The sequence below is a fragment of the Pinus tabuliformis genome, chromosome J (genome assembly GCF_031772625.1).
Source record: "Pinus tabuliformis cultivar Carrire ecotype Pingquan chromosome J, CPIR1, whole genome shotgun sequence".
Classification (NCBI taxonomy): domain Eukaryota; kingdom Viridiplantae; phylum Streptophyta; class Pinopsida; order Pinales; family Pinaceae; genus Pinus; species Pinus tabuliformis.
The window spans coordinates 120,448,555-120,520,643 of record NC_142295.1 but is presented as its reverse complement, the minus strand read 5'-3'; the positions used below and the strand labels follow the sequence as shown (position 1 = coordinate 120,520,643).

The window sequence follows — 72,089 nt, the reverse complement described above, 5'->3', positions numbered from 1 at the left end:
CATAAATAATAGTGGAATTGACTTCTTTTTTGGATGAATTAATAGTGGACAAAACAATTGCTTGCTTAGGTACAAGGACTTGCATAAATCTTGATGGGTTGCAACTAAATCTTGATGGGTTGCAACCACTAGTAAATCTACACATTTACAATTTTACTCTAACATAAGTGTTGAGGAAAACATAAATAATAGTGGAATTGACTTTGGATGAATTAATAGTGGACAAAACAATTGCTTGCTTAGGTACAAGGACTTGCATAAATCTTGATGGGTTGCAACCACTAGTAAATCTACACATTTACAATTTTACTCTAACATAAGTGTTGAGGAAAACATAAATAATAGTGGAATTGACTTCCAATAATTATATTTATTTACATCTTATTCCTATCCATTTTTCTATGCAAAGACTTGCTTGAATTATAGTGGGAACTACTGGTAAATATGTTATTTTCAAGGATTTATTGGTTGAAGTATAGTGGGAATTAACTAATGGTAAATATGTTATTTACCTGAGTACAAGTTATTTTTATGGATTTATTGCAACCATATCTATAAATTATGACATAAGTACATGATATTGTATTATGCAAAAGTTACAATAAGACCTTTAAGTTATGTTCCAATCAAATGTTTGAAAAATAATTTTATAATAATATTGAACATCCATCCCTAAATTAATAATAAAGTCATTCTATCATAGAAATATCCCATCTTTCAAATGATAATATTTTTATTTTTTTTCCAAAAAAGTATTATGGAAGTATCATGAGAACCAGTTTTTTTTTTTTTTTTTTTAAATTAAAATATATTTTAAATCATTATTTAACTGTAATAAAAATAAATAAAATAAAAATAATAATTTTTTAATAAGAATTGAAAAAAGAATTTTAAAAAATATTAATTTTGTCTCTTTGATTGGTGCTCTCCTTGATGTTAAGTCATTGATTCAACTCCTCGTCCTTATTTGGGTGATATATTGGACATGATGAAGATGTAGTCCTGCCAAGCTTAAAAATAAAAACATTAATTTTTAATGACCCCATGTGAACTATTGTTTTTTTTAAAGTTGATTTATTACAATAACTTATAATAAAATATATAAATATTAAATTTTAATTCAATAATTACTAAATGAATAGTAAATGTTTAACTTCTATAAAATATACTAATAGTTACAAGAAAATATTAAGATTTATTTTAAAAATAATTATACATTTTCATATTTCAATTTAATTAAAAAATGTTTAAACTAAAATTTATATAAAATATTTTGAGTGTGAATTAAGTTATGGTTTTTTGAGCATGTGGTATTGATAATATGGTTTAGGCATATTGTATTGTAAAAAAGCCTATTTACAAATTAAAAGTCTTTATGATAAAGTGGAAATGAATTTTTATGGAGTTAATTTTCATAATTAAAAATCTTGTTACATATTTGATATATAACTTGAGTGGGCCTAATGGTTAAGAGCATGTGTCTCCTCCTAAGAGGTCATAAGTTCAAAACCAGAAAGGGGTAGAGTATGTATGCCTCTACTTAGAAGTAGTCAACAGGTACATTCTAAAGTTCACACACAATTTCTCTAAGATTCAACATATACTGGATAGTTCACATATTGAAATCAAGATAGGGAACACTTACATGGAAATCGAGATGCAACCACTGCCGAGATAAAACAACTCTCCCTAATTTATTTTCATTTGATTATATGATAGACTTACACTGTCTATTTTGTGTTCCTGTCTTTCACATATATTTTACCTATTCCAAACTATGCATTAAGTTCTGGGATTATTAGACTTTTCTGATATTTTGTATATTGTATATACAATAGACTGTGTAATGGACAGGCACTAAAAAGATAACTATTTGTATGACTGTGGATCTGCATCAGTTTATATATTCTGATATGTAACTATATTGGGTGTCATGAAGTATATGTAACTTTTTTGAGAATGAATATATCGCTTTTTTCATATTGAACAAAAAGATTTATGCAGGGGACTGTAATTCTATATATAATAGAAATATATCAATATAGAAAAACATAAAATCAATTTAATAATAAATATATAAATATATAAAAACATTTAATCAATTTAATAATAGAATAGATAATAAAATATAAAGATGTTGTTAGGTGTAAACGTTAAAGTCAACTTTTCATATTTGTGTCACTGTCTTGCAGTATAACGAGGCCACTTTTGGGCCCTTTTAGAAGGAATTAGGTGATATGGTTCGTTATTTTGGTGACACTACCTTGTTTAGTTGATTTAATTATATTTTTAAATGTAAAATTAAAATCAGTGTTTCAAAGAAATTGACTTTACGTTGTTTAGTTGATTTAATTATATTTTTAAATGTAAAACGAGAAGAAATTGACTTTATGTTGTTTAGTTGATTTAATTATATTTTTAAATGTAAAACGAGAATTAGCGCTTTAAAGAAATTGGCAACATTTAAATTTCATACCTTTAATAAAATTAATTTATTTATTTAATAGGTTTAAAAAAATGATAAAAAAAACAAATAAATAAAGATATTTTGTTTTGCTAAAGCAAGAGTCGTGCCTTCTATATTACTAAATCAAACAAAATTTACAATATATACACCAATCCACCAAACTGTGTGGGCTAACACCAATAAGGAGATTGCCTGACAGAATCTAAGCTTACAAACTGCAACAAAAAAACTCTTCCCACCCTTATGAGTACAAACAAAAATTTGCAACGGGAAATCCAGGGCACGTGAACTCTCCCCAAACAAAACCGCGCCAGCAAAAACCAAACCTGCCTCTTAATCGCTGCCGTTCATTCCTCTTATCTAATCTGACGTCGGAGATACATATCGCATCATGAAGAAGCAAGATAGTTAACCTCCGGACCCCACCAAACCGCTCGCTCAATCTAGAACGTCGATCTGCCTTGCAAAATTGGACGACAGAACTGAATATCGCATGATTGAAGTGATCGACCTTTAGTGTGCGATGAGGGTGGTTTTCGGACCCGACCCTCATCCACGTGTCCAGAGTTGTATGGTATCGCTGCCAAATTTTCGAAACCGCCTTCGGCTTGGAAGCGGTGCGATTGCTCCGAAACCACTCTAGAAGCGGTTTTGAATCTCGCCACTGAAAAATTGGGAAATGATGCCTCCCCATCGGATGCCGTCGATTCTTGCTTTCAACCTCTCTTCTGCCCGGGAAAACCTTGCGCCCGACTCTGGGGAATTTCAGGGAGGTGCTCGCCATGGCTACTGAGGCCGCCCCTGACCAGTCTTCCACCGAAGGCCTGACTGTCCAAAAAAGTGGTACTTGCAGAAATCTGCTCATTGAGAATTGGCTTCCTCAGTCTTGTTCTTATACACTTCTTTGTCCTCTTCCGCCTGATGATGGCAAAGTTCTCTTAGTTTGCTATGCGGCATAGCTAGCCAATCCATTGAGATTCTACTATCCTTACAGCTGACACCTTGGTTGGCAAGAATATCTGCCAACTTGTTGGCCTTTCTACGCACATGGATAAATCTGAGAGTACGTAGTCCTTGAATTTTATGGAGAACCCAAATTAACCTCCAATGTTTTGTGACTTTTTCCGGCCCTGTTCCATTACTAATTCTCTTGGCCGCATTGATGACTAACTCTGAATCAGCTTCTATTATCACATTTTGGCAATTGTTCTGTTTCAGAAATTCAAGGCTTTGCTCCAATGCCATTAATTCCGCCATGTTGTTGGTGGCTTTTCCTAGATGACCATGGAAGAGGGAGATAATGTTTCCTGTATCATCCCTAAGAACTCCTCCATAGCCTGCCATTCCCAGGTTACCTTTTGAAGCTCCATCGATGTTATACTTCAAAAAACCTTCCTGGGGAGGATTCCAGAAATCTTTAACCTTTTCCCTCATAATTGTTTTCCTATCTAGTCCTTGTGGAATTAGCCCCTGCATGCCTAACTGCCTGATCATTGTTAACTCTGCTTCTGAGGGATGATTTTTGGGGAGATCCCTTACTGTAGTACTAACTGTTTCCTTAAGCTATTTTAAGATCTGCTCCAACAGGCTTCGATAGGAATTCTTCTCTTTTTTGAAGATTCTTTTATTTCTTTCTTTCCACACATTCCAAATAATGAAGCTTGGAAAAAGAGCCCAGGCAGAGTTAAGAACTTCATAATCCGAAAAATTATTCCTCCAATTGTTGAGGGTATTCGTGATACTTTCTTTGTCTCTGTCAGACTGTTTAAAGATGGTGGCAAAAAAATCCCATAACTTGGAGGTGAAAATGCAGCTATTGAGAAGATGTTCAATGGTCTCCTCTTGGGCTTCACAAAGCTGGCATCTGGAGGGTCCCAGCATACCCCTTTTTCTAATATTATCCCAGGTTAAGATTTTTCTTTGAAGAACCAGCCACATAAAGAGTTTGATCTTCATCCAGCCCTTATGCCTCCATAGCTTCTGCCAAGTACTATCCGGAGCTTGGGAATCCAGCCCAAGGAGAATACCTTTTGCTTCCTTAATATTAAAGTTGCCCTCTTTGTTGTTACCCCATCTTAGTTGATCCTGCCCTTCAGTAACTAAAATCATCCTCTGATCCAACATCTTCTTAAGGGTCTCTGCTCTGCTATTGAGGGTTCTGTCCTCTCTGCCATCTAGTTTCCTCCAGGTTCTCCATTTTCCTGTATTGTGAGAATGCTCCCAAAAGTCTTTTACCTTTACTAATCCTTGGTTGTCTGTCTCATGTTTGAGGCCCAAAAATTCCTCTCTCAATAGTGTTGGTTCTTGTTGCCATTTGTCCTCCCAGAATAGTGCCAGATCTCCCTCTCTAATTTCCCAGAAACTATTTTTTTGAACAACCCCTCTGTTCTCCCAGGCCTTGTTCCATATGGGAGAGCCCTTCATGTTTCCAGACATTCTTATGATATCAGAAGAAGGCCAAGAGCTGGCATATTTTTCCTTCCATATGCTAGCCCATTGAGCCTTAGGGTCCTTAACCCACCGCCACCAAAGTTTGGCCCCCAGAACCTTATCTAGGATCTCTGGATCATCCAATCCTAGGCCTCCTTGGTTCTTGGGTTTACAGATCTTTTCCCATGAGACTAAAGCCCATTTTTTCCTTGTTTCCTCTTTGCCCCAAAGAAAATCTCTTTGGATATTTCTAAACTGTTGTAAGACTCCTTTTGGAGCTGGGAGAGCTGAAAGCATGAAGACTGGGATAGCTTGGAGCACTGCCTTTGCAAGAACCAGTCTGCCAGCTAGATTTAAAGACCTGATTGCCCATTTCCTGACCTTATCTTGCATCTTAATGATTAACGGTTCCCAAATGTTCTTGAGTAAAGGTTTAGCCGTTAGAGGGACTCCCAAATACTTAGAGGGGAGGGAGTCTCTTTGAAAGCCCAGAATTCTGGAGACATTTCTCTGAATGGCTATATGGGTGTTAAAGAAAAATATTTTTGATTTGGAAAGATTAACTTCCATACCTGATGCCAAAGCAAAGTCCTTCAAAATTTGTTTGTAGGCTAGTGCTTCCTTGACTGTGGGAATTCCCTATAACATGGTATCATCCACAAATTGTTGATGAGTCAGAACTTGTCCATTCTCTGAAAGTTGGAGTCCTTGAATTTTGCCCGCTACTCTAGCATGCTTAATGGACCGTCCCAGCCCTTCCATCATGAGGATGAAGAGAAAAGGAGAGAGTGGATCTCCTTGTCTAAGTCCTCTAGAAGGAAGAAAAATTTCTGAGGGAGAGCCATTAACTAAAATAGAAAAGCTGGAGGAAGTCACCAGGGCCATGACCCATCTGACCCAATTATAATCAAAACCAAACGCTGTAAGCACTTTCTTGATGTATGTCCAATTCACTTTATCATAGGCTTTGGCTATGTCCAGTTGCATGATCATACCCGCTTTCCTTTTACTGGTTAATGAGTGGACCACCTCATGAGCTTGAATGATGTTATCTAGAATTTGTCTACCTTCCACATAACCTGATTGTTCCCCGAAACAAGTGTAGGCAGCAAAGGTTTGAGTCTATTGGCTACAACCTTGGAAATTATCTTGTAAACTACATTGCATAAAGCGATGGGCCTATACCTCTCTGGCGTTTGAGCATTATCCTGTTTTGGAATTAGGGAGATGAAGGAGGTATTGAGAGCTTTCAAAACAGTTCTGTTCAGCCTGGAATCTTCCACTACCCTAACAATATCCTCTTTGACAATATTCCAACAAGCTTTGAAGAAATCCACATTGAATCCATCCGGACCCGGAGCCTTGCCATTTTGCATTTCCTTGAGGACCTCACTGACTTCCTTTTCAGTTACAAGTTTGTTGAGATTACAGTTATCCTCTCTGGATACCAACCTAGGGATATGATTAATGAGGTCCTTGATGAAGGGTTCCCTTGCTGAAGTGTTTTCTTGAGCAATACCTCGAAAGTGCTTAACTAACACTGCTTCTATCTTTTCATGGGATTGATGTATCAACCCATTCTCATCCTTGATCGAAGAGATCCTGTTGTGAGTCATATTTGCTATGGTTGATCTATGAAAAAATTTAGTGTTACGCTCTCCTTCTTTTAGCCATTGAACTCTTGATTTTTGTTTCCAAAAAATTTCATATTAATTGCATAGCTTTTCCCATTCTTGTTGGTGTTTTTCTACTTGATCATTTCTGTTCTTATCAAAGCCTTCCTTGATCAAGGCTTGGTTAAGCTCTAGAATTTTATTTTCCATCGCTTTCTTTCCTGCAAAAATGTTACCAAATTCATTCTTGTTCCAGGCTTTCAACTTCAGCTTGATGTACTTTAATCTCTTGTGTAGCAGGAACATTGTTGATCCCTGAGTCTGCAAATCCTCCGCCCACCATTTTTCAATGTTGCTAGTGAATTCTGGGTGAGAAAGCCAAATATTTTCAAATCTGAATGGTCTATTCCTTGGGGTACCGATGCCCTTTATCTCCATTTGAACTGGCCAGTGATCTGAGCCCCCAAAGGGAAGAATTTCTGCTATTAAATCCTTGTCAAGAAGCATGAGATCCTCAGAGATCATAAATCTATCTAACTTGGAGGCTACCTATGAATCCCCTCATCTTTTATTGTTCCATGTGCAGAGGCCATTGGTTGTCTCAACATCAACAAGCTTCATGTCTTCTAAAAAGATTTGAAAGGCTAAGGAATCTTTATTTAAAGCTCTTGTACCCCCCTTTTTCTCCGAGAGAGATCTTATCATATTGAAATCCCCTCCTAAGATCCAAGGTATTCCTGCATGTCTGACTCGGAGATCCACCAAGGATTCTATGAACTTGATTTTGTCATCTAACCTTTGAGGGCCATAAACATTCGTAATTAGATAAGTGTCCCTATCTCCTACTAGCTGTATAACCACTGATAAATAATTTCTTGATGCCTCCGCATCAATTATCCCAATTTTTTGGGGATTCAAGAGAGTTAGGATACCCCCTGCTATATTTTCTGCTTTAACTTCTAGAAACTCAAATCTACTGAGCCATTTACTATGTATTTGCCTTACTGAGGGGGCAGTCTCTAAGAAGATGTCCATGTTCATGGCATTTACGACATCTAAATGGAATATGTTCATAGTCGACAGTCTGCACCCATTCCTCATCCAAAACCTCCAAGATGACTTCATCCGGAAGGGCTCCGGATAGATCCATCTCCACACAGATCCTAGCAAAGGAGGTATATTTTCCCCTCCTTGTGGCTTCAGAAGCTTTGACAAACCGTCCTAGTTTATTGCCTATGGCAGCTAGTGATTCTGTTTGCCAATAGTCCAGAGGTAGAGAATAGAGTCTAACCCAGACCGGGACTGAAGTGAAAGTTTCCCGCTCTGGTACGAAGTTCATCATCCATGGCCGCATATATAGCCCTGCTGCTGCATAGAAGTAGGGCCCGCCTTCAAATACTCTATCTTTATCTTCAATATTCGCGAACACCACAGTAAAGAATCCCTTTGACCCCAGATGAAGATCAATGCTACCTTTAGGTTTCCAGTGGTATCTGATCCAAGTTTGTAAAGCTTTTTCAGTGGGCCATAGCCCCATGAATTTGCATATGATTGCATAAGTCCGCATGTGATCCCTGTGCGCCTGCAATGCTGGATCATTTAAAACTACTCTAGGAGTGATTTCAGCTTTGGGTTTGCACAGACCCTTCTGATTTTTGTCTTTTATTCCCTGTTTTTTGTCATTTTCCTCCTTGTCTTTTGCGCCCTCATTCTCCTTCGATTTGGTGCTTTCTGTTTCCTCCTCCCTGTTTTTTCTTCCTTCCTCCGCATTACCTCTGCCTTTTTCTAGAGGTTTCTTGCCCTTGTTGGCCACCGCCTCTTTGTAGGAGGGAGTGGAGCTCCCTCCTCTGCGCCCATCCATCGAGAAAAAACTCTTCAGAAACCTGAAACCCTAGTCGCCTTCGTTACTCTCCTGCCTTCTAGAGAGTAATCACGTCAATAATCAAGAAATCACTCTATTGAAAGTATCATCAAATAAATAAAGATACTCATATTAAATATATAGAAAACAAAAATATACATTATTGTAACATTATTATTAACTATCTAAATTACTATTCAAGATTTATTTTTAATTATTTAAATTATTATTCGAGATTTATCTTTAATTATTAGATAAAATTTTCATTATTACAGTGACTAATTTTAGTAAGGAAATAGTAAGTTACATAACTATTAACAATCACTGTTGTAGCATATTAGCATAAATTTTCTAATGTAACCTTGCATATTTTTCATGATTCCTTTAACTAGATTAGTTAATCACATATTTGATATTATAAACATCAACTCATGCAAGAAATCCACATCATAAAAGTAGCACAATAGGCAACCACATCATTAGACACCGATATACCTTGGAAATTCCATAGGGTGAAAACTAGAAAATGTTTAATTTTATTATTAAATGCTTGTGAGGGTATTCACCTTTCACTCAATAGCTTATAAGAGGCCCCATCCTTTAACCATTGTCATAAAATCTGGCAAGGAAATATCATTTAAATACAACATGTCTAGCTAAAAGCTATTACAATCACCATGATATCATTTACCTACAAATATTCAATCTATATATCTTTGTGGTCTGATTGTTCCATTAGTGGACCATCCTGCAATTCACTCTCATTTGCATAGACTATTAGTTATTTACCTACCATGATGTTAAACATATTCTATCCTTTGCATAAGTCACCATCATTTCCTGACATTGTTGTCATCAATAAACTTTGATATCATGATTACATAAAGTATTTATCAATCAATAATCAATCTTTAATAGTGATTCTTTAACCTCTATTCATGTGCATACATGAAATGTAAATAATGTATCCATCATGCTTCTTTTAACAACACTGCACATGCATTAATTATAAGCAAAAGCATGCCAAAATAAATATGACATTACTATGATCCTTTTTGCCCAAGCACACATTATTTTCTAAAGGAAAACTACTGTAACCATTCATTTTCATTTAAATGATACTCGCAACTTAGATTTGATTTTCATGCATGTAATTAGATAAAACTTATGCAAATAAAGTTAGGTACTCAACTTCTTCTTTGTGCATGTAATTAAGTAATATTTCCAACACAACAGATATTATTACTATTATTATGCATGCAAATGCATGTTCCATTCTAAGAGAAATATAACATAATAGATACTATTTTCGTGCATGCAAATGCAAGTCCGTTTTCCAAAACTTCTTTCACAAGATAGAGTTATTTACAAAGCCTATTGTACACACAAATATAGGCTCTATTCTAAAAGAAAACTAATGTATTAGTTATTATTTCTTGCGTGCATATATATGTATTTTTCCAAAAGAAAGATAACACATTTATTGCATGCAATTACTTGTTTCTCTTCCAAGGTCTAACATAATAATTATTCTTTTTTGTACACAAATTTTTATTTCTCTTAAAAAGGCCTAACACAATAATTATATATTTTCCATACATATTTCTTTTCAAAGAATCCAACATCATATGTGTACTTTTCATGCATGCAAAGATCATATCTCCTTTCAAGAGATCAACTGCAATATTTCTATTTTTCATGCAGGAAAATAACATATTTATTTTCAAGAAATATCAAACATAATATTTCTATTTTGTCCATTCAGATAAACTTATTTTCTCGAAAAAAATATCTAACTTAATAATTTTATTTGTGCATATTTCTCGTCAAGAAAATCTAATAAAATAAGCACATATTCCTCTTTAAGAGTCTAGTGGTTTTCTTTAGGAATCTAATGCATAAGAATCATGTGAATAACTTCAAAGAAATTAATAGTCTAACTTACCACACATAATTCCATGAATTTTTTATTTTATTTTTATTTTTAAATAAAATAACTCAGTTTCTTTATCTTTTCTCAAGCAAAGTTCACATGCATTCTTTATGAAAAATAACATGATTTCTTAAATCTTTTTGTGTGCAGGATTAATGTGTATTCTCTTTTCAAGAGAAACATCCCTAACTTATCTTGTCATGTGCATGAACTTAAGAAAACCTTATCAAGAACAAAAATATATATATATATATTTGGTTGCTTTATCTTTAATGTGTAAATTTCACACGCATTCTTCTCAAGAAATATCACGATTTCTTTCTCTTTTATGTGCATTGTTCATAGTTAATCTTTTCAAGAAATGGCTTTCAATAACTAACATGGTTATTTATATTTCATGCAAATGATTCCTATGTGTTCTTTTCCCAAAAACAAACTAACACAAGATAATTTATCTTTCACCATGTAATCTTCTTCAAGCAAATAATGTGGCTAATCACCCTTTTATAATGCTACATAAAAATAAAGAATGATAAATGTATATACTAAGTCAACCATGCTGAAATTATTCAAGTAAAAATCCTCCTCTTCTCCTACGTTCTACTCATCCATCAAAAGAGCTAACTCATAATTGGAAAGGGTGAAATAATCATAATTTTCGTTGAAATATTTTAAATCATCGCAAGAAAAAAAGAAAAAATACTTACCTTTGCATCATATGTTGTCACACCTATGCATATCCAATTACAACGCACCATTGGATCCAAGGGCTTCAAGGAAAATCACCATTGTGAACTATCGCAACACCAAACACGTTTTAGGAGTTTGATCTTTTCAACATAGTGCAAGCCCATAAGGATGGAATTATTTTGTAAGAGTCGTCTCAGGTTTAACAGCTAAACCCTTTCGATTTTTTCATTATGGTTCCACTGCCACAGATGAGATACATTTCACTTTAATCAAAGGTTGTGCATATGTTCAAATGAATATTTAATTATATGGGGATTTTTTAAGAGCACACACGACTTTTCATTCATACCCTTCAACACATTCCAAAGTGTTAAAACTAAAAATATTACCGTTATTCCTCATGATTCATCCTCATTTTAATTTTTACGAATGTCAAGAAGTAGTTTATAAATAATTCTTGATTCTAACCAATAAAATAACTAGAAGTCCAATTTTTTTTTTTATGTTTGCTTAATTTTATATTGAGTTTTTAGGGATATTACATAATCCCCTCTTAAGGTGAACATCGTCCTTAGTTTTCTTCTCCAGCTAGAACTTAACTTTTACACATGACATAATAATCTAAACAAACCCAAAAGGGTATCCTTCCCGTTCAAAATGAAGGACTTTCATTTCTATGAAATACAATTAAATTAAAAATAATGTTTTTATAATAGTCATAAGCATTTACATCTACAAAATATTCAATTTCTACTTCAACCACTTAATGAATATTCAATTTTGTAAAATAAAAGCATAATCCCTATACCAAATTATTGTTACTTACCAATTGCTTGTGGAAATAATTGTAATTTTATGTAAAAAAATTAACTATAGGTAGTTTCAGAGCCTCCATGGCAAGCACCCTGTAATGTATGATCAACAAATTTAATCACATTAGTCACAATATTTTCAATCAAATGAAACACTTTTAACTGTCAAATAATTAGACAATGTCAAGTGATATTCTAATCACAATACTTCTACAAATACTCAAAGAGCACTAACCCTTTAATCATCAAAATGATAAATCACTACACCACATGCACACTATCTTAGCTCCCGCTAAAAGCATCCATAAAATACTTCTAAAAGTACTCAGAGATCACTTGGCTCTGTAATCATCAAAATGATCAATAACTATACCAAGTGCATACTGTCTTAGCCTCCTGCTAAAGGAAGAAAGGAACTTACACTTCCAGTAATTCGTTTTTGAACACTAGGGTCATTTCCTATCAAGATGTACATAAAATTATTACACAATCATATAGAAAATTTCATTTTGTAATACAACACATAACTGATTAGTTAATTTTTCCTGCTATGAGAACCACAGTGGCAAAAGAATGCTCCTCCTAACCAATGAGAACTGGTTTCCACAACCAGATCGAGCCATTTTCACATCTAGATAGTACTCTAATAGAGACCATACCAGGTCTAGTCTAGAATTCCATTGGCCTACTAGCTCAAGAATTCCAATGACCACGCAGGGTCCAATACAATATTCCTCTTGGAAACATCCTGCCTATTCCTCTGACAATGTCCCGTCTATGAGGAATTTTGGGCCTCCTCCAACAGGCTTCAAAATTAATAGAGTTTCCTTAGGCTTTTCCCCTCTTCATCATTATGGAAAACTCTTTCCCTTACTGATATCATCTATCTCTAGGGAGAGGAAATCTAGGCAAGCAACCACCATCAAACACTCTGGCAAGAAATCACCGTTAGCCCAAGGCCTTATGACCTTTCACAATTGTCCATAATTGTCTGGTAGGTGAAATTATCTTTAGCACCTTTTCTCAATGTAATTACATAACTGACCATTTCCATATTATTATTAAAGGAAAATAACATTTATGTACATCATGCATTTATGCTTGACCCTTAACATGGGTCCAAAATATCTAGATTGTTAAGAAACATAATTAACATACAAGTGGTATAAATTTTGATTTTGCAAATAACACAATCATGTATATGATAACATTATACTTTCTCATTTAAAGTTGTAAATCACATTTCAATATTTTACCTTCACAAGTTCTCATGTTTCCATTAAGCTACCCCTTTTTAAACCCATCAACAATGTTAGCCAAAATTGTTTTTAATAAAACCATACCTTCTACAAAATATTGTTGTACATAAGACATTTTATCAATACATTTAGAATGCATTTCGCATGCATCAATGATCTTAATAATTCAAAATGTAGAAAGGTATTGATCCTATTAATTTTCATAAACCACTTTCATGCATTATAGCAAGCATAACAAGTAAGGATACATCTTCCTGATGTTACATCCAAGAAACTTTAAATCGAAGTTTTCCATAAAGTTAATTTTTTTTTTCAAAATAATAGTTAAGGAGACAATACTTTAATCATTAACATTCCCATAGTTTCTAACTCATGCAACATGTTATTTCATTTATGCACATTAATCTAATCAACAACTATTAATGCATAATAGCTAACATCATCCTCGAATCATTAATTCGTAGAGTTGTGAGGCTTAAACAACAAGGTAATCAACATCCGATCTAATTACTACTATCATTAAGTTTATATAACCATCTAATTAATCACGTTAATGACATTATTGTATCATGATCCAAGCTTTTGTCACCTCCAAGAACTTTTAGTCATAAATATGCATTGTTTAAGCAAATATTGACTTTCACAGTCATTTTAGTTTCATGCATACAATATTGTCATTTATAAAAGTATATGAAAATATTCATTAATGTGTAAATGTCAATAACAATTAGGGTAACAATCCAAACATTTCCAATTTCCCACAGTGTACTGTTACCAATAGACTAGCACATGAAGTAACTACCATAATCACTTGCTTATAACTTGCAATAAGCTTTAATCAAAACCAATTCATGCATATAAGTTTTAATATGTAGTCATGCAACACTAACTAATCAATGTTACAAACCATGTTATTGCAACAATGGCAAAGACTCAATCAACAACTAGCTATTAAAGACAAGTCTCACTACTTGACTCATTGTTTACTTTTTGCCTTTAAAAACATTCTATTTTCCTTCTTCAAGGACATTCCCCATATTTTACATTCATGCATTCACTCATTATAAGTAGTGCATTGTAACTTTATTCATGTTCATTAAATGTATCATTAATATTTTCATATTTGTAAAGGTTGGTAGTTGATTGTCACTTTCCTTAGTGAGTGTTCATGATTGTTCATAGGTGTAACATAGGTTTTATTGTTTTTTATCCTCATCGGGATTTAAATGTCATGAACACAATTTTACAAGACAATTTAGTACTTACTACTCTTCAATGGGGTTATACACATGAATCTTGCATCTCATGTGAAAAGTAATCTACTGCATATATCAATATGTAGATTGTTAGAATCATACCTGAGCTAATGCTTACTAGTATCATACCTCGATTTCTTTTCCACTTACCAATTTCTGAAAGGCACCAATGATGCAATCTTTAGCTCTGAAACCACTTGTAACATCCCTCAGTGACATTGCATGAAAATGCATGGAGTTAGAATTTTTTTAAACAATTTACCTACGGGTAACTATCTAAATTTCTATTATAGAGTCATCATTAACTATTAGATAGAATATTCATCATTACATATAGTAACTTTAGTAAATGAATAATAAGTTACATAATCATTAACAACCACTATTGTAGCATGTTAACATAAACCTTTTTATGTAACCTTGCATCATTTTCATTATTCCTTTAACAAAATTAGTTAATCACATACTTGATATTAAAAATACCATCTTATGCATGGAATACCCATCTTAAAAGTAGTACAATAGGCAACAACATCATTAGACACTAATATACCCTAGAAACCTTGTAGGGTGAAAACCAAGAAATGTTTAGTTTATTATTAAATTCTCATGAGGGCGTTCAACCCTCACTCAATGGTTATAAGGGATTCCATCCCTTAACCATTTTCATAAAATTTTACAAGGAAATATCATTTAAATACAACATATTTAGCTAAAATCTATTACAATCATCATGATATCATTTACCCACAAATATTCAATATTTATATCTTTGTGATCTGGTTGTTTCATCAATGGACCATCTTGCAGCTCGCACTCATTTGCATGGACCATTAGTTATTTACCTGTGATAATGTTAAACATAATCTATCAATTTCACACGTCACCATCATTTCCTACCATTTTTGTCATCAACAAACTTTGATATCATGATTACATAAAGTATTTATCAATCAATAATCAATCTTTAATAATGATTCTTCAACATCTATTCATGTGCATACATGAAATGTAAATAAAATATCACAACATGCTTCTTCTAACAACACTTCTCATGCATTAATTATAAGCAAAACATGTCAAAATAAATATCACATTACTATGATCCTTTTCGCACAAGAACACACTATTTTCCAAAGGAAAACCAGTGTAACCATCCATTTTGATTCAAAGGCTTCTAGCAACTTAGCTTTGATTTTTGTGCATGTAATTAGATCAAACATATTCAAAGAAGTTTAGTCCCTCAACTTCTTCTTTGTCCATGTAACTAAGTAATATTTCCAATACAGTAGATATTATTATTATTATTATTATGATGCATGCAAATTCATACCTCTTCTAAGGGAAAGCTAACATAATAGATACTATTATCATGCATGCAAATGTAAGTCCCTTTTCCAAATAATATTTCTCAAGATATATCTATTTACAAAGTCTATTGTACATGCAAATACATGCTCTGTTATAAAAGAAAACTAATGTGTTAGTTATTATTTCTTGCATACAGATATATGTGTTCTTTCAAAATGAAAGTTAATGCATTTATTACATGCAATTACTTGTTTCTCTTCCAAGGTCTAACATAATAATTATTCTTTTCTGCACGCAAATTTTTGTTTCTCTTCAAAAGGCCTAACACAATAATTATATACTTTCCATTCATATTTATTTTCAAAAAATCCAACATAATAGGTGTACTTTTCAAGGATGTAAAGATCATATCTCCTTTCAAGAGATCAAACACAATATTTCTATTTTTCATGCAAGAAAATAACATATTTATTTTCAAGAAATATCAAACACAATATTTCTATTTTGTGCACACAGACAAACTTAAGTCCTCTCAAAAGAATATCGAACTTAATAGCTCTATTTTTGCATATTTCTCATCAATAAAATCTAATAAAATAGTCACATATTCCTCTTTAAGAGACTAGTGGTTCTCGTTAGCATTTTAATGCATAGGAATTATGTGAATACCTTCAAAGAAATTAATATTCTAACTTCCCATACATCATTCCAAGCATTCATTTTTTAAATAAAATAACTCAATTTTTTTATATTTTCTCAAGCAAAGTTCACATGCATTCTTTATGAAAAGTAAAATGACTTAAATATTTTTGTGTGCAAGATTAATGTGCATACTCTTTTCAAGAAAAACAACATCCCTAACTTATATTGTCATGTGCATGATCTTAATAAAACCTTATCAAGAACACAAAGATCAAGAACACAAAGATCCCTTCAATATATATATATCTATATATATATATATATATATATATATATCTATCTATCTATCTATATATATATATATATATATATATATATATATATATATATATATATATATATATATATATATATATATATATATATATATACATAGATAAACAACATGGTTTTTTTAATCTTTAATGTGTAAAGTCACACACATTCTTCTAAAGAAATATCATGACTTATTTCTCTTTTATGTGCAGGGTTCATAGGTAATATTTCCAATAAATGACTTTCAAGAACTAACACGGTTATTTATATCTTATGAAAAATATTCTTATGTGTTCTTTTCCAAAAAACAAACCAACACAATATAATTTATCTTTCACCATGCAATATTCTTTAAGAAAATAACATGGCTACTCATCCTTTTATAATGCCACATAAAAATAAAAAATGATAAATGTATATACTAATTCAACCATGCTGAAATTATTCAAGTAAAAACCGTCCTATTCTCCTTTGTTCAACTCATCCATAAAAAAAAGAGAACTAATAATTGGAAGGGGTGAAATACTAATTATTTGCTTTGAAATAGTTTAAATCATAAAAAAAAAAGCAAAAATACTTACCTTTGCGTCATACATTGTCATACCTCTACATATCCAATTACAACACACCATTAAATCCAAGGGCTCCAAGGAAAATTTCCATTGTGAACTACCATAACACCAAACATGTTTCAGGAGTTTAATATGTTCAAATGTAACACCCTACTCCCACTGTTAGTGTCAGTCTTTGCAGCCTTCCTCCAATGATCAAACATGCTCTTACAAAGTAATTTTAAGGTGTCAAGGTCAAATTTTGTCATTTCAGTGAGTCTTCAAGTAAAATTTGGTCACTATGTATTAGGTCTAGGGTTTGCTTTTACTCCTGTCAAAGTTGTCCAAATGTTGGTCCATGTCACCATTCAGCGGAGTGTACCATCATTCAGAGGGTTTTCATCATCATGTCAGGTTACAATGGGTCATTTTACACCTTGTTCATGCTTCAGTTGTGCCTAGGTAAGGCTCATTTCCCTCTTCTAGGGTTTTGAAGGCAATTTCTCTTGGATGGTCAAATCATCAGCAAAACTTGTATCCTGATGTTCATACACCTTCCCCTATCCTTAATGTACCTTATTAAACAATTCCCATCATTGATATCCCTCAAATTCCTCATTTTCGCACAAACCCTAGTTTCTTTCTACAACTTGACAATTTTCTAGGCTAGGCCTATGTTTTGCCTTTTTGGACCTCTTTCCCTCACTCAATCTCTGAAATTCCACTTTCCCCTGCTTCCTGACATCCCTCACCACTTCCAAAAATTTTATCAAGAATTTAGAAGCCCCTTATCCCCTTCATTTCACTTCATTTCGATAAATCCCCTGTTCCACACATCGGGATAGGTTTTACTCCAATGATGTTTCTGAGCAAGAAAATATGAATTTGGGAAAACGGAGAGAGGTTTTTTTCCACAATAGGCCAAGGAAGAAAAACCTCCTTCACTTTTACAGAAGTGTCATGGTTTTAGAGAAATGTCAAAAATACAGTTTCCTCAGGAGAATTGATGCACCTTTGAAGTGACCTTGGGAAAATCAAGTTTTCTCCTAGCTTGGTTGGCCAAATGACTTGCTTGATGAGTGAAATGATAACTAGACACAAATATATTTCCAATGAGCTATCATGAGCTCAATTTGGAGTTGAGGCAGACCTTCAAACGTTGACTGCAACAACACTCTGCCTTGAGGCATCATCATTTTGCACATTTTGACCAGTCTTGGGATATTTGACTTTTGACAGGGAAAATGAACTCAAAATTAAAAAATTCAAGTTGGGTTAGAAAGTAGACTCAATAATATTTCCAATGAGCTATCCTGCACCCAATTTGGACACTAGGAAGGCCTCCAAACGTCTCCTTCAAAAAGGCGCTACGCATTGGGCAGTGATTTATAGTGTAATTTTATAACTGGCTCTACACATTGGGGCAGCGCGGCACATTGGGCTAAAAAGCCTGAAATCCATTCAAATCTTCCACCAAAGCTCCCAAAATTGTAAATTCCTCATTGCCCAAGTAAGTTCACACTCCAATATGCTCAATGTATGAGTTTCCATTAGTGTTTATGGTGATTTAATAGGGAAATATTAAAACCCTAGCTCCTTGCACAGTTCCATTGAAAATCTGCCTAGGGTTTGCAAAATTTCCATTTTTTGCTGTCTTATTCCCCTCTACCACTTTCACATCCCCTTCACTACATTTCACTAATTTCATTTCCCATTCCCCCTCTCATTTCCACTCATCCTACTCCCCTATCCCCAAAACCCTAAAACCCTAGCTTCTAGGGTGAAACCCTAGTTTTCTTCATTGCACTAATGGTTGTATACCCTATCCCCTTAATCCCACTCCCCTCATACATTTTCCCCTTAATCCCATTCTCCACATATAATTTCCCAAACGCTACACTCCCCAAACCCTATCCATATCCCTAAACCCTACTCACATCCCTAAAACTCTTACTCCCATCCCTAAACTCTGTTCACACATACATTTTTACACTCTCTTCCATAAAATCTACCCATTTCATCCCTCCACCATATTTTCACACCGTTATCCACAAAACCATCCATATACAACCACATTTTTCAAAACCAAAGGAAAACAATGGAAAGAGACAGTGATCATGGGTATGAGCAAGAGATTGAACATGATCGAGAATCTTGGATTGAGAGAACAAAATTTCACTTGGGAAAGGATGCTAGAGAAGGCCAAAAATGAGAAAAATATGTTGGGGCACATGGCCCATCATTACCTGGCGAGAAACAAGGTGTGCAAAGCAAGAATCAGGATTTTGAAGGCTAAGTTGAAGAAGGCATCGAGGAAGTGAAAAGAGCAAGATAGACTTCAAATCATGGTTGAGGCTTCCTTGGCCCAACACAGCACTTGATGAAAGACACTCAGCCCAAATTTCAAGAAATTTGGGACACTTTTTGAAATTTTGAAAATTTTGGCCTAAAAAACAGGTTTTTCTGCCTCGCGCTTTTGCTAGGGACCTCCTTTTGAGGAAAAATCAACATTTCTAGATTTTTCATGGAAAAATAGGAATGCCTAAAAATGGCCAAGAAATTTTGACAGGTTTTGAGCTTTTAAAAAGGTCAAAAACACCTCAAAAATGACCTTTCTGCCCCTTTTTGGACACACAGGAAGCAATGTTGGGAGAACTCAGTTTTGGAGGGGCAAATGGAGGACAAATTCAAAAATTACACTTGTTCTGGAAAGTAGACAGGAAGAACTTTCCAAAAATCCCACTTGGAGAAAATTTGGACACCGGGAAGGCCTCCAAAATCAGCTGCAAAAAGGTGCTATGCATAGGGAAATCAGCGCAGCACATTGGAGGAATTTTGCTCATTTTTGGCCAAAAACTCTGTTTTTCACCTAGTTTCTTCACAGTTTGACTTTTCTCTTTCTAATTGTCAAAATCATGATGTAATTTAATGTGACATGATGGATTTTGATGTAATTATGCTAAATTTTCACTCATAGAGGTAGATTCATCCATCAAAAGGTAGTTTGTAACTGAATGAATCAGTTTCCTAGGTTTTAGAGGCATGTTGTTCGATTGCCTACTTTTTAGTTCTTAGTTTAGATCTTGTTGAAACAACTCCTAAACTCATGAGCTCGACCACTAAAGCCTAGCATTAGTTGTTTGATGCCAATATCTAGTAGTTGTTTAGTCATTGAGTAAGGTTGGACTCTTGTGAATTCTTTGAGCATTGCTGTACACTCTTTTCAGCAGTTTGGCTAAGGAATAGACCAGGGTTTGCAGCACTTTATGTGATTCTTGTGGCATCTTGATTTGGTATGGTGTTTCCTTCTGTAATTGCAAGTTTATATGTGTTTTATTTATGCCATTATCTCTCTTTGCTTCATCTTAACTAAATCAAACAAGGATAAACGTAGAATACATTGAAAATTGCAGTGCTCTACCTAGGGTTTGTTTAGTTATCTATGTTTTCAGTTGTTTGAAAAGGATCCCTGAGTTTTTCATGCCCTTTTCAACTTGTCACCTGTCAAAAGCTCTCCATCTCACTCAATTTGAAGTACCAAATCACTTGCCTACCTTGCCCCATAGAGATCTTTGCAAAATTAAGCCTCATTCCCCAGACCCAAATCTGCCCTTTACAATTGAGCCAGCAAACCCATCTCAAATTCAATCAAACACCTCTGTACACATACCTAGCCTAAAATCAGTCATTACAATAGTCATCTCAAGCTTCATTGGCCATCTTTTCTGAGATTAACAAGGAGAGAGCCCTCTCCCGACCTGGTAGGGCTAGCTACCAGGTTAAGCGTGGTTTGATGTTACCCTAGATCCTGCCTTTCTCAGCCTGAGGTAGATTTAGGCCCTAACACCCACATCTACCCAAGAAACCAACCAACCAGGGTAAACATGTGACGAGAGGAAACTATGATATGATTCGACCTCCTAAGTCATGATAAGGAAATGGAACCAATGGAAACACACCATATAAACATTAATTATTAGCTACAAGACCCTCAGGAGACATGTTAGCCACTCAGACAACTTGTCCCAAGGTCCAATTGATATTTTGGATCTCTTAGGCTACATTCGCTCTCATGCTATGGGAGAGGGAGTGACCAGAAACCCAAAGTTTCTCTCACAGGCTTGCTTGCCAGCAACTAGAGACCAAAGTTACTAGTGCTATGCCAGTGACTCTGAGATTTGAGCCACTTTTTCAGGCCTAGAGCCCAGGTCACTGCCTAGAATTGAACCATCTCTTCAAATCAATAAAATAACATGGAAATGACAATATTAAAGAATTTTTTACTTGTTTAAGACCTTGACTGGATGCCTACTAGTCATGACAGGCATTTCGTCAAACATATTGCAAATGTGTAATCTAGAGGTGTAATTAACAGTTCTGAGCATGCAGGGGTATCATACTTAGCCGAGAATCACTAAGAACCATTGTTGCCTCAACACATAAACTTAAATTCCATCCATTAGGTCATATATACATTGATCATTCAATTACAAGCAAAAACATGATGAAAGCCACACATGGTTGTTGTCATAAAACACATACATAACTAGCATAATAGAAGCATAAATACTCACGAAAGTATAACCATATAGACAACATACAATCCATCAAAATTCTCATAGAAATATTAGGATAAATAACCTTTCATTAATGATGTAAATTGAAACCTGGGATGGGACTTCCATGTTACACCCAACCGTAGAATGACTGAGCCAAATATCTCTTCAACCATTCACCCCCGTGCCATATTCCAAGATTGAATGTCGGATCTCATAGAATACATCAATCAAAACTTATCCAAGGCTTCCAAAGGCCATCCACCTCAACCCATCAAATATTGATTCCATCTCACGGTCGGACATCACAAAATCATCATCAGATTGGTCTCCATCCAAGCCTTCCAGGGCTTCCAGAGTGTTTGTCCAACCAAGGTTTCCTGGACTAGTAACTCGACCCATAACTTATTGAGGTCTTCTAGAGCATTTGTCCAACCAGGGATTCCAGGACTAGTAACTCAACCCACCAAACGCTTCTAGAGCGTTTGTCCAACCAAGGCTTCTAGGACTAGTACCTCACAGGGCTTCTAGAGCATTTGTCTAACCAGGGATTCCGTAACTAATAACTCAATCCAGGCTAACGAAACATGAGGACAATGGAAACAAAACAATGAAAGTAACCCATAATCACCATGGCTATCTAGGAAATGGAAAGGCTAGGAAATCCACTGTCAATCCCGACCATCCTCCATCATAATGACAAATCAAAACCAAAAATCCACATGCATATGCCATGCATGCCGAAACTAGTGAAGGAAACATACATGCAACTTGGTACCTACAAGAAAATCTAGTGTAGTTGTTGATCCCAATGCCCTCTTTCACTTTCCTTCTCTTCCTTTTCCTTCTTACTCCAAAAATCCAAGTATGCCACACCCTCCAAGAGTGCTCCAAGAAAACTCTAAGTCTCCAAGAGTATTAGAGAGATAATAATGAGAGAGCTCCAAAACTGAACTGACAAAAGGTTACCAACTGATCATCTGGAGCCTTTTTATAAATGAGGCCTCTATTTTCTTCATTTTCCATTATTTTCCTTCAATTTTCTCCTCACATGCACCTGTGACCTTTCACCTTCCTTTTCTCCAAATTTCCATTATTTTCATAAATAAATCTGCCAAAAATTCCATTTTTCCTTTCCAAAGCCTTAACCATTTCCTTTTCCAATTTCCTTAGCCATAAACAATTACAAGTAATCCCCATCACTAAGATTTTACCCAACCTTTAACTTGGAATAAGTGTCCCATCTTTCATGGTTATTATTTTGCCTTTATTTACTTTTATTACATGGAATTTTCATGAGGGTTGTTACAGAACCCTCCCCCTTGGGGGAACACCGTCCTCGGTGTTCAACAACACTTATAACCACAAAAATAATGTAAGAAAAATATAATACCGATGGATCTTTATAACTTAGTTCAATGAGGTATTTACAATGATGAACTTGCTGAGAAGCAACCAACATAACAACATAATAACATGACGTCATAACAACATACAACATAGTGGAGATTTATAACATAGCTCGTGGCGGTATTTACATCCATATACATATGTACTTAAACCAACATCATCAAAACATATACCAAAAAATATACCAAAATCACACCAAAACACCAAGCCAAAACTACTTTGCCTCAACCAGAAAACAAGGAAGGATACATAGCTTGCATCTAATCTACCATCTCCCGTGTAGCTTCATCGAGCCCAAAGTGCTTCCATTGCACCTTAAATTGCTGGATTGCTTGGTTCTGGAGCATGAGAACATTTTTTTGCAATATACACTGAGGCTCCGGCTGGAATTCTGCATCTGGTTCCACCTGCAATACATATCAGTCAATCACATGATCAACATCCTTAACATACTTATTAAGCAAAGATACATGGAAAACATCATGGAATTTCACTATTGGAGGCAGTGCAAGTCGATAGGCTACTGACCCAATCCTCTCAATAATGCTGAAGGGTCCTCAAAACCATGATGCGAGCTTGGCACATGATTCAATCCACAAGGAGTTCTTCTTCGGTTTGATGTGCAAGTACACCCGATCCCCAACCTGGAACTCCTTGAACAACCTGTTCCTATATGCCTAACTATTCTGCCTATCCTGTGCTGCCTTTAGATTCTTCTTGATTGCCTTCATTTCCTGTTCCATGTCTGCCAACATATATGGTCTAATCAACACCATGTTAACCAGATCACTCTAACTGACGGGAGTGATACAACTCCTCCCATACAATGCCTCAAAAGGACTCATCCTCAATGACTCCTGATAACCGTTTTTGTACGCAAACTCAACCAATGGAAGGTACTCTTCCCACTTCCACTACTGATGCATCACATACATTCTCAATATGTCCTCCAATATCCTACTAACTCTCTCTATCTGTCCATCAATCTACGGATGATAAGTTGTGCTGAAGGCCAGCTCTGTGCCCAAACCTGTAAACAATGCCTTCCAAAACTTGGAAGTGAACTTCACTTCCATGTTTGACACAATATTCTTTGGAACGCCATGCAATTTGACCACATCTCTGATGAACACAAGATTTGGGACTAAAGGCATGGGATATTGGTAAGTTTTAAAATTTAAAACAATACTGAATTTTGAAACTTTCATCTATGGACTTAGGGTAGTAGCTAATACCTTTAAGAATGCGTGAAGATAAAGATTTGTGTGGATGGTGATAATGACAATTTTTATGTAGTCAAGCTATTCTAAAAAAATGGCCCAGTCTGCATATCGGTACTTCATGTTCGCGCTGAAGTTCGAGAAAAAATTACACTAATATGGTGCACAGGTGTCATGCCTAGACAAAGATATTAGGTGTAAAAATATGAGGTCAATTGTAAAGTGTGAGGTAATATGGTGCACGTCAGGATTAAAATGTGAGGTCATATGGTGTCATATATCACGCGTAGACTAAAATCTAAGGTGCACTGATTAACAAAAAAGACCTATCAACCTAAATATTTGAATTTTTTTCCTTTTATTTTTTAACATTATAAATTTTATAAAGTATATAAGTCTTAATGTAAATGAGCAAGAAAGTATTTTACATAAGTAAAAAGAGAAGAAAAGTATTTTATAATAACATTCTTATCCAAATTTTAAAGAGCATCTTCCAAAATCTCACTCACAGAGAAGTTAGTGTAATGAACATTTTAATATGATCACTTTTATATGGAAGGACCACAACCTTATGTAAGAAAAATGTTCTTTTAAGAGGGAGGATGATAGGAGAGGTCATTAAGAAGATAATTAGTTATGCTAGTGGCATAAGTATTTTTTAGATGAATCCCGTTGCATTAAGAAAAAGAATCATACAAATAAATTCAGTCTTTCTATATATATATCCCCTCTCCATTACAAGAAACTAAAAATATAGGAAAATGTCCAATTTTTTTTATAATAAAAAATTAAAGAAAGGAAAAGGATGGCTATCAATAAAAGACATGGTCGAAAGAATAGGTCACCATTTGGCTATGTTAAAAATAAGTAAAATGTAAGCCATAAGCCTTTTTCAATAATGAAATTTTTTTAAAACATAATAAAAAATTGTATAATAAAAATAAGAAAATCATCGAACAAGATTATCTAAATAAATTGAGAAGTTATCATCTACAAGTGAGCCTTAGGCCTTATTCTCAACCCAAACCTCCATAATAAAAATAAGAAAATCATCGAACACGATTATTTAAATGAATTGAGAAGTTATCATCTACAAGTGAGGCTTAGGCCTTATTCTCAACCCAAACCTCCATATAAGAGAGTAGGTTAAACTTTGAGTCAGAGATGGGATGAGAAAATGCTAAAAACAAATGGAAGAATGAAAGAACATAAGATAAAGAGATAAAATAAGTACAAAATTTTGTTGGTTTAAAGAGTTATTTATAATGATTCATGATTAAAGTTGATTGAAATTATAATTCGTCAATTGGATCTTAAGAAAAATAAGAGATTACTTTTTTTTCCCCTGGGAAAAAGTCGTAATTTCTATTAATATTAAGAAATTACATTTTGTAGATGCCGAAGCATATTCATATGGAGGCTGCTGAGCCTATTGAGTTCACAGTCTATAGATCTGAAGAAAAAAGTCTAGAAGTCTCCACGCAGGGAGCCTACAAAATCTGTAACTAGCAGTGATCAAAAAGTTAAGTCCCGCTCTACGCAGAGAGCGTCATATAAACTGTATGCTACCATAAAAAGAGTTGATACTCATGTTTAAACAGTAGATATATATACATGCTTAATAACAAAAAACAGTACTGTTGTATGAGGGCCTTATAGCCCATTTCCTATCAGATCATCAAAGGGTCTGTGGTAATGCTGGTAGAAAGTTCCGTCTATCTCCTCCTGTATCAACCATTCATTTCCTTGTCTGTGCGCTGCCTCTTTGGATAGCTGGTCTGCGACTGTGTTAAGTTCCCTGTAGATGTGTCGACAGACAAATGATTCAAAAGAAGTAATCAGTCTTTTAGCTTCATCTAATATATGCCTCAATGAAAATGCATAACAATGAGATGCATCATTCAGCCAGTTGCAAACAATTTTAGAATCTCCAAATAGTTGTAAGTGTCTGCAGTGTTTTTGAATTGCAAAATGAATGATATGTTTTGCCATGCACAGTTCAGCAAAATTGTTGGTGCCTCTGCCTAGGTTGATTTGTATCTTGTAGCAGTGCAATTCGTTGAGATATAGAACGGCCCCACCCCCACAGCCTGCTTCCTGAGCCGAGCCATCAAAATAAGCCCAGGGCTTAGATTTGTCTATGATCTCAGGTCTGATGGAGCGGGGGGGGGGGCAGAGGAAACCACTTTAGGTAGCAAGTCGAAATCAGCAATCGTGTGGTGTAAAATGGTAGGCCAATGGGGGGTCCTTAAGTTGAATATGGCCTGGTTACGCGCAATCCATAAAGCCCAGCAACCCAAAAATGGTATGTTAATGGATTTTCCGGTGTGATTTTGGCACCAATTTTTCCAAGCTTCCATGAGATTATTACCTTGCCAGTTTTTTAAGCTTGGATAGTGAGAGGTGAGGGATTGCCAAAATTCTAAAGCAGTACTGCAATTTAAGAAAAGATGTTCTGTGCTTTCTTCTTCCCCGCGGCATAAGTGGCATCGGAAGGGACCATAAAATGATCTCTTCATAAGATTGGTTCCGGTAGGGATCTTGTCAAAAAGAATGTTCCACATCAATAAGCGCGTGCGTGGTGCTGCCTTAAGCTTCCAGAGCGTTTTCCAGGTGGGGAGGATATCCGGAGGCTTGAATGATTCCATGAGCCTTAAATATCCTTGTCTCGGGGTGTATATTCCATGCTTGGCAAAGGCCCAGATGATCTCGTCCGGTCCTTCTGTGAGCCTGATGTGTGCCTGGGTGAGGGCGTCCGTATACTCCTGCCATTCGTGATGCCACTGTACAGGAATCTCCAACGCTTGTGCTGTTGTCCATGCCTGTTGGAGAAAGGTGGAATCTTCGTTATCGCCAATGTGCTTAATGTGAGTTACCCCTCTGCCATGTAGATACCTTATAAGGTCTGCAGATAATCTATGGGCATTGCCACAGCCAACCCACGGGTCCATTCCAATTCGTACTGCATTACCTTCACTTATACGCCAAGTTATTCCTTCTCGCAGCAGTGGTAATGAGCCTATGACTGATTTCCAGATATTGGATATGTTTTGGCTTGTTCCATGCTGCAGACGGAACCAGTCCATTACATTCAGTGGCTTGATGTATTTTACGTGTGCAACTCGAGTCCAGAGACTATTAGTGGTGAGGAGCTGCCACCCAAGTTTGGCTGCTAATGCTCTGGAGAATAGATCAAGCCTCTTTATGCCCCATCCTCCCCAACGTTTGGGTTTAGCAATGGTGTCCCATTTAACCCATGCAAAAAGCTTCCCCGGTTGGTGACCTTTCCATAGAAATCTACAGCAAATACTTTGAAGGCGTCTCAATATACCTTTTGGTATCCAGGCCAAGGTCATCCAATAGACTGGAGTGGCTTCAATAACTGCTTTAATGAGAACCAATCTGCCTGCTCGAGAGAGATATTTGTGGTACCATACCTGTAGCCTTTTTTCCACTTTCGCTATTAGCCAAGTCCAGTCTGCTATCCTGTATCCGAGAGGTTTTAATTTAAAACCCAGGTACTTAATACCTTCCGTCAAGTTCAGGGAGGTGAAAGGGAAGCGTAGTACTGCAAAAGTGAATTCATGTTGAGTACATCCGACTGTGGTGATCGTGGACTTGCTATCATTGATCCTCATACCTGTAGCATGCTGGAAAAGAAGGATTAAGTTCTGAAGAGTAGTGGTATCCCCAATGCTGCCATTTAAGAATATCAGAATGTCATCAACAAATAATAGATGAGTGAGATAAAAATTATCCGCAATTTTAATGCCGGTCAGTAGATTCCTATCTCGAGCAGATGTAATAATCCTACTTAATCCTTCCATAATAAGCAAGAATAGTAGGGGTGAGAGCGGACATCCCTGTCTGAGTCCCCTCTCTGAAGTGAAGAAAGAAGTAGCTTCACCATTGAGAAGCACACTATAGGACACATCTGTAATGCAGCTCATTGTCCATTTGATGTATTCGAAGGGAAAACCAAGATGAGTTAGCAGCAGTCTTATATAGAGCCAATTTGTTCTGTCAAAAGCCTTGGATAGGTCCACTTTTAATATCATCCCTTTCTGTTTTTTGAGCTGCAAGGAGTGCATGAGCTCTTGTGTTGTGGCAATAGCTTCATGTATCTGTCTGTGATGAAGAAAGGCGAATTGCTCTGGAGATATGTGCCGAGAAAGAATAGGCTTCAGACGGTTGGCTATAATCTTGGCAATGATCTTGTAAAGGCAGTTACAGAGGGAAATGGGGCGGAAATCATCGAAGGAGACAGGATCGTTCGATTTAGGGATAAGAGCAATGAATGTGGATTTGATGGCTGAGGATATTTTGCCCCTCCTTCTGCTGTTCTCTACAATCTTAAGTAGGTCGTTCCCCAAGATTTCAAAGAAAGCAATGAAAAACTCAATGGTCCACCCATCTGGGCCTGGGCTTTTATCCTTTTTAAACCATTTTAAGGTTGCCTCCAATTCCTCCATAGTCACTTCCTTCAGTAGATCTTCCGAGTCTTCTTATATTACATACCTGGGAAAATGCTCAGCCATCCTCATGATCTCCATGATATTTATATCTCCAGTAGCTTTGTAAATACCCCTGAAGTTCTCTGTTGCTAACCTGGCCAGGTTCTTATGAGATGATACAGGATGTCCTCGCTCATCCCGTAGTTCCCAAATAGTATTGATGGATTTGCGCCCATTGGCAAATTTATGATAAAAATTTGTGTTATCATCCCCCTCTGTGAGCCAAATTTCCCTGCTTCTTAGCCTCCAAATTTCTTCTCTTTCCTTCAGGATATGTGAGCGCTTCGCAATAAGAGAGGAGTATTGTTCTTTGCTCTCAGGGGTGGGGAAGGTCCCAATAGATGAGTCCTCGAATGCAGCAATGACTCTTTCAGCCTCCTTCAGAGTATTGTCATCACGGATACGCTTCTGATGTGCCCAGTTTTTAGATATCTGCTTAAGTTCAGATAATTTTCTAACGAAGCCCTCTGTGTGTTCCTCATTTTCCCTGATATGGTTGTTCTGCCAATAGTTAGTTACCAACTGTATGTAAGAAGGGTCCTTTAACCAAGAGGCGTTAAATTTAAAGGGGCCCTTGATCTTATGATTAATGTCCACCGCTTCTAAAAAAATTGGACGATGGTCCGATATGCCTCCAGTTCCAACCCATTGACGAATTCGAGGGAGTCTGTTGTGAAGTGTCTCTTTGATGAGGAATCTGTCAAGTCTTCTGGCCAAGCTTTGTTCTCCACTGCGGTTGTTAGACCAGGTATACTGTATTCTGGCCGATGGAATATCCACCCACTGGTGTTCCTCCAGTAGATTGGATAAAGTCTCTGATAAGGAGTCTACCTGCGCCAAGTGCCCCCATGATTCATAGAATCCCAGAGAGAAGTTTAAATCGCCTCCAAGAATAATGTTATTTGCCTGAAGTAATTCCGATTCCAGTAAGGTTCTCCAATAATTGGCTCTGTCAGCACAAGGGCCATAGACATTGATGATGCAAATATCCATTTCAACGGAATAAGCAAATATGTCTAGACCATTGAATCCTTTGCCTCCCCAAATGTTCCGGATCTCCATTGCTCTGTTACTAATCCCAATGGCCAAACCTCCGGATCTCCCGGACGCATCCAGTGCATGAAAGGTCCAATTGGGAAGCCAGGAGTTAAGAGTATGGATAAGAGGTTCGGCCAAGCAGAGGGATTCTTGAAGAAAAATAATATCCGGCTGTGATGAGGTTAGCAATCTCCTGAGCGCTAGTTTTTTGGCCAAACTAGCAAACCCACGGCAATTATAGGATATAATCTTCATGAAGGGTGAGAGAGGGGGCCGTTCTTCGCTCTAAGGGCCCTGAAAATAGTTTGTTGTCGCCCGAGGGCAACTTCTTCATCAGCAGTATGTCTAGCTTTGGTGATGCGAGAGGGTCGGCCACGAGAGTTCTTGTGAGTTATAGGGGCGACCTCAGAGTCAAGTCCAACGGCATCGAATCCTCTATCCTTCGATCGGGATCGAAGGGAATATCGGGGGATACCGGGGAGGAAGGAATGGAGAGGGATGCGAGGGAAGATGATATCAGAGATGGCCGGCAAGGGGAAGTCACCGGAGAAGGGAGCGGGATGGAGCAAATGAGGGAGGGATGAGGGGGTATGTCCCGGGGATAATGATAAGTCATCGATGTCGAAGGTGCAGAAATAGGAGATGTGTTTATAATGTGATGAGATGTAATGCCAACAGATATGCAAGAAATAGGAGGCAAAGGAGAGGGGGATGAATTTAACATACCCGTCGTCGCTGTGTGTACTGGAGCTGATGATGTTGGTTGAGGAGCAGTGGATGCTATAGCAGCGTCTGCTATACCTGGAGTGCTTCGGGGATCTCCATCTTCATGTGCATGAGCTTGCTCCTTTTGATTCTTCTCCGGAGTCTGCCTGGGGGAGTGGTCCAGGGGATGCTCGGACTCTCCATCCTGTACATTTCCCTTTGCTTTCCGAAGGAGTGGACAATCCCTGTAAAGGTGTCCCACTTTGTGACATCTACGGCAGCGATACGGGATGCCTTCGTAGTCAATAATTTGTTTGCGTGTCGTGTCTCTCCATTGTATGGTAATGAATTCTTGTAGTCCTCCCCTGGTATCCAGATTGATAAGAATCCGGGCATAAGCCATCATGCCTGTATGCTGGTAGGATTTGTCGTAGTCCATATAGGTGCCAATTGCATTGCCAATCCTCCTGAAGATATCTTCTGACCAGTATTGTAGAGGTAGTCCTGGGAGTCGAATCCAAACGGGCCCGATGCCAATCTGCTTTGTCTCGGGGTCGAATAAGGGAGTCCATCGCTTGAGGAGCACCGGGGCATGTTCAAAGTGCCAGTAAGAGGACAAGACCCAATTGGTATGATCAGCACGAGCGAACCTCAAGGCAAACCATCCCCTCACGAAGGTTTGCACGAAGGGGATGTCCACCAAATGATGACCCCAAACTTCAGCTGCCCAGGTCTTCAAGCGTGCAGCCGAGTAGTTCCGACCTCTGATGCGCCCAACCAGTACTCGATCAGCAAATTCCATTGTCTCACCCCACTGAATGTCCTCCTCAAGCCTGAGAAAGATGTCGTCCGCCTTTGATTTGAAACACCTGTACTTCTTTTTAGGGCCCTGTGAGGGAGGTAGGATATGTGGTCGGCCCAGGGGAGGGGCAGTAACAATCGGCGGTGAAGGAATCTGGTACGATGAGGAGGGGTCACCGATGCCAGTTACAGGGGGGGACCAGAGAGCGGGGGCACGGTGGTGAAGCTTCCCGACGAAAGACCGAGTGACCCAGAGAAACCGGCCGAGACAGTGGGCAGTGAAGGGGTTAATAACGGCCGGGAAATGGAACCAGATGCCGATGGATCTAAACCAGGGTTAGGGTTCAAGCAGCCGGAAACGAAACCGAGGGTAGCCGGAGAGTGAGGGGGGGTAGAGAGCGCAGGCCAAGTAGGTGGTACATCCGGGAGGACCACAGGATATGACCTTGACTGTTCCCCAAGCGAAAACGGAGAGTAGTTTTCGGAGAGGCCCGAACTGTACATACCTTCTGATGTGGAGAAGGATGAGCGCCAGATGGATACCCCCTCCAGCGGGTCTTCGGAGTAATCGACAGCTTCTAGGTCCTCCATTTCGCCAGCTGCGTCTCGGAACGGCGGACACCTCAGAAAGTAGTGAAAACCGGGGAAAATGACAGATCTCAGGATAACGGACCGAGCTGGGCAGGTAATAAACCGTCACGGGGTGTCAACCGGAAGGCGCGGCAATGTAACCCTTCCTTCTTAATAGTCAACCAGCTCGAAACGATGAAGGTGCTAACAGCGGCAGAGGTGAACGGCAGCTGTGCAGTGCGGGTAACGGAGGTCCGGCACGGTTCAGTAAACTGCAGAGGGTTTCTGAAACCCTAACCCAAACCCTCGCGCGTCTTCTCCCATCCAGTCTCCATCTTCTCCCAGTTTCTCCAATAAGAGATTACTTATATATATATATATATATATATATATATATATATATATATATATATATATATATATATATATATATACATATATATATATATATATATATTATTTTTTTGGTGCTAAAAAAACATTAAGAGAAGTGTTACAAGATTACTATAGTTTTTATGACTTAGGATGTTAGGAAGGTCAGTGTTGCAACACATATTTTGAAATTTTAAGTTAATTTGAGTATATGTAGGGCACTTTAGGAGAAAAATCTTTTCATAACTTGTGAATTCTACATCGTAAATTTTGCTACATAGCTTGTGAGGTTTGTATTTTAACAATGCTGACACTTCCACTAAACCATGGAAGAGGAATTATCTAACGATCAAAATGAGTAAGTTATTGAAATCTCGCTCAAATCAGGATTAAAAAGTTATCGGAAGCTCGATTAAATCATGAATAAAATGATCTTGGCTTGGGTAGAAAAAAAAGAAGGAAAATCTTTTTAATGTGTTCTGAATGAAGTATAACTATAATAAAAGCATGAAAACAACTTTTTTATACTATGGAGTGAGGGTGGTGGAAATAATAGGGAAAACATAAAAATATTGTTATGTTTTCTCTATTATTTGGCTTCATTCCCACCCCACTCCATCCCAATAGTATTAAGCCCTAATTATGCAAACAAGGCTTCCAAAATTTTAATTTAATTATGAATAATTATTAGGTGGATGGTAGGGATTTAACCTTGGAATATTATAGAATATTTATAGCAGCCTACACAACTTAAAGGTTGAGATTTATCTCCAAAGTAGTGATTCCCTTTTTGTATTTTTAATTAAATTGATTAATTAAAAAAATCTCATGTGAAAAAGTGTCATATGAAGTAAGTTAGGGTTTTTGGACATGTCAAATTGATAAGTCATGATATTGTAACAAATTCTCTTTATAGATTAATAATCTCCATGGCAAAGTGGGGTAAAATCTCTATGGTTGAGAATGTTGTTCCATGTTTTTTTAAATATATATATATGATTAACTTATATATTAATTATTTTTATATCGCTAGTAATAATAATAATTTAAAATAAAGTTATAATTTAGTTTTTTTACGATTTATTTTTTATTTTAGCAATGTGAGATGTATAATTAAGTATTATGATAGTTATTATAGATTGATGCCTATTAGCTTTTATTAGTTATTTAATTTACATGACTATATTAGAAATATATATAAATTAAAATAAAATAATGCCATTTCAAAAAAGGAAAAAAAAAAATAAACAACTACATGCTAATCTAAAAAACATATAGTTAAACAAATATCTCTCAAATAAACTAAATCTATATAACTCATAAGTATAATCTTTTTTTTTTTTTTGGAAAAAAGAACAATCTCTTTTTTGAACATTTTTTAAACCAATTATTATATTAAAACAAATACAAATTATACATTCCAATCATTTTCATTTAAAAATGATATAAATTCAAATAAGGGAGGTTGCATGGCAACTAGTCCCTGCCTGGAGTGGGAAGGGACTCTGTACAATGAGATTTCTTGGTTTTGAGATAAAGAAATAAAGAATTTATAAACTAATCAAAGTGGTAGCCATTGATGCAGATTAGAACTAGCAAGGAAGTCAGAATAAATAATTAAACCCAAAATAACATGGAAACCATCAAATACTACATGCTTTTCAAAAAAACTGCACAGGTTCCTTATCTTCTTTGGAAATCCAATCTTATTCAAAATAAGATTACACAGATGCTATATCAACTAAGTTAATTAGCTCTTATCTGAGGGAGAATGGTTCTTTAGAACCTTTTACTTTCAAGTGGTTCAATAAAAAAAATTACCGTAGTTAAAAAATTTGTTATAGAGGCAAAGTGAAAATGAAATCCGAGACTATTGATATTTTGAATCGTTGATTATTCATTTTATAATCCCTTTATTATGAAAATAACAGAAGATGTAAAATAATACTATTGGTTATAGATGCAGAGTGAAAATATAAATATGAGAATTTTCGCTTCACATGCTCCCAAAAGTTCACTGCCATTTCATTAAGAAGATAGAAATAACGTTGTGGGATACCAAACCTGATAATGATGGTGATATGATAGGAAGTGATCTGTGTTGGGGTACATTTTTTTTAATCCATGGATCTACTATTACGTGTACCATGTAATGGGATGAGTTCAGTAAAACATTAAAAAAAATAAAAGCAGAGAGGATGAGAATTTAGAAAATCATTCAGGAATGGTTAAAGAAATAATAATCTCATGTAGCCAAATCATATTTCATAAAATAATGCTACTAATAGTAATTAGTTAATTATATTTAACATTGTGACTAGTTAATTAGATTTAACCTTCGTGGTGAGAACCCATCAGTGAATAAATTGGTTGGCAGACAAATGACGAATGAGCAATATTCCACACCAACAACTCAAGACTGTAGAAGTGCTATCTTGCACAGAAATTCAGTACCTATAGCATGTTGTTCAAAATGTTACCAGTTGTAGACAGAGTGGCTCCTGGCACTTGGTGCATCCTGTAAATATCCCAACCCAAAAAGACCACATCGACATTTATTATAGTCTGGCGGCCATAATTTTATAATTTTATTTGTTTAAAAAATGAGACAATTAATATATGAAGAAATAAGTGATAATTGGAAAAAAAAGTGAATAAACATTTGAGGATGCATGATGGCCTTGTATGCAAGGCATGTGCCCCTCCAGCTCGAGTCCACCCAATACATTGACTTTCTCATTAACATAAAACACGTCCTTGAAAGTCTTACTTAGCTTAATAAGAAAAAATTATTGGAACCATCCAGAATCCACATGCCAAGTTACATTGTCTGCTCCACCACCTGGCCATCATGCCTTGAGCCATTTTAAGGCGTATAATCTATGGCATCCTCAATTTTTTTCTGTAGCATCTGGAGATTAAAATTTTTGGAACATCTGGTTCGATTGGATCTAGTTGAAGCGCCCCTTATAATTCAAGTTCCTAAGTTCCAGTTCCCATTCCATACACATAACCAATTGCTTTAGTTTCCCAAGGAAAAGTACCAACAACAGAAGCAAGGGTAACAATACCAATTGTCAAGCTTCCACTAAACGAAATCACCCATGATGTTATGCCATTAGAGCTACCGAGTCAGAGATGTGCTTATTTGGGTTCTGCGTGTACTCTGCTTCTTACGTGGGTTGCATTTCATTGAATTTTTTTCTCTGCAAACATAACATAACACAAATATGACATAGTTAGACGGATACAGAAAGAGATGCAAATCTGTGGAATGACAAGAGATAGTGTTGTGGAATGACAAGAGATAGTGTTAATGATGCTCTGAACTTGAAAAAGGCAGATATTGGAAGAATGTGATTGCCCTGCTGATCAAAAGGGAAGATCGCACTGACATACCATAGATTGGATAAGTCCCCTTTTAGGTGACACAAATATTAATTACACTATCATAGAAAAACGATGCAAACATAAAGCTAGTTTTACTATTTATGTGATAGCATATGAGTTAGGCTTCTATCTTCCAGGTTCATTTTCTTTTTCAATATTTAGAACACCTATAAAGGAATTATCTCACATATTCGATTGAAAATATGGGTGTTTCTCATTGACCAAAGTTATTATGTTCGGTTAAGCATTGTTTGTTTATTTTGAAATATCACATGTCAAAATGCTATATCTTTTATGCATAAGCTACTATGAAAAGTTCATACAGTTCATAGACATTTAATGTTGAACATCCACTCTTAGCCAAGAAATTCTTATGTTATATAAAAGAAGGTTAGTCATTAGTGAACTCAATGATATTTTGTTTCTCAAATCCTAAAAGATCAAACCCATCTGAGAGAAATATGTCCTTAAATATCACATCCATCTGAAAGAAATATGATAGATTGAATGTTATATTGCTTGTGTTTGATTGTAATAGGGCAAAGTCTTTGGACTTGCATGGTGGCAACCTGATGATGATCTAAGTATCGAAACCAAAGTTATTAGCACGTTTGGGTAAATTTTCAGTCGCATTTATCAAGCCGCAAACTGGAAGCGCCATATATTTCTTGTCACCGACTAAAGGCAAAGGCCAAGGGACGTATCCATTTAGTTCTAGGAATAATCAATAGTTCTCGTACCTCTTGTGTTGTTAATAGGTTGGTGGTTATCATCCATACCTACAAGTAATTGGTCAGGTTGATGCTGTTACTGATCCAATTGGTCTGGTTAACACTGTTACTTATCTAAGTTCAACTTATCAACGCAAAAATAAAGGAAAAGAAAAAGGTGAAGCTAGAGCTAGTCATTGACACTGTGGAAAGCTGAACATGGTATAACCGAAAGCTGTCCCATCAAATAAAAGTCATATAAACAGAAGTCCTCCTATAAAATAAAAGTGGCTGAACCAAGTTGATCAAGCAAACAACCTCTTTTCCCCTAAATAAGAAGTGCGAAGAAGTGTGATACCTTCGCGAAAAGATGAAGTTACTACAACTCGTCATTATATATGATTCACCTGTTGAAGATAATATGCGAGGCATAACCCATAAGCATCAACCATAATAGCCATTCAGTCAGAGCAACAATAGCCAATCATAGCTAGCTGATCCTAGACGATCATAGCCAGTCATAGTCATAGTCATACCCGAGAGGCAAGGACCCCATACCCCATCTATGTTGTATATCTGATGTAAGTTTGTTGTATATCTGATAGCAATACAATAGCATATTGTATTAAGACTTCCAAAATAAAAATCACTTACCTCTATGTTTGTGTTGATTCAAGTTTGTTGTATATCTAAGAATCGAATATCTCTTTGTTCTAATTCAAATTTTCTGTATATCTAATTGCTATATCGTATTGTGATGCAGGTGTGTTCACGAAGCGAACAAACCAGTCACCAAACAATAAGAAATAGAAACAAGAAATAGCTCTGAAAGAGAGGTTGCTTGTTGATTTTAGAAAATAATCAACCTTATGAAATGTTCACTCACAGTTTTATGTGAGACGCACAGACCGTGGTTGACATGCACATGGCCAACACATGCAAATAGCCATGTGGTTTGGCGTTGTATGGTACATGTGTTGTGGCATGCCCATATTACTTACACATGCCCATATTACTTAACCAAGAGATACATACCGATATTAGCAACTAAAAAAAACAAACATTTAATGTTAGCGAACTAATGCTAGCATTAGTTTCATGTTTCAGAAATATGTGTTGGAAACAATACTGAGAGGGGTGGGGGGGGTGTATCAGTATTAGCAAGTCAATAATATTTCATTTCAGATTTATATACGCTACTTTAGTTAATCAAGCTTGCGTGTATACGCAATTGTATTTAAGGCAACTAGCGTATACCCTTCAAACTTATAACTTAGTTAATTCATCATATGTTGATCTTTAATCTGTGCATCAAAACCATATAAACAGTAACCAAGTGCAGTAAAAACAGAACAGACAATCACACACATGAACACAAGATATAAGGTGGATTCCCAATGTGGGTGAAAAACATCTGCTGCAATAGTCTCTATCTTCTTTTAATAAGAAACTTCTTTTTACAATTTTTGTCTTGGTGCAGTCTTATACCAGTACGTAGGCTTCTACCAGCAGAAGGCTACAACCTTCTCTCATTCTCTAGCTTCTCCTGGAAGGGAGCTACAACCCCCTAGCTCTTGTACTAGCTGATGTGTTTACTAGTACGTAGGTGCTGGCCTACAAAAGGCTACAACCTTCTCTTTTCCAGGGACCACGTTTCATAAATTTTCAAACTGGATCCATCAAATATATCTGCATCAATCAATCTCCTTTGCACCAACCAAAACTAAATCAGTCAATCACTTCTCAGAATGCTGTAACCAGAATACAGTAACAGTAACCAGAACCCAAGCTAGAACTCAGAACACCGCAACAACAAACAGAAGTAGCTAAAACATATTTTATTAGGTATACTCTACTTTAATGTGTCGAACCTGCATACATATGTCGTTTTCTCAAGGCGAACCTGCGTATACGTTGTTTTGATATGCAGAACCAACGTGTATATGCGCATCTGCTAAAGTGAACCTGTGTACAGATCTGTAAATGATGATTTAAACTTTACAACAATTCCAGACATCAGTTATACCCAGATCATCATATTTACAGATTACAATAGATAAAAGATCAAAACCACACAAAGATACTTTTCTTCAAGCCTTAAGATCTTGACCCATCAATAGAACTTATCCTTCATCAAGCGCTCAGGTTCATCCTTGATTCAGATCCAGCTGTGCACCATAACCCAATAACCTGTATTCTAGATCTTACTCTTCATTAGATATTCAATTCATGAGTGACTTTGCCTAATGATCTTCTCCTCCTCTTATAGTCTTAGGCCTTACTTAATACCATGGTCCAAAACCACTTAGAATCAATACCTTGGACCAAATACCTAGGTTCAACACTTCGGACAAGATACCTTGGACCAATACCATGGATCAAAATACCATGGACAAAATACCACGGACCAAAGCTAAGTTTTCCAACATGTACGTGCCTTTCCTTCTGTGAAAGTGTGTGTGTACGCTATACGCGCCTTTTGGTCTGTGAACCCACGTGTACACGCAGCTTGGTCAATAGGGAACCTGCATATACCTTTCTTTCTTCATTCTGTGAGCTTGAACTGTGGTCTGTCATCTGTGTGAGTTGCCATCAAGGACAACACCTGTGTCATAGAGCCAAATCTATATCATAATGCCAAAAATCTCCCCCTTTGGACTTGATGGCAACCCCAAGTCACTATCCCCCTTTGTCATCAAGGGCAGAGGGTTATGCTCCCCCTGAGTAAATGTTGAATTCTCTGATATGTTGAAGTGTGTTTTCCATGCCCCCCCTGAATGTAAGCAAGGTCTGCAAAAAGATGACTCTATTCATACATCATAAAGGACCTTCCTATCACTAATGACTCATACATACATCCATCTCCCAACCAAGTGGTTATATACCAAGTTTTACTCATCCAACCAACCAAGTGGTTATATACCAAATGTTTATACATGTCAGAACAAGAACATTACATCATCCATCCCATGCATAGTGCAGAAACAAAATAGGTCATTTCATGACCTTGACAATAACAGATATACATGACATAAAGACCAAATATCTTAAAACAAGACTATGATAGTTATCAGTAACTATCATTAGCAACATCTGTCAATCACCATCCAGACTAGCAACCATGATCTTCCCTTGAACCTGTTCCACCTGTGCTAGATGATCACTGTCAGACCCATATCAGACTCCTTTCATCCACTGTTTTTCTTCAAACCAACATATACGCGACTATATCCACATCAACCGGCGTATGTACGCAGATACACTTCATGAAACTTGTGTACAACCACTTTTCTCTGAAATAGATAAGTTTTAATAGCAAGATGATGCATCAACTGCTCCCAGCTTCCATCTGAGATATTCAAATGTCTCTCTGGGCAGTGGTTTGGTGAATATATCAACAACCTATTCTTTGGAGGGAACATACTCCAATTTGACCTTTTGTTCAAGCACTTGTTCATGTAGAAAATGATATTTGATGGGTATGTGCTTGGTCTTGGAATGCATGATTGGATTCTTTGAAATATTGATTGCACCTATATTATCACATAGAATGGAGATGGGTGGAGTACATGAGATCTAAATGTATTGCAATGTTTGCATTATCCAAAGGAATTGTGTGCAGCAAGATGCAACAACCACATATTCTACTTCAGTTGTAGATAATGCAATTGAACTTTGTTTCTTGCTGAACCAAGACACTAATCTGGAACCCATGTAGAATGCACCACCACTAGTGCTTTTTCTATCATCCACGCTTCCTACCCAATCTGCATCTATATATGCATGAAGTGTAAGATCTGTATCCCTAGGATACCATAAACCAAAATGTTGAGTTCCTTGAAGATATTTGAAGATCCTTTTGACTGCCTGAAGGTGTGATTCCTTTGGATTTTCTTGGAATCTTCCAACTATTCCCATTGCATGCATGATGTCTGGTCGGGTACCTGTTAGATAAAGAAAACTACTAATCATGGATCTGTAGGTTGGTTGATGTACTGCTGCTGATTCATCATTTGAGCTGAGACTGCATCCTGTTACCATGGGGGTACATACTAGTTTAGAATCTTCCATGTCGTATTTTTTCAAGATCTGCTTGAGATACTTGGTTTGTGATAGAAAAATACCATCTTTATTTTGTTGAATTTGTAGGCAGAGAAAATATGTGAGCTCACTAAGCAGGGACATTTCAAATTCTTGCTGCATTACCAAAGCAAAGTTTTGACTCATGGCTTCTTCATTGCTACCAAAAATGATATCATCAACATATACTACAAGTATTAGTAATTTATCATTATCAATCTTTGTATATAGATTGCTATCAGCTGATCCTTTTGAAAAACCTTATTGATGGAAGTATTTGTCAAGACGGTAATACCAGGCCCTTAGAGCTTGTTTTAGACCATAGAGAGCCTTTTTGAGTCGGCATACAAGTTTTGGATCATTTCCAAGGATGAATCCATTTGGTTGCTCAATATATACTTCTTCTTCTAAGTCTCCATTAAGAAATGCATATTTTACATCCATTTGGTATACTTTGAATTTCTTAAATCTAGAAAGAGCAAGGACCATTCTTATGGCTTCAAGTCTAGCAACTGTTGCAATTCTTCAAAATCTATACCTTCTTGTTGAGCATATCCTTTACAAACAAGTCTGGCCTTGTTTATGATAACTTCACCATTTTCATTTAGCTTATTTTTAAATATCCATTTGGTTCCTATGATATTCTTATCATGAGGTCTAGGAACTAATTCCCAAGTATTATTCTTTTCAATTTGCTCAAGTTCTTCATTCATGGCCTTGACCCAACATTCATCTTTGCATGCTTCATTTACATTTTGAGGTTCGATGGAGGAAAGCAATGCTAGATAGCTTGAAGCTTCTGTAATAGTTCTTCTTGTCTACACACCTGCCTCTTTTTGTCCCAAAATTTGAGTCTCTGGATGATTTTTTTGAACATACCTGGATGGAGTCTTTTCTTCTTCCGTTATCTATTCTTCTAGTGCTTCATTGGTTTCTTCTTCTTCAGAATTAATCTGATTTGATGTGGAAGGATAATCCTCATCTTCTTCACACTCTTCGGTTTTTACCTGCTTTGGATTTTTTCCTGCTTCATCAACCACAACATCAATACTTTCAATAATTTTCCCAAGTCTTTTATTATAACACTTATATCCTTTACTTTGGGAAGAGTAACCAAGGAGAATGCCTTCATCTGCTCTAGGTTCATACTTGTAAAGTTTTTCATCAATTCTTTTGATGTAACATTTTCTTCCAAAAACTTTGAAGTATTTTACAGTAGGAGTCTTACCATACCAAAGTTCATGTGGAGTTTGAGTGCTGTTTACCCGAACGTTTGCTTTGTTGAGGATAGTGACGGCAGCAAATGCAGCTTCACCCCAGAAGGTTGCAGGAGTTCCAGACTCATCTAGCATGGAATAAGCCATTTGTTGAATAGTTCTGTTCATCCTTTCTACCACTCCATTTTGCTGAGGAGTCCTTGCGGTGGAGAATTCTCTTTTTATTCCATGTTCTTCACAAAAGTCGAAGAATTCATCCGAGGTAAATTCCCCTCCTCGATCAGATCTGAGGCATTTGATTTTGCGATCTAATTCATTTTCAACCAAAGATTTGAAGGCTTTGAACTTTTCAAATGCTTCATCTTTATGCTTTAGAAGTCCTATCCAGCACATTCTGGAAAAATTGTCAATGAACAATATAAAGTATTTTTCTACACGAGGTGACTTTTTCCTTGATGGACCACATAAATCAGTATGAACAAGTTCAAGAGGCTTACTAGCTGATCCTTCCTTCTTAGGGAAATGTGCTCTGGTTTGCTTACCAAATTGACATGATTTGCATATTGTATTTTCTGGAATGTTGATATTAGGAAGATCACGAACAGCCTGGAATTTGCATGCTTTCCTTATTTGTGGGAAGCTTAGATGCCCCAATCTTCTGTGCCATAGCTAGTGTTCATCATTTTTGCTTAGATAACATTGTTGTTGTCCTCCCTTGAGTATGTATAAGTTGCTTGGGGTTCTTATGCCTTTGATCATGGTTTCTCCTATATCAAGCTCACGAACAACACATCCATTTGATCGAAATACTACTTCATTTCCTTGATCACACATTTTACTGACACTCAATAGGTTATGCTTTAGACCATCAACATACATAACATTCCCAGCTTTAACCTTTTCTTTTAAGCGAACAAAACCTTTACCTTTTCTTACAGCAGGGTTGTCATTTCCAAATGAAACCTTCTTTTCCTTTTCTAAGGCATTGTATGACTAAAGTTTTTCTTTATCACCTGTCACGTGTTTCGAGCATCCACTGTTGATGTACCACTGATTTTCTTGTCCTTCTGCATACAAGGCTATGCCACATCTTTGTGTTTGTGGTTCTTTCTTTCTCCATATTTTGGAACTCAATGAAGTTTTCTCCTTCTGAGATGTTTCCTGAAATTTACTCCTGCATTCAGAATCTTCATGACTGAAGTTGTTACAGATAGAGCATTCTATTTCATTTTCAAGAAGCGAAAAGTTATTATAGGTCCTTTTCATGATCCCTATCACATTCCTTTGATTTCGTGCTTCTCTAGTCATGATGGTCTTGTAGGCAACACATTGAGCAGCTTTGTGTCCAAAGTTATGACATGAAAAACATTGGCCATTAAAGAAGTTCCTGCGATTATTGAATCTACAGACCTAGTGATTGTAGTTTCCATTGACATTCATTATTGAAGCAAATTGCGTATGATTTACCTGAGGTTGGTTGTAACTTCTGTTCATCCTTGAAATAGATTGAACCAATTTTACTTGGTGAACTTCTTTATGCCTTTGCTGATGATTGTCAAATTGTTCAGTGCTCTTTGCTGCATCAAGATAGATTTTAGTGGAGGTTGACGGCTTTTGTGCTTGAGATGCTTCTTCAGTATATCCAAGACATGTCTTTATAAGAGGAGAACGCTGCACTTTGATAATTTCATCTAAATTTTTTGATCCTTTAGAAAATCTGAGATTGAAAGCTTTTGTTTTCTCAATATCTTTCCTTAAACCCACAATTTCACATTCTAGTTTTTCATTGTGTTTTTCTCTTTCAGCAAGTTGGAATGTGAGAGTATCTATAATCATATTCTTTTCTTTTAAATAGTTTTTGAGTTTAGATATTTCTTCATAAAGATTATCTTCATCTAAAGCATCCAAGAAATCATCATCTTCAAAAGCCATCAGAAGTCTATAGTCATTATTATCTTCATCACTATTTGATAAACCATCACTATCTTCATGCGTATAATAGCTCTTCTTACTTACACTTTGTTTTCTATTTCATTTTGTTGATTCCTTACCTTTATCAAGCTTATCTTTATGAGGACCTTTGGCAGCATAGTGACCCACTCTTCCACAAGCAAAACATTTGGAAGGTAGTTTACCTCTGAATCTTCCAGAACCCCGTTGAAGGTTCTTGACAAAGTTTGCTTCTTCCTCTTCTTCTGAAATATGTCCTGATTCATTGAGTTCTTCTCTTCCTGAAGCTTTGAATGCGGCTTCTCTCATGTCTGATGGACCTCCTTTTCTCATTTCGAACACAGTTAAGATTCTGTGCAGCTGTGTCATAGTGATACTCTGAAGATCCTACTTTTCTTCTATGGCAAAAACTTTTGATTCAAACTTAGTAGACAAGGATCTTAAAACCTTTTCAACTAAAGTAACTTCTTTTATCTCTCACCCAAGTTCTTCAATGCAATTAACAATCTCATCTATACGTAAGAAGTAATTAGCTATACTTTCATCATTGTGCATTTTGAGAGTTTCATATTGAATTATGAGAGATTGTAGTTTTGCACGTTTTACCTGATTGTCTCCTTCATAGATTAGAACAATCTTGTCCCATATTTCTTTAGCCGTTTTTAGCTGCATAACCTTGACAAATTCTGATTGTGACAGACTCCCCAATAATGTATTGACAGCCTTGGCATTGGTTTCATATTGCTTTTTACTTGTCGTATCTGTAGGAATTGCTGATGGAAATGTATATCCTCCTTCCACGATTTCCCAGACATCTGTTCCAAGAGATTGAAGATATGTTGTGGTTCTTACCTTCCAATAAATGAAGTTGCTCCCATCAAAGATTGGTGGTCTAATGGATCCCTCTCTTTAATGGTTACTCATGATGATAGATCTTCCTTCAAGCGATCAAGCTTCTTTTGAAGGACCTGCTCTGATACCAATTGTTGGAAATAATACTTAGAGGGGGGGTGAATCAATATCATCAAGTCAATAATATTTCATTTTAGATTTATATACGCTACTTCAGTTAATCAAACTTGCGTGTATACGCAACTGTATTTAAGGCAACTAGCGTATACCCTTCAAACTTATAACTTAGTTAATTCATCATATGTTGATCTTTAATTTGTGCATCAAAACCATATAAACAGTAACCAGGTGCAGTAAAAATAGAACATACAATCACACACATGAACACAAGATATAAGGTGGAAACCCAATGTGGGTGAAAACCACCTGCTGCAATCGTCTCTATCTTCTTTTAATAAGAAACTTCTTTTTACAATTTTTGTACTGGTGCAATCTTATACCAGTACGCAGGCTTCTACCTGCAGAAGGCTACAACCTTCTCTCGTTCTCCAAATTCTCCTGGAATTGAGCTACAACCCCCTAGATCTTGTACTAGCTGATGTGTTTACTAGTACGTAGGTGCTAGCCTACAGAAGGCTACAACCTTCTCTTTTCTTCTAGGGACCACGTTTCATAAATTTTCAGACTGGATCCATCAAATATATTTGCATCAATCAATCTCCTTTGCACCAACCAAAACTGAATCAATCAATCACTTCTCAGAATGCTGTAACCAGAATATAGTAACAGTAACTAGAACCCAAGCTAGAACCCAAAACACCGCAACAACAAACAGAAGTAGCTAAAGCATATTTTATTAGGTATACGCTACTTCAATGTGTCGAACCTACGTACATACGCTGTTTTCTCAAGGAAAACCTGCGTATACGTTGTTTTGATATGCAGAACTAGCATGTATATGCACCTCTGCTAAAGTGAACCTGCGTACAGATTTGTAAATGATGATTTAAACTTTACAACAATTCGAGACATCATTTATACCCAGATCATCATATTTACATATTACAACATGCGCCAGTTATTCAGATAAAAGATCAAAACCACACAAAGATACTTTTCTTCAAGCCTTAAGATCTTGACCCATCAATAGAACTTATCCTTCATCAAGCGCTCAAGTTTATCCTTGATCCATATCCAACTATGCACCATAACCCAATAACCTGTATTCTAGATCTTGCTCTTCATTAGATATTCAATTCATGAGTGACTTTGCCTAATGATCTTCTCCTCCTTTTATAGTCTTAGGCCTACTCAATACCATGGTCCAAAACCACTTAGAATCAATACCTTGGACCAAATACCTAGGTTCAACACTTCGGATAAGATACTTTGGACCAATACCATGGATCAAAATACCATGGACCAAATACCACAGACCAAAGCTAAGTTTTCCAACATGTACATGCCTTTACTTTTGTGAAAGTGCATGTGTACGCTATACATGCTTTTGGTCTGCGAACCCGCGTGTACACGCAGCTTGGTCAATGGGGAACCTGCGTATACCTTTCTTTCTTCATTCTGTGAGCCTAAACTGTGGTCTGTCATTTGTGTGAGTTGCCATCAAGGACAACACCTGTGTCATAGAGCCAAATCTGTATCATAACGCCAACAATATGAATCAAACAAATCTGGTTAACCATGATATTATACCCTTTTTCATGATATTATAATGTCTTTGCCTCGGGAAGAGGCCAAATAAGATGATAAAAAATCTTATTGGTCATGGGATTCAAGGCGTCAACATGATAGGTTGAATGCCCATACTTTATTAAACATGGAGTCTAACTTTAGCTTAGATTGACATAGACTAATGCCAAGACCATAAAAAAGATTACTATAGTCCCATGCCGGTGACGACAGGGACTAATAAGATAAATATATAAAATCTATAATCTTTTATTCATTTGATTAAACATTTATGACTATAATTAAATTTATTTAAAAATACCATTATGACTTGCAAGGGATAGCTCATTAGCTCACTTGGTCGAGTTCCTATTGTTAAGTACCTTCTTTATCAAGAGGTCACGGGGTCAAATCTCGAATGCCCTTGGGGTTAGGCCTTGCTAGTTTGACTGAAAAGTAGATCCCTTTGGGTTAGTGTGTTTATTTTGGAATAGTATTTTTAGAATTTTATTTTAATTATTGATAGTTATTAAATTTCACTAAATATTTTAAAATATTCATAATAGTATACACAAATCAATGATTGAGAATTATCTTCAAAGTAGTTATGTTATTGTTAGATCTAAGACTTTTGTGATCCATAATGTAGAAGAAAGTATTTTAGATTAATCACATTAATCCTATCAATGTGATTAATCTGAAAGACTTTCTTCTAGTTATGTCATTTTTTTTTTTAATTAAATTAATTAATTAAAAAATATCATATGAACCAGTGCCTTATGAAGTAAGTTATGATTTTTTGGGTATGTGGTATTGTAAGTTATGCTATTGTAACAAAGTCTCTTTACAAATTAAGATTCTCCATGGTTAGATAGAGGTAAATTTCTATGGTTAAGAATCTTGTTTCATGTTTTTCTAATTTTGTATATGTTTTACTTATATATTAATTATTTTTATAATTACTAATAATAATAATTAAAAATAAAGTTATAATTTAGTTATTTTTAATGACTCTTTATTTTTTATTTTAGCAATGTGATATGTATAATAACGTAAGTATTTTTGTGTTTATTATAGATTGATATCTATAAACATTTATAAAACATTTAAATTACATAACTATACTAGTGATACATATAAATACAAATACAAATATGCTATTTCAAATTAAAAAACAACCACAGCCCGATTTAGTATACATATTGAACAAATATCTCTAAAATAAACTTGATCTAACCAACTTCTAATTAATAAAAATAAACTATTTTTTAACTTCTTTTTCACCAATTGTTACAATAAAACAAATAAAACCTATACATTTTAATAATTTTCATTTATTAAATAATTTAAAGTCAAGTGAGATAAATACAGAAAACCTATAATTTGTTATTCATTTAATTAAACACTTAATCTTATCCTTATAATTATATTTATTTAAAAATTCCATTATAATTTATAATAAAATAATATAAAAAATTTTATAATTTCAAAATATTCACATAAATAATCATCAGAATAATAAAATGCATTGATTTCATATACAACTTACTTATGAAAATATTAAATGATAGATTAGGATGTCATAATGTGGCATCAATATACCAGCGTTATTAGGGATTGATAATCTTATCCTTATAATTATATTTATTTAAAAATTCCATTATAATTTATAATAAAATAATATAGAAAATTTTATAATTTCAAAATATTTACATAAATAATCATTAGAATCAGAATAATAAAATGCATTGATTTCATATACAACTTACTTATGAAAATATTAAATGATAGCTTAAAATGTTACAACTTATGAAAATATTAAATGATAGATTAAGATGTTATAATGTGCTATAAATATACCAGCGTTATTAGGGATTGATAATCTTGCATATTTTATACTGAATTTTACATGTATATGACATTTTTTAATAAATATGGGTTAAGTTTATATAATAATATTATTTATTATTTTGATAGAAGTGGTTATTTTAAAATAGAGTTTTTAAAATTTTGTTTCAATTATCAATAATTACCAAATGGATTGTAGGAATTAATTTCCTATAAAATATTTTGAATATTCTTAATAGTATTTTGCTAAATTATGCGAGTCTTGACAAACAAACCTAACTTGTGATAGCCATGACCTAAACCAATTAATTAATTAACTTTAATTAATTATAATTTTTAAATTTTTAATGGATAGTCAAAACTTTTTTATTTAAAATTACTAATTATGTTAACATAACCATGAAAGAGAAACATAAACCCCACTCCATCTCCATAATATATTAACTCTAACTGATTATAATTTTTATATTTTTAATAACTCTAACTGATAATAATTTTTATATTTTTAATAGTAAAAATATTTTTATTTAAAATTACTAATTATGTTAACGTAAACATGAAATAGAAACATAATTATTTTATGTTAACATGGGAAGAACTGGATACGTAACAAGAAACTTATCATCTGATTCCAAAATTCATCAACATAATTAAATGAACCATACAGCACATTTGGATACAATACAGACAAAATATATGGCAGTTTCATTATATATGTCAACGAGAAAAATGCGTATTCCTGTACCCAGCAATGAAGCACAATGGGAGAAATCTCTCTTTTATTTATGGTGCTCATGGTTTATTGCAAGAGCTTATTACATATGAAAATGACTCATCACGCGGAAGTCGTGAAGTTAAAATTGGAACATGTCGTTCGTCCGCCGAGCAGAGAGGAGGAGAAGCCGAGTGTGGAGTTGGCCACATCGAATTGGAGCAGATTGTCCTGCATCTGATACGTCCCTATCACAATCGATGTCAGTGGATCCTCCCCTGCATCAACAAATCCTAGACACAACACCTTATCAGTAACAGACACCATGGAGTTAGCTCCAGTGATCGTCCAAAAGGTAGCGTTGCTCTGCAGCACAAGGTCAATGAACGGCACGGCAGGCCCCACGCGAGTGACCCCAACAGCGCTAGAGTTGAAACATGCGTCGAAAGGGGCCACCGAAGCAACGCGCGGGAGATTCTTTTGCTTGGCGAAGGCGGCCACGATGGAATTGTAGATGGGGGTTGCTAGTTGCGTGTAGGGCACCACGGTGCTCAGCTTGGTGCCGCCACGGCCCCGCGTGCCGATTCGCAGCTTCGCTGCGTCGATCGCAAGGGGGACACCACCCACATCTATTCTCTGCACACCAATGTAAAAGTCGTCGGTGTAGACGCTATTTTTAATCAAGGGAGTGTGGATGAGCTGGAGGGAGAGGTCTCTGCCAGGCGGTGGAAGAAATACGAGCGGCCCGTCGCCAAAGAAGAGAGCACCCGGTGCATTTCCACCGGGTAGACAGATGGCAAACTTGCGACCAAAGCCTGCCGCAGCGGACAGCTGAGCTGGCAGTGCCAGCTCGGACGAGCTCATCCCGGCGACTCCAGCCACCCCACTTGGCAAACCGGTGAGGTCTCTTTGGCTAGCGCAGGCGAAGGCCAGGCCGGGGAACCTAACGAAGGGGCCGGGATTCGAACCGTCGCTGCTGGGAAGCGCCACGACATCCTTCGCGAGTTCGAAACTATCGGAGCCTAGGCCGGGCACGACACAGGTGTCGTTATTGCATCCGGGGCCGCGGGCTCCATAACAGGTGCCGCAGCCCGAATACTGATACGATTTGCACAACTGAGCACTGCAGGCCACTGTTGTGTAAGTGGAGGATTTGTAGCTTTTCTTGTCGCATGTTACCCACATGTAGTCTTGTTCGATGTCAAGCACCAAACGCTCGATCTGCAGAGGAGTTCTCTGCCGGATTTGGAAGGTGTAGCGCAGCGTCGTGGCGTCTTGGGTGATCTGCGTGACGAGCGCCTTGGGGCGACTCTGGGACGCATTTGCAGGCAATTGACAGAAACAGATTACGATGGCAGCAATTAGGACTAGACGGAGCGAAGCCATTGCGTCGATGAGAGGTGTGTAGAACTGGTGCGATTGGAATGGATGGGATTCGGGGTATAAATAGGCAGAGTGGGGGGAGGGTTCGATCAGTGGCTGGTCGTAGTGGAAATTTGGGATAGGCTTGGGGTTGCCAACATTGACTTCAACGCTGCGAGGCACGCTTTTCTTTGTACAGTTGGCTATCGCGTAAAATAACAATTTGGTAAATGCGGGATATGGATGCGAGGTCGTAAAATTGTCGTATATGTATGTGACTTACGTCTCTTTTGGTACGTGGGAAATCATGACGTCTGCTTTGGTAGGTGGGAAATTATCTTATTATTTATGGAAGGAGATTTAACACTTTTGTGTGCTTGCTTTTACTGTGCAGAAAGATACAAGTAATATGAAAACAAGTTTTATCATCCATTCAGATTTTTAAAATTTTGGTGTTTGGAATTAATTTAAAATAATTTTACAATTATTTACTTTCGTAATTTTACAATTATTTACTTTCGTTGCAGTTTTATATAAAATATTTTATTTTATAAATATCGTTGATTCGATCATTTTTTGGGTGATTTTTTTTTTGGGGTGAAAGTGCATTTTAATGTTTTGGGTTTTTAATTCAGTAAAGTGCAGTGCAAACAGCTTTCAGTTTATGGATCTGTTCGTTTTCCTCTTACTTATTCATTTGGGTTTTTTCCCTCTTACTTATGTATTTGGTCTTTTTCCTCTAACTGTGGTTTGAGTTTATGGATTTGTTTCTTTCATGTTACTGTTTTTACGGTTATTCAAATTAATAGAGATGAAAATTGATAAGTGTTTTTGGATTTTATGATAGCTGGCACGCAGGGACATCACATCGCTGGGTGTAATCACAGGCTGTGGATTTATGGTCTTTGGGCTTTAGTCGCCGTTGATAGGTGCTTTTTAAATTATTTTTAAAGATTACGACGGTCGCATTCTGCGGCGTTGAATGCTTTTTAAATTATTTTTAAAGTTTGAGTCACACTCTGCGTGGTTGACTGCTTTTTAAATTCTTTTTAAAGCTTATGGTAAAATTCATGGACTGCGTGAAGTACAGCAGATTTGTTATGGCCCTGCACGTGTAAATGATTATAGAAATTGATCTTAATGATAAGTTTATATAATGTTTTCGGTATTTTAAAAATGTAAATTTTTAGCTAAATATAAAACTATAGGAAATTTTTATATTGATTTGATATATTTTGACACTATAAATTTAGGGTTCAAATAGATTTAGGGTGATTTCAATGGTGGATGATAAACAATATTTATAGATAATCAACCTGATGTATATGTTTAAGATTAATATGATTATTTGAAATTTATTTATTTATTTTATTTGGTTTATAAAATAGAGTATTATTGAGAATGATTAATAATAACATAATTTAGTATTTATTATAATAACACAATTTGTAAATGATCAATATTAAGCACGATTAAGGTCGATCTGTTTTGTTAAATACAATTGTAAATTAACACCAATACTGAAATTAAAATAGAAATAGAAATTAAAGTAAAAAATTGAGATTTACATTGAATTCAATGTAGATTTCAATTTCTATTTCTATTTTAATATATTTTTTTGTATTTGTATTTCAATTTCTATATATATATATATATATATATATAGATATATATAATGTATAGATTTCAATATTGATAGACCAATAAAATTAAAAAACATCAAAAATTAATGCATTGATTTTAGTTTTACATAATTATTTTTATTTTTATTTTAATTTCAAAATTAATTTTAGTTTTACATAATTATTTTTATTTTTATTTTAATTTCAAAATTGTTATAATTGACCTAACAATTATAACTTTGTAATATCTAATTATACCATACATCCAAAATATTTAATTTTACAATACATGTACATCAAAATCAATAATATTTAATTTTACAATACATGTACATCAAAATCAATATATTCGTTTTTATATATGTAATTAGAATAACTAAAACGGCCTTTTTGATATTCTAAATTGCTTTATTATTGATTGAAGGTAAATGTATACAAATTCACAATCAAATAACTATGTAATCAAAATTACAATTTAGAGATAGGATATTAATTTAGAAATATGATATTAAAATATATTTTAAGGTTATTAAATATGGAAAAATTTTATAATTTTTAAAAATTATATATTTAAATATAAGAAATATTTTTTATTAAAAATATATATACACATTTAAATTAAATAATTTTAATATATATATGATATAAATCTACACATAAATAATAAAAAAATATATTTTAATTATTATTTTATATTTAAAAAAAATATTATAAGTAAATTATCATAAAAAAAAATAGAATAATCACTATGATAATAGATAATAAATTGTAATTTTTTTAATTTTATAATTATTTTATAATTCAAATCTAAACATCTTTAATTACAAAATACACATATGAAAATTAATATTTAAATAAAAAATTTGAACGTTTTGAATTTAATATGAGAAATGATTTTTTTTTAAATAAGTGTGATATTGTATCTTTTTAATATAATTAGAATTATATAATTTAAAAAATACATCATTATTACAATAACTTATTTACATTACTATGGTGTAAATTCATATTTAATATAATGATGATTATACAATCCAAAAGTTAAACATTTTTTTTTAAAACTTGGTGGGACTATATCGTCTTCATGTCTAATATATCACCTCAACAAGGGTGGGGAATTGAACAGGTGACTTCACATCAAAAAAGTACCCCATCACCGTGTATCCAAGAACCAATGGACAAAAGCAAAACATTTTTAATTACAAAAAGTAAACCTAAAAACTAAATTTTAATTAAAAAAAGTTAAACATTTTAAATTTAATAGGAAAAGTAACACTTTTTCAAATAATTGGGATATTCATATATGTAACATTTGTATACTTTAGTTAAATATTTTTATCAACTAAATTATATAATATAATTTTGTAAGTATCAACCTGTTAAGTGTGATTCAAAAGTCTATATTAAGAGTTATATGAAAAAAAAATTGGATAAAAATAAAATAACAATGTTGTTAAGGAATTTACAATGACTTTATTGTATTGATTTTAATGAAGATGTAGAATTTTTTTTTAGATTAATTTAAATTTCAATTTCAATTTTTATGTCAATTTAAATTTCAATTTCAATTTTTATTTATTTATTATTATCCAGTTTCTAACATATTGATTTGTGTATTGGATAATCAATTACGAAAAATGTACACTAAAATCAATGTATTGACTTTAGTTTACATGTCAAGTGAATGCTAATATTTATTTATATTTCAATTTCTATATCAATATCAATTTGTATATTATTTTTTATTGCAATTTGTATTGCAAGTTTTGTTTCAATTTCAATTTCTTTGTTAATTTTTTGATAGATGTCTTATATTGGAATCAACCTTCCAAGATTTTATTTTTGTTTCAAAACAATTAGGTGGATGGTGGGGATTTCACTTCTACCTAATATTCTTCGTTGGTGTACAATATGGAGGGTTGAGATTTATATAAAACCCTAACCTTGTATGTTTCTACTGTTGAAAAATCTAAGTGACAAATTAAAAAGTATAAAATATATGTCCCTTCCTTTCATTCCTCTTTCAAATTCATTCTTAGTCCCTTCCTTTCATTCTCTGTCGTTTCATTACATCAAAATATAGGATGTGGATTTTCTCTTTTTCATTGAAGTGGAGACAACAATCACATATATTTACGTTGTATAAATCCAATTGTTCAGAGTACAACTTGCTGCAATATCTGCAAGAGTGGTCGCATAGTACACATATCATAATTAAAATATTTTTTTTATGAAATATCAGAGGGAATGACTATAGACAATGAAATCAATGGGATATAGAGTTTCACAGATGTAACACACCGTACCACTCCCTTGGGCTATTCTCGAGTTGTTGAAGGTGTTACTTTAAAATTAAACCAATGTCCAAGGTTTATTATGAAGATGGGACCACAAAAATCCTCTTTTTTTCAACCTCTTTGAAACGAAAAACCAATGCTATCATTGTATTTGGTTCATCGAGAACTATTTAGCGATATAAATTTTATTTCAATCTAATGTAAAGATTGAAAGTTATGCCCAATTGAATATTCCCACCACATCAGTTTGCACCATCACGTTGCACTGCCAAGTGGCATACATAGTTGTGCCACATCACCCATAGGCCAATGTAGATCCCACCATGATAGTGCTCCCAGTGCCATAATTCCATTGCACCAAGGTGAGAGGTAATACCATTTCGATATGGTGTGACAATATAGTACATTTCATATTAGTTACCGGGGAGTTACCCATCTAACACTCTTTGTTAGTTTGCTCCAACACACCTGTGCATTCATGGAACTCCACTATTGACCCTCCACGGTGTGCCAAGACATAATCATTTATGTTAAGCACAAGTAAAGTTTCCTATTTAACGCTCTTCATCAGACGCTAAACAAAACGCGTGAATATAAACTTTCTTGTTTCCTAGTGCTAGAATTTGACATCACATTTTCTGTCTCCTAAACGATGTGGCATGACCTATGGAACCATCTGGCATCCACATTATCTATCTCAACATAACCTTTCCGTGTGGCATCCTTTGACAGTGCCACTTATTATCTAAAACTCCACTCTTTGGCCATCCAATAGGGTTGATTCTTCCTACCATTTTTCACACCGTATGAATGCTAGAAGACATCAATTTGTGTCAACTATCCTAATGGCATCCACACAACCCTACATGACCTATGTGGCACCTGCACCAAGGAGGGTACCACAGGGCCAAACCCTTAATGTTTTGTAGTGAAAACACATTATATATGGTTTCAGGAAAAATATGGGTTGCATGAGAAATCATGCTATAACAAACTCCTAAACCCTCATTCTCTCGAATTCACTTTGTACAAATCTAGGATTGGTCCCACATCTAATTTACCCAAGTCTTGGCACCATGCCTTCACCCTTGGATGCCCCATATTTTTGGATACATCCTCATCTCCAAATAAATATGGATCTAATCCCATATCTGGCCCCTTACATATAGTCCACCATATGAGGTCCACATTGGATGCACTACACAACTTTGTTTCCATTCAATTTGGCCTTGTAAAAAAGTTTACCCAATATGTCCAATCCGAAATACCCGCCCTTCTTCGCATAAATCCGGACTCGAGCCATTCTCAAAAGAACACAAGTAATAAATGGCTAGATGTCTAGATCTTTGGATACACCTACCAAAATACATTAGAATCCTTGGCAATTTTACGTTTAAAAGAAGATTTAGAATGTCAGAATTGTTTTCCCAAGTGGGGCCTACTCCAGGTACCTGCCTTATCTAGATATCTAGATGAAACAAATGCTCGAGGCATAAAAAAGGTTATTCGACCTAAGATACATATCTTGCTCCAATACTATATGGTTTTGGATGCATATGGATTTATATAGTATGCAGAGTTATAAATTCTAAGGGATTTCTAGGGACTTTCCTAAGTTTCCCTTGTTATATAATGTTTTCATAGAACATTATTATCCATTGAAATGATATCTTCATTCTATCTATTAGAGAAATTTTGAGGTAAAAAATGTACAACACAAATCAACTTTATAAGAACAAATAGGATTCAATATAATGATGTCAACCATGGGGGATAATTCACCATTTTTGGAGTAAAAAAAAAAAAAACTACTTTTCAACTCGTATTTTCAACTCATCTCCCTATGATATTACCCAAATTTCGAATGGGAGCACTCGTTGGATGTGGAATTTAATTTTGGATCTAAGAAGCATTGATGTTACATACTTTTCATGGACCCTACTACACGAAAAATGTGATTGAAATAACATTTGTCATGTATTTCACACTTTTCGTGTATTAAGGTCCATCAAAAGTATCCAACATGGACACTCCTTCGATGCAAAACTAAATTCTGCATCCAATGAGTGGTGCTACTGCTTGAAATTTGAGTAAAATTGTAGGGAGATAAGTTGAAAAAGTAAGATTTTTTTTTTTGTTTCCTCCAAAACTTGATGAGGTAATCAATCTATTATTATATTATTTCCAATATTATTCTATAATATTCCTTAGGAGGCCCATTTTAGACCTCTAAAATTCTCTAATGTCTAACATTTCAAACATTATTCTTGGACATGATACAATAAATGGATTCATCAACATCCCTATAACCATGCATCAAACCATGTAAATTTGATACAAAGACATCATATTCAAACACAAAATAAATCATATGCAGGGAAATCAAACCTACTGAGAGGTCATGCATTATAAACACTTAATCTTATCCTTATAATTAAATATATTTAAAAATTCCATTATAATTTATAACAAAATAATATAGAAAATTTTGTAATTTGAGAATATTCACATAAATAATCATGTGAATAATAAAATGCATTGATTTCATATACAACTTACTTATGAAAATATTAAATGCCAGATTAAGATTTCACAATGTGTCATCAATATACTAGCGTTATTAGGGATTGCTGATCTTGCATATTTTATATTGAATTTTACATGTATATGGCAATTTTTAATAAATATTGGTTAATTTTATATAATAATATTATTTATTATTTTGATAGATGTGTTTATTTTAGAATAGAGTTTTTAAAATCTTGTTTCAATTATAAAAAATTACTAGATGGGTGGTAGGAATTAATTTTCCATAAAATATTTTTGAATATTCTTAAGAGTATAGACAAATCAATGGTTGAGATTTTTTTTTGTTTGCTAGGTTATGTGAGTCTTGAAAGACAAACCTAACATGTGGCTTGAGTAGCCATGACCGAAGGGCATGTCAAAATCAGCCAGAGTGATAACCCAAGGGCATGTCAAAATCATTCGGCATGGGCCACATTAGCCCTAAACCATGTTATTGTAACAAAGCCTATTCACAAATTAAGACTCTCTAAGGTAAAAGTGGTGGTAAATCTACTTTGTTAAGAATAGTGTTCCATACTCTTATAAAATGTATATATGTTTAATTTATATATTAATTCTTTTTATAATTAATAATAGTAACAATTCAAATGCCCACGGGGCTTTGGATTGAGGGTGAATGGTGCGCTGTTAAGGCACTCCTTGCGATAGGTCACCGGTTCAAATCCCCGTGGGTGCGTAGGTTAGTCTTAACAAGCAAAAAAAAAATAGTAACAATTTCAAATAAAGTTCTAACTTAGTGTTTATGATTTTTTTTTTTAATTTTAGCGATATGAGATGTATTATGAATCAATGGTTATCAATTTTACTTGCCATTTAAGGTAGTGTAATTACAATTCATACAACTTGAGTGAGCCTAATAGTTAAGAGCATAGGTCCAAAACTAATAGGAGCTAGAATATGAATATGTATATCTTTATAAACTTAGTAGTGAAATCACTACCCACAAAATTATTAATTATGTTAACATAATAGTAAAACAAATTTTATGTTTTCCTATTATATTCCTTCATCTTCACCCACTCCCTGATCTCTATGCCGCCCACTCCATCTCCATAATATATTAACTTTAATTAATTATAATTTTAATATTTTTAATAGTCAAAACTTTTTTATGTTAACATAACCATGAAATAGAAACATAAACCCCGCTCCATCTCCATAATATATTAACTCTAACTAATTATAACTTTTATATTTTCAATAGTAAAAATAATTTTATTTAAAATTACTAATTATGTTAACATAACCCTGAAATAGAAACATAATTATTTTATGTTTCTAACAAGAAACAAGAAACTTCGTACTGAAAAAAACAAAAGAAACTTATCATCTGATTCCAAAATTCATCAACACAATTAAATGAACAGTACATCACATTTTGATACAATATTGACAAAATAAATGGCAGTTTCATTATATATTTCAACGAGGAGGCGGAGAGAAAAATGCGTACTCCTGCACCCAGCAATGAAGCACAATGGGAGAAATCTGTCTTTTATTTATGGTGCTCATGGTTTATTGCAAGAGCTTATTACATATGAAAATGACTCATCATGCGGAAGTCGTGAAGTTGAAATTGGAACATGTCGTTTGTCCGAAGAGCAGAGAGGAGGAGAAGCCGAGTGTGGAGTTGGCCAAATCGAATTGGAGCAGATTATCCTGCATCTGATACGTCCCTATCACAATCGTTGTCACCGGATCCTCCCCTGCATCAACAAATCCCAGACACAACACCTTATCAGTAACAGACACCATGGAGTTAGCTCCAAAGATCCTCCAGATGGTAGAGTTGTTCTGCAACACAAGGTCAATCTCCGGCACCGCAGGCCCAACGCGAGTAGACCCAACAGCGCTCGAGTTGAAACATGCGTCGAAAGGGGCCACCGAAGCAACGCGCGGGAGATTCTTTTGCTTGGCGAAGGCGGCCACGATGGAATTGTAGATCGGGGTTGCTAGTTGCGTGTAGGGCACCACGGTGCTCAGCTTGGTGCCGCCACGGCCCTGCGTGCCGATTCGCAGCTTCGCTGCGTCGATCGCAAGGGGGACACCATTGACATCTATTCTCTGCACACCAATGTAAAAGTCGTCAGTGTAGACGCTATTTTTAATCAAGGGAGTGTGGATGAGCTGGAGGGAGAGGTCTCTGCCAGGCGGTGGAAGAAATACGAGCGGCCCGTCGCCAAAGAAGAGAGCACCTGGTGCATTTCCGCCGGGTAGACACATGGCAAACTTGCGACCAAAGCCTGCCGCAGCGGACAGCTGAGCTGGCAGTGCCAGCTCGGACGAGCTCATCCCGGCGACTCCAGCCACCCCACTTGGCAAACCGGTGAGGTCTCCTTTGCTACCGCAGGCGAAGGCCACGCGGGGGAACCTGACGAAGGGGCCGGGATTCGAACCGTCGCTGCTGCGAAGCGCCACGACATCCTTCGCGAGTTCGAAACTATCGGAGCCTAGACCGGGCACGACACAGGTGTTGTTATTGCATCCAGGGCCGCGGGTTCCATAACAGGTGCCGCAGCCCGAATACTGATACGATTTGCACAGCTGAGCACCGCAGGGCACCGTTGTGTAAGTGGAGGATTTGTAGCTTTTCTTGTCGCATCTTACCCACATGTAGTCTTCTTCGATGTCAAGCACCAAACGCTCGATCCGCAGAGGAGTTCTCTGCCGGATTTGGAAGATGTACCGCAGCGTCGTGGCGTCTTTGGTGATCTGCGTGACGAGCGCCCTGGGGCGACTCTGGGACGCATTTGCGGGCAATTGACAGAAACAGATTACGATGGCAGCGATTAGGACTAGACGGAGCGAAGCCATTGCGTCGATGAGAGATGGGTAGAACTGGTGCGATTGGGATGGATGGGATTCGGGGTATAAATAGGCAGAGTGGGGGGAGGGTTCGATCAGTGGCCGGTCGTAGTGGAAATTTCGGATAGGTTTGGGGTTCCCAACATTGACTTTAACGCTGCCAGGCACGCTTTTCTTTGTACAGTTGGCTATCGCGTAAAATAACAATTTGGTGAAAGCGGATAAGGATGCGAGGTCGTAAAATTGTCGTATATGTGACTTGACGTCTGTTTTGGTAAGTGGGAAATCATCTTGTTATTTATGGGAGGAGATTTAAGATGTCTGTTTTTTTTCATGGTGGTAAAATCTATGCAATTCCTATTTTTCACCCTATAGGAATTTTAATGCGGCCTGACATGGGTCGTATTAAGGCGATACAACACGCCGCTAGGTGATGAGAGAGAAAATAAAAATAGCAGTGTGTTGTATCCATGTGACGCCGCATTAAAATTCCTATAGGGTAACAAATAGGAATCGCCTAAAATCTATCAAATTCAGGTGTCAAATTAACAGTGAGGACAGTCATCTTTGGTTGCTATTCTGGAATGTTGGTTTGACTCATCATTGTTATCAAGAAAAACCACGCTACCTGTAATAATCCACTGGTGATCCGTAAAAAAACAGGTAACCTGATGGTCCTTAAAATGTAATAGGATACAAGTAATATGAAAAAAATAAGATACAAGTAATATGAAAACAAGTATTATTAATTTTAATCTTTGAAATTTTGATATTTGGAATTGATATGTAATAGTCTTATCACTATTATATTTTTATTAATTTTATATAAAACACGTCAATATTGGTTCTTTCAAATAAATATTATTGATAAGTTTTTTTGTGAGCCAAAAAGTGCATTTTAATGTTTTGGGTTTTTAATTCAGTAAAGCGCAGTGCAAACAGCTTATGTATATGTTTTGGGTCTTTAATTCAGTAAAGTGTATTTGGTCTTTTTCCTCTTACTTATGTATTTGGTCTTTTTCTTGTTTTTTTCATGTTATTGTTTTTTCGTTTTTTTTCAAATTAATAGAGAGGAAAATCGGTAGGTGATTTTGGATTTTATGATAGTTGGCGCGCAGGAACATCACATCGCTGGGTGTGATGACAGGGTGTGGATTTAGGCAAGAGCTATTTCCAACCCCATAACATATTTATGACGCCTGATATGTTCGGGAGATAGCCTTTTATAGCGCGTAGCTTTTTCTTTTTTTCTATAATTATCCGGACCCGTGTTATAAAAGGCTATCTCCGGCGCATGTCAGAGTGTCATAAATATGTTATAGGATTGGAAATAGGACTCGCCGTGGATTTATGGTCTTTGGACTTTAGTCGCCGTTGATAGGTGCTTTTTAACTTATTTTTAAAGAATGCTTTTTAAATTATTTTTAAAGATTACGACGGTCACATTCTGCCGCGTTGAATGCTTTTTAAATTACTTTTAAAGATTATGACGGTCACATTCTGCGGCGTTGAATGCTTTTTAAATTATTTTTAAAGTGAAGTACAGTAGATTTGTTATGGCCCTGCACGTGTAAATGATTATAGAAATTGATCACCCTGCACGTGCAAATGATTATAGAAATTGATCTTAATGATAAGTTTATATAACGTTTTTGGTATTTTGAAGTGTAAATTTTTAGCTAAATATAAAACTGAGGAAAATTTTATATTGATTTGATATATTTTGGCATTCCATAAATCTAGGGTTCAAATAGATTTAGGTTGATTTCAATGTTAGAGGATAAACAATATTTATAGATAATCAACTTGATGCATGTGTTTAAGATTAATTGGATTATTTGAAATTTATTTATTTTTTTTAATTGGTTTAATATGATTATTTGAAATTTACTCATTTTTTTTAATTGGTTTACAAAGTAAAGTATTATTGAGAATAATCAATAATAACATAATTTAGTATTTATTATAATAATATAATTTGTAAATGATCAACATTAAGAAAGATCAAGGTCAATCTGTTTTGTTAAATACAAATGCAAATTAACACCAACACTTAAATTGAAATAGAAATAAAAATAGAAGTAAAAAATTGAGTTTTACATTAAAATCAATGTACATGTCAATTTTTATTTCTATTTCAATATTAATTTGTATTTGTATTTCAATTTCTATGTTAATTTTTATTTTTATTTCAATGTGTGACATATAAATTTCAATGTCCATAGACCAATAAATAATTAAAAAAACATCAAAATTAATGTATTGATTTTAATTTACATAATTATTTCTATTTCTATTTTTATATTATTTTTTTCAATTTTAATTATTATTATTATTATTTTCGGTAGGTAAGCACCCACGGGGGATTTGAACCAGTGACCTATCACAAGGAGTGCCTTAACAATACCAGTAACTTATCGCAAGGAGTGCCTTAACAATGCACCCATTCGCCATCAATCCAATTCAATTTTAATTATTATTAACATAACAATTATGCTTTTTAATATCCTAAATATTTAATTTAAAATACATGTACATCAAAATCAATATATTCGTTTCTAACCTAACTAAAATGGCTTTTTTGATATTCTAAATTGCCTCATTATTGATTATTATTGATTGAAAGTGAATGTATACAAATTCACAATCAAATAACTATCTAATCAAAATTACAATTTAGAGATATGATATGAATTTAGAAATATGATATTAAAATATGTTTTAAGATTATTAAATATGATTTTTTTAATAATTTTTGAAAATTATATTTTAAATGTAAAAAAATTTAAAAAATATATACAAATTTAAATTAAATAATTGTAATATATATACTATGTAAATCTACACAACACACCTAAATAATAAAATATATTTATTATTATTATTTTTATATTATTAAAAATTTATTATAAAATATATTTATTATTATTATTTTTATATTATTAAAAATTTAGTATAAGTAAATTATCATAAATTAAAAATAGAATAAAATTATAAAATTATTTATCATTAATAAATTGTAATTTCTTTTAATATTATAACGATGATATAATTCAAAATCTAAACATCTTTATTATAAAATAAAAATATGAAAATTAATATTTAAATAAAAAAATTGAATGTTTTAAATTTAAAATGGATTTTTAAAAAATAATTGTAGCATTGTATCTTTTTAATACAATTATAATTATATAATTTTAAAAATACATCACTATCACAATACCATATTATAGTCCTATTATATATCACTATAGTGTAAATTCATCTTTAATATAATGATGATTATATAATCCAAAAGTCAAACTTTTTATTAACCTTTGTGGGACTATATCTTCGTCATGTTTAATATATCACCTTAATCCGGGTGGGAATTGAACAAGCGACTTCACATCCAACATTGCCTTAAAAAGCACTCAATCACCGTTTATCCAAGACCCAATGGACAAAAGCCAAATATTTTTAATTACAAAAAATAAACCTAAAAACTAAATTTTAATTAAAAAAATTAAACATTTTAAATTTAATAGGAAAAGTAACACTCTTTCAAATAATTGTGATATTCATATATGTAACATATGTATACTTTAGTTAAATGATATAATATAATTTTGTAAGTATCAACCTGTTAAGTGTGATTCAAAAGTATATTTTAAGAGTTATATGAAAAATAAATTGGATAAAAATAATATAACAATTTTGTTAAGGAATTACAATGACTTTATTGTATTGATTTTAATGAAGATGTAGAATTTTATTGGTAGATTAATTTCAATTTCAATTTTTATGTCAATTTATATTTCAATTTCAATTTTTTATTTTTATCCAGTTTCTAACATAATGATTTGTGTATTGGATAATCAATGACGAAAAATGTACACTAAAATCAATGTATTGATTTTAGTTTACATGTCAATTGAATGCTAATATCTATTTATATTTCAATTTCCATATCAATATCAATTTGTATATTAATTTTTATTGCAATTTGTATTGCAATTTTTGTTTCAATTTCAATTTCTAAGTTAATTTTTTTTATAGATGTCCTATATTGGAATCAACCTTCCAAGATTTTATTTTTGTTTCAAAACAATTAGGTGGATGGTGGGGATTTCACTTCTACTTAATATTCTTCGTTGGCGTACAATATGGAGGATTGAGATTTATCTCAAACCCTAACCTTGTATGTTTCTACTGTTCAAAAATCTAAGTGACAAATTAAAAAGTATAAAATATATGTCCCTTCCTTTCATCCCTTTGTCAAATTCATTCTTAGTCCCTTCCTTTCATTCTATGTCATTTCATACATCGAAATATAAGCTGTGGATTTTCTCTTTTTATTTGAAGTGGAGACAACAATCACATATATTTACGCTATATAAATCCAATTGTTTAGAGTACAACTTGCTGCAATCTCTGCAAGAGTGGTCACATAGTGCACATATCATAATTAAAATGTTTTTTTTTTTTTTTATGAAATATCAAAGGGAATGACTATAGATGATGAAATCAATGGGATATAGAGTTTCACAGATGTAACACACCGTCCCATTCCCTTGGGCTATTCTTGAGTGGTTGAAGGTGTTACTTTAAAATTAACGCAATGTCCAAGGTCTGTTATGAAGATGGGGTCACAAAAATCCTCTTTTTTCAACCTCTTTGAAACTAAAAACCAATGCTACCATTGCATTTGGTTCATCGAGAACTATTTGGCGATATAAATTTTATTTCAATCTGACGTCAAGATTGAAAGCTATGCCCATTTGAATATTTTCTCATTAATCCCCACCACATTAGTTTGGATCGTCACGTGGCATTGCCAAGTTGCATACGAGTTGTGCCGCATCACCTATAGGCAACGTGGCTCCCACCACGATAGTCCTCCCGGTGCCATAATGCCATCGCACCAAGGTGAGAGGTAATACCATTCCGATCTGGTGTGACGATATGGTACATTTCGTGTTAGTTACTAGGGAGTTACCCATCTAACACTCTTTGTTAGTTTGCTCCAACACACCCGTTCTTTCATGGAACTCCACTATTGACCCTCCATGGTGTGCCAAGATGTAATCATTTATGTTAAGCACAAGAAAATTTTCCTATTTTACGCTCTTTGTCAGGCACTAAACAAAATGCGTGAATATAAACTTTCTTGTTTCCCAGTGCCAAAATTTGACATCACATCTTCTGTCTCTCGGATGATGTGGCATGCCCTATGGAACCATATGGCATCCACATTATCTGTCTCCACATAACCTTTCAGTGTAGCATCCTCTAACAATGCCACTTGTTATCTAAAAATTAACTCTTTGGCCATCTAATAGGGTTGATTCTTACTACCATTTTTCACACTGCATGAATGCTATATGACAACAATTTGTGTCACCTATCCTCATGACATCCACACAACCCTACATGACCTATGTGGCACCTGCACCAACGGAGGTACCACAAGGCCAAACCCTTTATGTTTTGTAGTGAAAACACATTATATCTGATTTCAGGAAAAATATGGGTTGCATGAGAAATCATTTTATAACAAACTCCTAAACCCTTAGACTCTCGAATTCACTTTGTATAAATCTAGGATTGGTTCCCCCTCTGATTTCCCCAAGTCTTGGCACCATGCCTTCACCCTTGGATGCCCCATATTTTTGGATACATCCTCGTCTCCAAATAAATATGGATCTAATCCCATATCTCTCCTCTTACATATAGTCCACCATACGAGGTCCACACTGGATGCACTGCACAACTTTGTTTCCATTCAATTTGGCCTTGTACAAAAGTTTACTGAGTATGTTCCATCCCAGATACCTGCCCTTCTTCACATAAATCTGTACTCGAGCCATTCTCAAAAGAACACAAGTAATAAATGGCCAGATGTCTAGATATTTGGATACACCTACCAAAATACATTAGAATCCTCTGCATTTTTATGTTTAAAAGAAAATTCAGAATGTGAGAATTGTTTTCCCAAGTGGGGCCTACTCCAGATATCTGCCTTATCTATATATCTAGATGAAACAAATGCTTGAGGCCTAGAAAAGGGTAATCGACCTTAGATACATATCTTGCTCCAATACTATATGGTCTTGGATGCATCTGGATTTATATAGTATGCAAAGTTATAAATTCTAAGGGATTTCTAGGGCCTTTCCTAAGTTTCCCTTTCTATATAATGTTTTCATAGAACATTACTATCCATTGAAATGATATCTTCATTCTATCTAATGGAGAAATTTTGAGGTAAAAAATGTACAATAAAAACCAATTTTATAAGAACAAATAGGATTCAATATGATGATGTCAACCATGGGGCATGATTCACCATTTTTGGAGTTACAAAAAAAAAAAACTATTTTTTCAACTCGTATTTTCAACTCATCTCCTTATGATTTTATTCAAATTTCAGATGGGAGCACTCGTTGGATGTGGAATTTAATTTTTCATCCAAGGAGTACCGATGTTACATACTTTTGATGGACCCTACTACATGAAAAATGTGATTGCAATACTATTTTTTCATGTATTTCACACTTTTCGTGTATTAGGGTCCATCAAAAGTATGCAACATGGATACTTCTTGGATGCAAAACTAAATTTTGCATCCAATGAGTGCTACTGCTTGAAATTTGAGTAAAATTGTAGGGATATAAGTTGAAAAATTAGTTTTTTTCTTACCCCTCCAAAACTTGATGAGGTAATCTAATATTATTTTATTATTTCCACTATTATTTTATAATATTCCTTAGGAGGTTCATTTTAAACCTCTAAATTTCTCTAATGTCTAACATTTCAAACATTATTCTTGGACATGATACAATAAATGGATTCATCAACATTCCTACAACCAAGCATCAAACCATAACTGATAGTGATTTATAGATTCAATACAAAATCAAAATAAATCCTAGGTAGGCACATCAAATCTACTGAGAGGTCATGCATTATAATGATAATCCATCTAGAGAGTTAAGGGTGTAACCACTCACATCAATTTAACTCAGAGCTCTATAAATCTTGCAATATTTTTATACAACACATAATGCATATCCATTTGTGCATAAACATAGTGCATAACATTATTAAGCAAGAAAAAGGAACATTTCAATTTATAAGCATGTCGGCCCTCAAAGCATGATATTAACAGTTGTTGCATGTCTTCAAGCAACTAGTCACAATTGCATATATAATCAAGAACATTCATATCATCCACATAAACCTAGTAGTCAAACTTAGTCCAAAGAACATCCAAGGAATATTTACCATCAAGGACATGCAACCATTTCTAATGACCATTAAGGAATAACACAAAGCCATAAATTATTCATTAACATATCAATCATGGTAATCAATCTCATTCAAATTATACACAATCCATGACACTTTTCTAAATGGATAGAGATGTCTAGAAACTAAAGGCAAGACTTCAACTCTCCACCTAACCATAGGCCAGATACACCACAAAATTTCTTGCAGTTGTCCACCCCGAGCTAGATCCACGATATGAGGGATTTCTCTCTCAGAGATTTCAACCAGGCTCAACTGGGATACTGCTTAGCTCCAGGAATATGGATTTACTTTATAAGTGTTTTATAAGTTGTGTCCTTAAGGCAAGAAATGCAAGAACTTGTAGCTCACAGTTTAGGTGGTTTATCAGCTTACTTGGCAAGAAATAAGTGGTTTATCATCCTTCTTGGCAAGCACTTAGTGGTTTATCAACCCTCTTCAACAAGTACCGTAGTGAATTTCTACCCTGCTTAGTAGTTTATCAACCTTCTTAGCAATAACTTAGTGGTTTATTAGCCATCTCAAGAAGCACTGTCAACCTATACCTCCTTTGAGCCTCCCACAAATCGTTCAATCTTGGACACACAGAGTCCATCAAATCCAATGCAACAATACTGGGAATCACATCCCATTAGTCTGAGCAGGCTTTCTTTATTACACAAAAATCTTTCTCTTGTGCTCCATGCTAGTTTCTCTCTCCAACATTCTCTCATATGTCTAATTCCTATATTCATTTAGACTCCTTACCTTCCGTTGGGATGTTTGCTTTCCCTTCCCTTAATGTCGTGGAAACGTGGAAGAATGTGGGCATCACCTCTGCCCCACATATATTTTCCAAAAATTTTGGTGGTGGACGTTCATCTACGATAGCCAACACCACTCACAATTCTCCCTCAGATCATGGATCTGTCCATCCCACTCTTTAGGCAAACCAAATATAAAATTTATATTATAATAAAAGTTATCATTTATGATTACAAAATCAGGGGCTAACATAAGGGGTGTTACAATAGGTGTTGAAACCAGTTGTAGAATATATTGAATTTTAACAGGAGTTCCTGAAATTCAATGTTGCCATACATGCAACATTCTCTTTCTTTTTCTTTTGTAGTGTTTTCGAGGATATGTCTAATTTTCATTCCATCATGATCCACAAATGAGATCAAATGATTGATTTCCATGGATGAGTGCAACTTCTCCACTTTATCACTAGAATCCATTATTCCATAGTTATATTATATAAACCTAAACATGTATCTAGTTTTGGTTTCCCACACTGAATTTCAAAGCACATGGAAGATGATGTGCCATATAGTTAAATATCACTGGAACTTCAAACAAACCATTCCATATTCATAGGGTGAAGGGAACAGGGGATCCATTTTCCTAAATAATTTGTTAAATTTCAAAGTTCAAATGCTATGTGTACCTCAACTAACTTAGTGGCTATGGATCCTAGAAAATGATAGCCACCTCCCTCAAGGGAATAGGAAAAATTCATCCTGAGCCTTCTTGTGATATAATATGTCAAATTTAGCATATGCAACATCCTTTTCAGAGAAGAAAAATGCTCATATTAGGATTCAATTAATTTTTTATTTTCTAGAATGTCTTAAGGTACATTAGGGTTCAATGGCAAGTCTGCTCTTAATTGTGTTATGCTCTACCTAGGTTTGATCCATCCCATCATTTTGAAGAATGAAAAACACCATCATAAATGAAAACTCTCATTACCTTCCTAATCTAAATTTGTTGAAGGTGTCTCAATAGAATTCATAAACAAATCATGAAAATATGCCCGCCAAACCCCCTAAATATAGGACATGAAGGGGAAAATGTAAAAAACCTAGCTGATGTTTAAGAATCCAAATCCATCTAAGCGCACACTTGAAATTCACCCTTAGTATGCCTGAATATCTGGAAATAAATAGAAATATATGATTACAACATGATATATCCTAGCTGATGTTTAAGAATCCAAATCCGTCTAAGCGCACACTTGAAATTCACCCTTAGTATGCCTGAATATCTGGAAATAAATAGAAATATATGATTACAACATGATATATATAAGAAGCCAAAGAACATTTAGCTAAAGCATCTGCTAGACACATAGGTCATGGGATTGAGGTTTGTAAAATATAAATACATGCCTCTCTTCTTGACCTGTGATTTTCAATAATGTGTTGAGCAGTAGTTCCCTAAATATCTTGAGCTCACTATAGACATTTGAGCATTAAAAAAAACATAGATTTCTATAGACCAGTTCCAACTCAAACAAAAAAGGACAACGACGCTAATCACTTTAGCCAAAGTTAGATCGAAAACTCATAGATTAAAACTTTGAAGCCTAGAAGATTGTCTAATCCCATTGATGGGGCCAGCCCACGTGGTCCCGCCTTGCCTCAGCTGATGTGGACTTACGTTATTGAACTGGTTGGAATATGCGGTAATTGGGAATTGATTATGGTTTAATTTACAATCAACACGGCTGTACTTTGTATTAACCCTCCGTTGGACACCTGTTCTCCTCGAACTTGGCAAACCATACCTTGTTTTTGTTACCCGGTTCGCGCCTTTGCGGTCATTTTTGCCTTCGATGCTTGGTCTCGGTGGTCTCTGTGTTGTTTTGGCTCCGCCTCTGGTTATTTGTCTGTGATGAAACCCTTTGGGTTTCCGCCTGTTCCGTGGTGATATGATGATGCCTCAACTATACCCTGTCGTTACTGTGTGGGTTTGTCTATCCGGCACTTGGTTTCGTTGGTAAGTTGCTATGGTTCCATCGCATGTTCATTTCGTTTTCATGGCTGTAAGAACTATCCTTTGTTTGATTTCGTGGTTACTGTCTGGTCTAGCCTTCTTGACAATTCTTTGGTTAAGGACTATGGCGTAATGATGCTCGGTCCGCTCAGCTCGACAGTTGCACAGGTCGATGGAATTCTGGTTTCGTTCCTCTCCGGCGCTCGGCTATTTGGACAAGGTATGACACAGTTCTATGCTAGAATTTCTTTTCCTCTGTTTGCACCGAGACTAACGTTCTTCGGCCCCTCTGTGGACAGGGGTCTCTGTTTCAGGGTTCTGTTGGCCTACTGTTCCGGCACACTGTCAGGTATGATTACTCTCCTGTCTCCATACTCAGGGTTTTCATTTACAGGCGTTATGGCTTCAATTCTCATGCAAGGGTTTTATTGGAAAGAAACCCTGACCTTCCACCTTCTATGTCTTTTGCAGGTGTGGCCGTCTTCCGTGTCGTAGCAATGGCTTCCGTCGACTCCTTCCGGGTAGTCCTGTTCTTGTTTTGCTTTCTTGTAATGAGTCTTGGTCCTGATCACGGATTATGGTCGCTTGTTATGTGAAATGCCTGTTTATTTGTTGTGTTTGGAATTTCTGGGTTTGTCAAACCCTTGGCCGTAACTTAGGAGGGTTTGTGGGTCGGTTGCAACGCTGTTCGGTTGCACCACGATGCACAGTTCTATGTAATTTTTATGCAGAAGAAATACATTGTAAAATTAAGTGATAAATAGACTCATTCGCTGCCAGTTCTGGTTGCTTACCCGGTTATTGTGGTTGTTTGGTTTGAACCCTTAGTGGGTGCTGGTTCTTTCTGCCTCTTGTTCGCTTTCTTCTCTGCCAGTTCGTAGCTCTTTGAATACTGTAAAACACTGTTGATATATTTAAATAAAAAAATGAAATATTTACGTAGCACTGTACATACAGGCTTTTGTTACTGAGGACACATATATGAACAATTTGTTTGCTTGTGCACTGAAATAAGATGAAGGAAAATGTATATTTATTATTCTCTTGTATATGCTCCGCTGCTGAACCCCTCTGGGTTTGCTTGCTTGTCTTTTTATACAATGTTTTCAGGCACTTTGATAACTGCTGGGAGTTATTCAATTACAGTTTTAGCAGTTACTATAGGCATGACTTTCTTTGACTATCAATAGTTTACTTAGTCTGCCTTTTTACCATAGGAATTCGTTGTTAACCACCTACTGACCCTAACCTACTATTATCGTTTCTAACTAGAACCTATTACAATATTTCAAACATAATGAACAGAAATTAAAATAACAACAGTTAACAATGTAGCTGACCACGAAAGAAAGAAAACAAAAACATAGGAACTTGACAGACTTGCTGTCCGTTCAGTGAAATGTTTCTCATCCCCAATATTTTTCAGAAACTTTGTTCGCCCTCCCTCGGTCTTCACCCTGTTGACCAGATGCTCCTGCATCAGGCTGCCGGGGTAAAAGAGAACTCATGGCTCCGTCCCATGAGCTCCTCCACCGAATAGCCAGCCTTCTGAATCTGTGCCTCATCGAGCCATGAGCTGTCCTCCATTGGACGGTCCTTCCACTTGATGAGGTAACGCATATACTCCTTCCTGCGCGTCTTCTTGGCTACCTGGGTGCTGAGGATTCCTTCAATTTCATGGGTCCGGACCGAAGGCAACTGTTTCTTCCAAAGACTGCTCTCTAATTGGGTGTCCCGTTGTGGCTGTACCATCCTGTCATCTTCCGCCTGGGCATGATATGGGAACAGGTCTGCCACGTTGAATATAGGTGATATACCTATATCAGGTGGCAACTGAATTTCATATGCATTAGCTGAAAATTTCCGCAGAATTTTGCATGGACCGATTTTCTTGAATTTCAACTTGTTATATGTACCCTTAGGAAACCGTTCCCGGCGCAGATGCGCAAGGACTTCGTCTCCAACATCAAAATGTACCTCTCGTCGCTTTATGTCTGCGTGCTGTTTGTATTTCTGCGTGCTGTCCTGCAACCTTAATTTGACCTTTTCATGAAGTTCGCTCATTGCTTCAGCAAAATCTTCCCCATCTGCACTTCTCCATTCTAGCTGTCCCAAATCTCGTAGTTCATGTACCCCTCGAGGATGCATACCATACAAAACCTGAAATGGGCTAAATCCGGTGCTCCAATTGGGCGAATCGTTATAAGCGAATTCTTCCTGGGCAAGATCTCGATCCCATAATCGTGAGTTTTCTCCTGTCAAACTTCGTAATAAGTTGCCCAAACTCCTGTTCACCACCTCTGTCTGTCCATCAGTCTGCGGGTGATACGCAGAACTGAAATTTAACTGCGTGCCCAACTTTTTCCACAGGGTGCACCAAAAATGTCCCGTGAACTTCACATCCCTGTCTGAAACAATAGTTCTAGGTAAGCCATGTAATCGAACTACTTCTGTAAAAAACAGGTGTGCCACGTTTGTGGCGTCGCTAGTTTTCCGGCAAGGAATGAAATGAGCCATTTTCGAGAACCTATCCACCACCACCATCACTGAATCATATCCCCGCTGCGTTCTAGGCAATCCTAGGACAAAATCA

General features: G+C 35.4%; 1 protein-coding gene and 2 pseudogenes across 1 annotated transcript; all 3 read right to left on the bottom strand.

Moving 5' to 3' along the window:
• Positions 1-28,831: 28,831 nt before the first annotated feature.
• Positions 28,832-30,133, bottom strand: LOC149225858 (uncharacterized). Its single transcript, XM_089380038.1, has one exon. It carries the CDS (start codon positions 30,131-30,133, stop codon positions 28,832-28,834), a length of 1,302 nt encoding a protein of 433 aa, XP_089236164.1.
• Positions 30,134-48,745: 18,612 nt separating this feature from the next.
• On the bottom strand, positions 48,746-50,204 carry LOC149225857 (putative aspartic proteinase GIP2 pseudogene; annotated as a pseudogene).
• Positions 50,205-58,030: 7,826 nt separating this feature from the next.
• On the bottom strand, positions 58,031-59,533 carry LOC149225856 (putative aspartic proteinase GIP2 pseudogene; annotated as a pseudogene).
• Between the last annotated feature and the right edge of the window lie 12,556 nt (positions 59,534-72,089).

Coding starts and splice junctions, on each gene's coding strand:
- LOC149225858 (XM_089380038.1), bottom strand. CDS start 30,133: ATGAAGATTATATCCTATAATTGCCGTGGGTTTGCTAGTTTGGCCAAA.